This window comes from Phyllostomus hastatus, unplaced genomic scaffold (genome assembly GCF_019186645.2).
Source record: "Phyllostomus hastatus isolate PE091 unplaced genomic scaffold, TTU_PhHast_1.1 phas_scaffold_39, whole genome shotgun sequence".
Taxonomy (NCBI): domain Eukaryota; kingdom Metazoa; phylum Chordata; class Mammalia; order Chiroptera; family Phyllostomidae; genus Phyllostomus; species Phyllostomus hastatus.
This window is the reverse complement of record NW_025334028.1, coordinates 29,343,963-29,395,828: the sequence shown is the minus strand read 5'-3', so window position 1 is coordinate 29,395,828 and position 51,866 is coordinate 29,343,963. Positions and strand designations below refer to the sequence as shown.

The following is a 51,866-nucleotide window of genomic DNA, read 5'->3' as shown; positions in this document are numbered from 1 at the left end:
TTGGAAGACACTTTCACATGCCAATGACTAAGAGGAGCTATGAGAAAGGAAAAAGGACTCATGGATAGAGACAACACTGTGGTGATTGCAGAGCGGAGGGGGGCATATGGGGACTAAATAGTAATGGAAAAAAATACAATAATAACATTTTTAAAAATAAAAATGATTTAAAAATGAACAGTTTATCTTGGCCTGGGGATGTAAAGTACAGCATGGGGAATGTAGTCAATGATACTGTAATAACTATGTGTGGTGCCAGATGGGCACTGGAAATATCGGGGGGACACTTTGTAAAGTATGTGACTGTCTAACCACTGTGCCAGACACTTGAAACTAATACAAAATATTATTAAATGTAAATGGTAATTAAAAATATATTTTTAAAAACTTTAAAAAATAAAAGCAGTTCACATTAACATTATTTCTGTGTGTTGGCAGAAAATCTGGAGTGACACCTACAGTTGGGGCATGCGAGCACCCCGGCCCCACCTCCGCACCACGGCCACGTGAAACTCCAGCCACGCACTGAAGAAGACCGGGCAGCGTCTCGCCTAAGTTACCGAGCTTTACTCTTATAACCATTTAAGCATATTATCATTTTTAATTATACATGTTTATTTCAATTCAAATTTTCACAGATTAAAAGAATGTGTTTATTGGAGTCAATTTATAGGCAGTTTGCAGTGATGATTTCTCATGAAAAAAAAAAAAAAGAGAGACAGACCATAATCATTCTGATTTCAGATGTGGATGAAACCTCTTCCAGCAATCCAAGCACTCGGAGACACTCCTGCTAATTCAGCAGCGCATCTTGATGATGAGCTGAGTAGAGACAGGATACGTGGGTCAAGCCCAGAATATATGGGAAGGCTCGAGGCTGCAGGCAGCAAACGTTCTCATAAAGGTGCAATGCAGCGCTGCTCCCTGCAACACTTCAGACACACCACAGACACGTCCACAGCTACGTCCCCGAGTGGTGGTGATGAGCCCAGCGCTCTCGGAGGAAGTGCTCTCCCCTCCACAGGTGAATGTGTCAGGCAATGAATTATGAAAATGGTGAGGTTCCAAAAAAGTGTTTGCTCCAAGGCACCAAGGGTGTAAAGCTTTTTAGAAAACACATAGAAATGAACAGACTAAAAAAAAGGCATTCATTTTCGGCGGAGGACTCTGCTGTATGTAAATAATTATGTCGGATAGATTATAATCAAATTGCATGTCTAACAGACCGTGCTGTGGAAGAGAACATCTGACCCAAGAGCATTCCTGTGGCCACTTGGGGCAACTGCTGGTACGAGCTGACAGAGTTCTTCCCGGAGCCAGAGACCTGCACTTGTCATTTGTATTTGTAAAATCCTTCTCCAGTCTTCTTGCCGAGCTTGTTCTCTGCTACCATCTTATTCAGGCTCGGGCTGGGCTGAAACAAGGGGTTCTGCGTGTCCAACTCATGCCACCCTATTGAGAGGAGGGGAGAGGGCTTAGGATGAAGTGCAGGGTTGATTTTTACATCTCAGCATTCCTGTGGCAAGTCTAGAGGCAGGGCTTGAGGGGAAGGATCCCTACTTTGACGGGGAAGAGCCCCTTGGGTGTGGTGCCCCACAGGCCAACATGGCAGAGGCAGAGGAAGGCTGAGCTGGTGCCGGCCCAGGAGCCCCAAAGGAGGCATGCCGCCCGCCCCCAACCTCCCCCACCGCTGAGGCCTGGCTCTGCCGTGACCCTCCTGAGATCCCTGGTTCATCTGTGGCTATGCACCTCATTGGCACAAACAACTTGCAGAACATGTCAAATTTCTGAATTTGCTGCCACTGGTATTTTACGTCCTCTCAAAATTCTCAGGGTCATGCTCCAAGTACAACCTTCCTCACTCCTCCCAAACACATGAGTATTCTTTCTGAAACTTGGTAGTATGAGCTACATTCAACTTCAGTAGTGCAATTTTAACAATTATTTTTACCCTGTCTTCAGATCCTCTAGAGTAAAATGGACACTTTGTAAAAAACTGGTTTGGAGAGAGGAAGGGAGAGGAAGACAGAGAGAAGCACTGATTTGCTGTTCCACTTATGTATGCATTACTGGTTGATTCTTGTAAGTGCCCTGACCAGGGACAGAACCCACAACGTCGGTGCATGGAGATGACGCTCCCACCGAGCCACCTGGCCAGGGCCTGAAATGGACACATTACATATAAATGGCTGTGCATCTTGACTGCTGGGGAGGTGATGCTGATCAGAATGAGTGAGAGAAGGACGCCATGCACCAGTGTCCACTTCCTGGTTTGCACACCGTGCTGTGGTCACATAAGTGATGGGGCCACGGGACAGTACTGGACCAGGACTAAACAGAACCTGTCCAATTTATACTTGAAACTTCCTATGAATCTATAATTATTTAAAAATGAAAAGTTAAAAATAAAAACGATACCCTGTGAGTAGACACTAGGCAGTCACATTTTTCCTTCTCCTACCATCTATCTATTAACTTGAATCTAAGCTGGTATGGTCAGGACTTGGAAAGTCTACTAAGACCCTTATAATTTGTTTTAAATAGTCAGAGCCGAGAGAAGGACAACAGAGAATCCCAAGTCCTACCGTCCATGATGAACTTCGTGGTATCCAACCCAACGTAGTCCAGAAGTTCAAAGGGGCCCATGGGGTACCCAGCTCCCAACTTCATAGCAGTGTCGATGTCTTCCTTGGATGCGTCACCTGGGGAGAAGAGGGCAGCCCTGAGTCACCACCGTCTTTCCCGCAATTCTCCTTGTCAAGCTGTCAGTTCCAGAATTACCAGTTTCACATATTTGCACATTCAAAAAATATCCAGAGTCAGGATTTCTAGCCTGGTTAAGATTTTGCCAAATACGTCACAAGATTTCAAAGCTATTCCACCAGGCTATTTTGTGAGGTGAATTCTGTCGTTGGAAAGATAAAGCCCCCGTGGCCTGGAAACATGAGTTACTTTCTAATGGCTTGGAATTTTCCAACTCTGGGAATAATTTACTAAAATATCACTTAAAGCTAGAGCAGGTTTTTGATAAATGGACTTTTTTTTAAAGAACTAAGTTTTATGTTTTTGTATTTATTATATACATATTTTCCCATTCTAGCTTTCTTGGTTTTACAAGTGATGAGTATTACTGCAGAATCACATGGACATAAACTCCTCAGCCAAGATAATATTCAAAGAAAAGTCCAACCCTGATTTAGAATGGCCATGCGAGTTGGAAAATGTGTTGAGAAAGTCGACTAAGACAAGGGCCAATATGCTTTTTCCTTGGAACTTTATCCTAAACATACTGTCCTTGGACCACACGAAGTCTTTACAGAGAACAACCTGTTCTCTTTCTCTGAGATCAGGAATGGGAAGAGTCTCTAGTAACTGGCTATCTAGTATTTTGTTGCAAAGCATAAAGGGGTAATTATACTAAAATATTCAAATACTCAGAGGTGTCCTACCTCAATATTTCAGATTTGGGGGCATGAGAAACAAGAACTACTTAAACATCTATAAAGGCATTTTAAAAAACATATTGAGTACTAAAGTAATGCTAAAGGATTTCAAGGCAGTCTAAGGTGATTAAAATACCAGCCAATTATTAGATAAGGGTGACATTATCAGTACTCCACTAATTAGTCAGATGACCCTGAGAATTGCAACTTCCATTTCAGGTCATAGCAAGGCAAAGAAAACAAAAATGATCATATGCATGAGCCTTATTGGATATCCTCACTCATTCATTCCACTTGCACTCATCTGTCATGTACCAGGCACCCGGACTTAGAATGAGACAGAGAGAGCCAAGATGACCACTTGAGTGTGACTGCTCATGACACAATGGAAGGACTCAGAGGTGTAAATCAGACATTTTTCCATAACAAGTGCTGAAGATCCACACAGCTCTGTGGGCAAAGATGGAGAGGTTTACTCACATTACCATTACTTTACCAAAACCACCACCAGGACTGAAGAGAATCCCAAGGGAAGAGCAGGCAGGGAAGGGCATTCCAGGCAGCAGGAACAGCAGGAGCCAAGGTAGGAATGAGAAAGAACATGGTAACAGAAAAGTGGATTCTGCTCACAGAATTTCATTAAACCCCAAGGCGTCTACAATGTCAGAGCCGGAATGCTGGAATGACAGCCCAGCACATTCTTGTGGCTCAGCACCTGCTGCCCCCTGTGCCTGGTGCCCAGTGTCCTCAGATATCTGACATCTGCTCAGAGTACCATCTCTCTCCATGCATATAAACCAGCAACTGTCCGCACTCTAAGCTAGGACTCCTGCCAGAGACTGCTGGTCACAACCTAACTTGTTATCCATTGGTTATTTACTAGGGACTGTCTCCTGTCCTTGGAATACAGACTCCCTGGGGACAGAAATCTGATAGCATAATGCTCCCAACTTACCTAAATTCGTTTAATCAAACTTATATTCAAGGACAGGCAATGAATCCTAGAGGCAAGACTATAATTCTATATTCAGAGACTCACTTAACTATTTCAAAACAAAAACCAAAAATACACACACACACACACACACAAAGACAGCATATCTAAAAAAATAAAAACATAAATGGTTTTACAAAGTCAGCAAACTCTAAAATTTACTCTTAGTAATACAGAGGCAAAAAGAAGAGAGAAATAAATAAAACACACAAAGATTGGTGTGCCATGTGGGAGTTAAATGTGGTATTGAGTTTTAGAACAATACTTCCTAATCTTCCTTATAGTGAACCATGTCACTGAGAATCTGACACCCTCTCCAAAAAATATGTACATACACATAAAATTCTACATCAACCATAAGAGGTTCAAGGGATCCCCCTACCCAGTTAAGAACCCTTAACTCAAGACAACAAAGAAAAGCTTCCTCAGTGAACTCCCAGATCTTCGGCGTTGTAGGAACCTGGGATCCCAGGACCTGCCCCAGCTTGGCTCTTGCTGGCTCATCGGCGCCACCTACCAGCCATTCTCGGCATTAACAACAACCAGGGTCACAGCAACAAGGATCAGAATCTCTACACAGCCAGCATTCATTCCTTTATTCAGCAACAGTGACACCAGTGCAGGTCCTACACCAGCACTTTACGGGATATTAAGATGAAGACCCGGATATGGCCACAGAAAGAAGTACAGAAGGCAATGGAGAAGGGTGGCGACAACATAGATTAGGTCCAGCCTGCAGCCTGAGGACACCCTGGCAGGGCGTATCAACAACAGTGGGGGTGAGGTGTGTGGTGATGAAGGCAGGGGCAGAGGGTGAGGAAAGAAGGTAGGGGCGCTGTACCTGGCAGTTGATGACAGAACCACTGGAGGTCCCGAGGAGGGGAACGACAGTGCCCCTCGAGGAGCAAGTATCCGGTGACTGGGGGCACTCCCAGGGTGTCACCCGAGAAGAGCTAGCCATGTGGCCCCACCACCCTGCCCCAGCTGACTGATCTGTCAGAGTGGCATCCGATGGGGCCAGCCATCTGCTACTGGGCACCAGCCTGTTCAAAGGTCTGGAGAGTGAGCTCTGACCCACAGGGATGAGGTTGACTGACCCCACCAATCAGGCCACAACTGTAGTAGGAATGAATGAGAACAGGAAAAGCGAAGGCAGACAGAGCTGAAGGGCACTGAGAACGGAGGCCCAGCACTGATGACCCAAGGTGCAGAACATCAGAGCAGAGGTGAGGGGGCAGCCAAGTGCTTGAGATACCACAGGGGCAAAAGATGGGCGGTGACAGCCTGTGACTTTGTGCCAGCTGTCCAGCTGCCCAGGATGCTTAAGTAGATGACAACTGAGATGGCCCCTGCTGTGATGCCCACCCCTCGTCCTGACTGGCCTCCACCACCCCAGGGGGCCCTGTACCAGCCTGTCTGCATGGAGGACTCGCACCACAGGCCTATCAACTATGCTGGTTACGGAGTGAATGTCTGTGTCCCCCAAGCTCAGATGTTGAAACCCTACCCACAATGCAATGATACAAAAGGCGGGGCCTTTGGGAGGTGATTAGTTAGATGAGGTCATGAGGGTGGAGCCCCCATGAATGGGATTAGAGCCCTTTTTAGAGCTTGCTCCCTAGCTCTGCAATCTCAACAGGAGGACACAGCACAGTAAGGAGTCAGCAGTCTGCAACTGGAAGGGGCCCCTCACCAGAATCCAACTGTACTGTCACGCTAATCTCAGACTTCCAGCCTCCAGAACTGTGAGAAATGAAGAACTTGTTACTTATAAGCCACCCAGCCCGTGGTATTCTTGCTATAGCAGCCCAAGCTGACCAAGACAGTGTTGTATGGAGTCCGCCTCAAATGAGTTCAGAAAGGGCCGAGCTACAGAGTCACCGACTTCACTGTGCGACTCTGTGCTGGGCCCTGGGGTCCCCCAGCTGGGGGGGTGCGCAGACACAGCAGGCACTGCCTCCTCACCCTCTGGGACAGCAGGTACTTTCCATAAGCATGGCAGCAGAAGCCAGTTAGAAAAAGACCAGAGGGAGTGTGAACGCCCCTGCTGCCTTTAGGAGCCTCACTGAGACAGCTGACTAGCACTGGGGGGAACTGGGTGGCAGGGAGGAATCAAAAGTGACAAATGATCAGATGTGATGGGCCACAGAGGGATGATCCAAAATGGCTTCAGGTTTCAAAGCCAAATGGATCAGCTAGCCGCTGGATGCAGACAAGTGGAAACGGTGGCCGGTGAGCATCTACCACACCTCTGTGCTGGTTGAAGGAGGGAGAGCCTGAGGCAGTGGCGGGGACGTAGTAAGAAGCCTGACGTGTGGCATAAGGAGTTCAGACCGTAATGTGGCTTGCTGAGAGAAAGCTCCCACGCCAGACCTGACACCCCGCTGCTCTAGACACACATGCTGTGGCTCCGAGGGTCCAAGGCGGCCGTGGGGAAGAGACAGAGGGACAGCAATGACAGGGCGCTGGGGGGCAGCATCAAATCAAACTCAGAGCAGTTCCCCCACGGGTCCAGATTCCCCTTCCAGCTTCCCTCGCAGTCCACTAGGTGACAGTGAGGGTCAGACGGAGTCCACCTATTGAGAAAGGGACCACTGCCCAGGAGGGGACAGAGACAAGAGGAGGACTTTCGACTTACAATCAGCTGCAAGGTATATCTGAAACTCTATCAGAGTGACAGTATGTTTTAGTGAGAAAAACACCTTTAGGAGGCGGATCACCCACATGTTATATTCTAACCCATTACATTAAAAAACAACCCTGCCTTTCAAGGTAGGGCAAAACACTTTCCACTTTCTCTGAGGTGTAATTAGGCATATTTGCTGATAGATAAACACAGAAGTGTTGGTTTGATCTCGAGCAAAACTGAGGCAAATGTTTCCATGAAACAGAAAAGTTTGAATATTTAAAGCAGATTTTGAGAAAGCAAATGTGCTTTCATCTCTCCAGAAGAGCTGGTATAAACGTTTCGTTTCAAAAATGACATTCTTAGGAGCAAGCATTTGTGAAGTAATTGAAATCAATTACATTTGTTTTTTATCCAGTCCTATTAAAGTCTGTTTGCCTTTGAAGCAGACGTGCTAGTTACCTTCCCAGAGATGCGGTGGGGAAGGCAGACAGGAGGATACATGATGTTTTGTAACCTGGACCAGGTCCCAAGTCTTATATTTCTATTGACAAATATTAAGAAAACATTTTGACCTCTCTTAAGGTTAAAAGAACACCACCAGCATCACCAGCAAGGCCAACAGAGCTGTTAGACATGGTCTTCAGCACATCCAGCCCTGTTACTTACTTCCTATCATGCAACCTCAATTTTATTTTTTCCAAATATATTTTACTGATGATGCTATTACAGTTGTCCCATTTTTTTTCCTCCCCTTTATCCTCCTCTGACTTACACCCCACCTCCCACCATCATTCCCCCAACTTAGTTCATGTCCATGGGTTGTACATATAAGTTCTTTGGCTTCTCCATTTCCCATACTATTCTTAACCTCCTTGTCTATTATTTTTTTAAAGATTTTATTTATTTACTTTAAGAGAAAGAGGGGATGGGAAGGAGAAAGAGAGGGAAACATCAATGTGTGGTTGCCTCTCCGCACCCCCTACTGGGGACCTGGCCTGCAAACCAGGCATGTGCCCTGACTGGGAATCGAACCAGTGACGCTTTGGTTCGCAGGCGGGCACTCATTCCCTGAGACACACCAGCCAGGGCCCCTTGTCTATTTTGTACCTCCCATTTATGTTTTTTAAAAATTACATTTTATTGATTATGTTATTACAATGTTCCCAATTTTCCCCCTTTATCCCCTCTCCCCCCTGCGTCCTCCAACCTTTCAGGATCCCCTCCACTTAGTTCATGTCCATGTGTTATACATATAAGTTCTTGGAGTTCTCTGTTTCCTATACCATTTTTGACCTGTCCCTGTCTATTTAATGCCTACCAATTATGCTTCTTCCTCCCTGTCCTCCTCCCTATTCCTCCCCTCCCCCTCCCCACTGAAAACCCTCCATATGATGTCCATTTCTCTGATTCCGTTCCTATTCTAGTTGTTTCTTTAGTTTTTGTTTTCACTGTTTTTCTTTATTTTTTAGGTTCATTTGTTGGTAGTTGTGAGTTTGTTATTTTACTGTTCATATTTTTTACCTTTCTTTTCTTAGATAAGTCCCTTTAACATTTCACATAATAACAGCTTGGTGATGAACTCCTTTAGCTTGACCATATCTGGGAAGTACTTTATCTGCCCCTTCATTCTAAATGATAGCATTGTTGGGTAGAGTAATCTTGGATATAGGTCCTTGCCTTTCATGCCTTCAAATACTTCCTTCCAGCCCTTTCTTGCCTGTAAGGTTTCTTTGGAGAAATCAGCTGACAGTCTTATGGAAACTCCTTTGTAGGTAACTGCCTCCTTATCTTTTGCTGCTTTTAAGGTTCTCTCATCTTTAATCTTGGGTAATATAATTATGACACACCTTGCTGTGTTCCTCCTTGGGTCCAACTTCTTTGGGACTCTCTGAGCTTCCTGAACTTCCTAGAAGTTTATTTCCTTTGCCAGATTGGGGGAGTTCCCCTTTATTTTTTCAAGTAAGTTTTCAAAGTCTTCCTCCTGGCATCCCTATGATTTGGATGCTGGAATGTTTAAAGCTGTCCCAGAGGTTCCTAAGGCTCTCCTCATATTTTTGAATTCTTGTTTTCTCATTCTGTTTTGGTTGAATGTTTATTTCTTCCTTCTGTTCCAAATTGTTGATTTGAGTCCCAGTTTCCTTCCCTTCACTGTTGGTTCCCTGTATATTTTCCTTTATTTCATTTTCATATACTTCACTTTTTCCTCTATCTTGCTACCATACTCAACCAATTCTGTAAGCATCCTGATTACCAGTGTTTTGAACTCTGCATCTGATAGGTTGGCTCTTTGTCACTTAGTTGTATTTTTTCTGGAGCTTTGATCTGTTCTTTCATTTGGGCCATATTTTTTTTTTTTGTCTCAGAGCAGCCGTTAGGTTGTAAAGGGCGAAGCCTTAGGTATTCGCCATGGCAGGGTAACCCATGCTGCTGTGCTGTGTGTTGCTGTCTGTGAGGAAAGGCATCCAAGAGGGAACAGTGCTGCTTGCTCAGCTCTCTACTGGCTTTCAGTCATTTTCCTGCTACCCACAAACATATTGGCCCTTCTGGTGCTGATTCCCAGGTGGGTGGATCTCTCCAATGAACTCTCCTGTGAGGCTAGGAGTTTCTCCCACTGCTGCAACCACCTCCGGTTTTAACCACCAGAGGTTTTGAGGCTTTATTTCCCTGAGCTGGAACCCTGGGTTGCGAGATCTGTCTCACTCCCCAGTTATTCCTTCCGGTTTATCTGCACACAAATGTGGGAATGCCTGGTCCTCCAGTTGCCACCTTGCTGCAAGTCCTCTCCACCCTGGCTGCCTGTCTCCACCCCTACTACCAGACTGGATGAATGTTTCTTCTTTAACTCCTTGGTCATCAGACTTCCATACAGTTCAATTTTCTGGCATTTCTGGTTATTTTTTGTTTTTAAATTTGTTGTTGTCCTTCTTTTGGTTGTGCAAGGAGACAAAGTGTATCTACCTATGCCTCCATTTTGGTTGGAAGTCCTAGGTTGCTCATAGCTTCAATTTTAGAACCTTAAGGAAAATCGAAGGTCACCTGATCCAATGATTTTTACACAATGATTATTATTATTTTAAGTGATAAACCTTTTAACCAAAAACTGAGACCCAGGCTATAAACCCGGGCTGGCTGTGCAATTGCTCTAGCTGCGACTACAGTGGAGGGTCCTAGACCCACACACCTCAAAGGCCTCAAAGAAAACCCACAGATCCCTGGGAACACAGTGGCAAAGGTAGCAGGGCCCAGGGCGAGGCCGAGTCCCACAGCCAGAAGACGGAAGCACCTCCCCTGCCCTGTAGGGCCCGCCCTTCCCGCAGACCCCACATGAGGACTCCAGAGTGCAGGGCCTCCCAGACCTGCTGCTCCTGCCCAGCTCAGGACAGCTACCTCGTTCAAACAGCCGGACTGCTTCCATGAGGTACGGCACCAGCAGGCGGTTCACAATAAACCCAGGGGTGTCCTGTATTAGGAGACAGAAAAATAAAAGATCAGTGAATTTTCATTGAACTTTACCTTTTGTGAAGTCACCTGGTTGTCCCTTCCCACCCTAGGTTATGTTACCCACATTTATAGAAAGATATATTTTCAAAACTGGTTTAAAGTGACAGCATGGGTCCTGCACGGATCCTGAAATAAAGGCCGATCAAGGCAGGGGGTCATTAGAAGAGCACAGCTTTGGGGCAGGCAGATTGGGGCTCAAATTCTAATACTCTGACCTTGCACCACCCTGAAATTTAGTTTCGTCATCTGTGGGATGGGAGGAATCGTTTCTATGTGCCAAATTGTGAAGACACATTGGAAACCATCTTTGCTGGGCATACTGCCCTACGCTCTAATGGTAGCCCCTTTCCTCCTCTCCTTGCCCACATTCCTTTCAGGAATCTAAAATAAGTATTGCTCCATCCCAAACAGCCCTCACAGGAGCAGCACTTCTTCCTCGGAGCCATTCCTGGACCATTCAGGACCTTCTCCTGCTTCCACGCACAGTGCAAGATGGTCGAGCTGGGAACAGGTTCCTGGACAACTGAGCAGATGCCCTGAGAGCTGGACCGCAGGCCTTCACACACCCTACCTGGGACCCACCACCCTGGATGACACCTTCCAAGCCTTCCCTCCACATGGAAACGCTTCCTCATCTCTGCCTGAGGCCAAGTGTGAGGTGTGGGTCCAACTACTGATCTCTCTTGGGGGCCTATGGGGCAGGCTGCAGTTATGTATGTTTTTTTGGGTATTTAATATACCTGATTCCATCAAGTAAATGCCGCCTCTTCTTCTCATAAAGGGCTGTGATCTCCCTGCAGGCAGAATCCTCACCCTGTCCCTGGGTTCCCTTCCGAACATACACGAGGCAATCCACAAAGTCGAGCCGAAGGTGACCGCCCCGCACTGCTCCCGCAGCTGACCCGCCTGCACGCGGTGCACAGCGGGCAGCACAGCCACAGGACTTGTGCCTGCTGAGACCATCCCCAACCCTGTCTCCCAGGAATACAGAGATCCACACAAAGCCTTTGACAGTTTAACCAAGATTATATTAATGAAACAAGATGATTTTATAACCAGGGCAAAAATGCTTTACATCTTCAAAAAGTTTATTGTAGAAACTCAAGACAGGGTACCGGAGTACATGAAGCACGTCATATACAAGATCGGAAGTCAGAAAGCTGCCTGGGAAAAATGTCTGCTACACTTGTAATATATAGTTTTTACAGAGATACAGTTAATATTGTCTACATAAAGATCTTGGAAAGAGTGCTAAAATTCACAATATATTTAAACACACTGCTAATCAAACGAAACAGTCACTGAAACAAAATAGCATTTTGCCAGTAAGATTATTGAGAAAGAGTTTTTTCCCCACGAAAATATTCAGTGCTGCTATGGATGCTGAGACAGACAGTTTCAAAATATTAGTGGAATGTAAAGAGACATCACTACATTGTTCATGCTTATTTATTTATTTAATATATTTTGCTGTGCTTACTACGTGCCTGGTACTGTTCTACGTATTTTACAAATATTAATTCATTTACTCCTATTAACTCTGTGAGAAAAGTACCATTATCACCTCCTTGTGAGGCAGAGGGCACTGAGGCACAGAGAGATTAAATAACCTGCCCAAGATTACACAGCTAATAAGTGCCAGAGGTAAGATTTAAACCCAGTCAGGCTAGCTCTCGAGTCCGTGGCCTTACCTGTTTCACACCTGTGAAATCTCACTATGAAAACAGACACACTGCAGGCACATCAAATGCCATTCTTCTTTGTCAGGTGTTGGTAATTCCCACTACAATCCTATAGTCCAAATCCAGTCCCCAACCTGTTTTTTAAATAAAGTTTTACTGACATGCAGCCACACTCAGCATGTGTTTGTCATCTGTGCTGCTTTTCTACTACAACAGCAGGGTTGAGAAGCTGCAGCAGAAACCATGTGGCCTACTATATTCACTGCTGGCCCTTTACACAACAGTGTGCAGACCCCTGTCCTATGTGGTTGCCGTCTATTGTCTAGACACCTCACCCAGAGCCTGAATAACTGACCCACAGACTCCCAGAAAGCGCTAAGGTCTAGCCCAGAGAAAGTGTTCTGGATGATATAACAAAAGTAATTTTATGAGACCAAAGAGTTCCCATCCCTGCATCTGCTATGGCTACCCCGGCAGGAGACAGATCCTTACTCTCCATGAGTTAATGACTGCGCTGCTGAAGACGCGCACTGGCTCGACCCCCACTTCCCCTTTCACAGCTTGCTTTTGATTCTCCACACACTGATGTTCTTTCTAACACATTATTACTATCTGCCACTAACACAGCATAGACTGGTAAGAAAGTGCAATTGTAACATCTGGTTAGTAATATGACTTCTTAAAGATTCAGGTGAGTTAAAACCACAAGACTAAACAAACAACAAATGAGTATTAAAATGATGAGACTCCCTAACAACACCACCCTGACTGGGGCAACGGCCCCTATCAGTCTGCCCTTTCCGGCTCCCAGGTCCACGCCGACAGACGGCTGACTCACATGAATCATGAACGACACGAGTCTTCATGGTTAATACAACGCTGAGTTCAAAGTTGAGAACCTTTTAGAAAGCAAGTATGCTATGAAAAGAACCGTGACAATACAAAAGCTTATGGTCAGAAAAGCAGGTGAGACATTTATAAAAATTTGTAATGGCATCGTGTGACACAACTGCTTCAGCAGAAACACTGCCAAGTCATGCAGATGTGTGGCCCCTAGACCTAGGGGACCCAGAGAGGAGCGAAAGCAGCAGAGACTGAGGCAGTCAGAGTGAAGCAGGGGACAGCAAGGGGGTCACCGACATCTAATCATTGGGCACCTTAAGAAAGGGGGAAAGGCCAAGGCTTGCTCTCTATCTGACTGCGCTTCTTACTGACAACACAACACAAACCACAACGCAACATTCCACCAAGAAACAGCGTTTTTAACGCAACCTAGGGCGGGGCGGCTGCTCCTCGCTCATCACCTCCCAGGCACACGTGCGGCGGTGCTGCCGACAGGGAAGTCTCGTGCTCGTTCAGCAGGCATGTGTACACCAGGCTGTGCCTGGCACCCTGGGTGGTTCTGGCTCCCTGTGGCCCAGCAGAAGCTGAAGCTGACAGGGTAACAAAATCCATTTATGGAAACACAGCCGCTCATCAGAAGTCAGCTGGGCCCCATTAGGATCCCAGCCTCTCCACGACAGCCTCCGGCTTCCTGGCTGGCAAGCCAGAAAGGAGGCGCGGCTCGCTGTCACCACTCGTGGACAGGCCTGCAGTACAAGCGCCCCATCTCTTGCCTCATTCTGCAATGTAAGAATTCTACCTGGAACAAGTCAGGGTCCCAGGAAAATCACCCCCTTTCAAGCTACTCATACTCTACCTTGCAAGAAACAGGATGCTTTCCCAGGGCTTTGCTGAAGTCCACCAGAGATTCAAACGTCTTCTGGCTGGTCATTGGTATTTTAATGACCTAGAAATGCAAAACAGAAAAGAATTATGACCAAGAGTCAACAAACAATTTTAACAGAACAATTCAAGAAACGCTGACCAAAGCATCCACAGAGGCAGCAAAAATAGAAAGAAGAATCTCAAGCCAGAAACAAAATGCTTACCAAAATGACCACTGTAACACAGTAAAGTACTACAGAATACACGAAATCAAGGCTTTAAATATAAATGTGTGTGCACATGTAGGGGTTTTACAGGCTTTGTTGCCGAGACAGACCTGGGCTCAAACCCCAAAGGCACCACTTACTGGCCGTGTGACTCTGGGCATGCTCTGTGAAACTGACACTGAAATCATTCTATCTCAAGGACCTGAGGTGAGGATGTAATTAGTTGAGGAGGTAGAGCATTACGCGCAGCCCCTAACAGGTATCAAGTGCTCAGTAAATGCTGGCTTTTGCTGGTGTTTTACTTGCTACCGTTCACTGCTTCACAGAGATAACTAGAAGTCTACTAAAGTATGATGACTGCCCCAAAGACTCGGCATGGAGTCCTCCCTTCTCTCAGTAGAGAGGAGCCCCAGAATATTGAGTGATCTCGCCAAGTCACAGGTCTCCTGGCCTCTGAGTTGAGTGTCTCCCCATTATTCCACCCTATTGTATGTAGATGCCCCAGAGACTAAAGGCTCCCTTCACTTCGGAACAGGCTTTCATTTCCAGCAAACAGGGGCTCATGGCTGGGGCTTGCTGCCCGCCAGGAACCTCAGGAGGGCACCCTCAGTCCTGTGAGCCCCCCGGAGGTACAGCGCAAGGGTCCAGCAGCCGGCCAGGATCTACAGGAGATGGCACCAAGCAGCACGCCTGGAGTCAGCCCTCGGGAAACAGGAAGAGAACTTAGCTGTCAGGAATTAGGTTTTGGCAAATGGAGAGAGAGCCAGGCGAATGTACACTCTGTATATAATTTAAACACCAGTTAAGAAACTTCAACGAGAGTCGAAACAAACAGGCTTGGCTTCAGCACCAGACCCTTTCTGTGAGCTCAGGCAGGGCAAACCAACCCTCGGGCCTCACCTCTCTCCTCTGAAATGGGAGGATGACACTTGACACGTCCTCATAAATGCCCTGTATGGCCCAGAGAGCTGGTGTCCGTGCGAGATGACAGGCGCTATACACTCGAAGAGAATGATCCTTCACGTTTTAATGTGACATGGTGTGGGGTGTGGCGGTGCATTCTGACACTAAGGGAAGTGAGTGGGTGGGAACAGAGCGCAGCACCAGGAGACGGAGAGGAGCACGGGGGAGGCCCGGCCAGACCCTGCTCTGCAGGCGTCAGGAATCCACCGCAGTCCACAAGCTGCTCCCAAGGAAGCCTCCATCGGGACTATGCAGATGGCGCTCGGGCCAAGGCTGCTAATTATGGAGTTTTAAAAATAATTTGTTGGCTTAAAGAGGTCAATGGTAAAGGTTTTTAACAGAAGGGCTAAATATTTATTCATTCAACGAAGAGCAACATGCTATAGATAATCTGCTCATAACTCTAACAGGTTCTGAAAATATATGTACAGTTCCAAGTCAAAAGGAAGAGCCACTCAGACACACATGCAAGCGCTGAAGTTAAAGAATGCACACTGAACAGAAGAGAGCACTTTTAGAAAACATTTTCTAGAAAATGCTAACATTTGCTAGTAAGTACTGGCTGTTAACAACCAATGCACAACATTTCCAAAGACACAGACAGAGATTATCGGATAAATGCAGTTGAAAACAACATTATTAGAGTGTGAAGTAAATCTACAAAACGTCTTTATCTCCAAAACACATATGTGTGTAATATAGTAACTAAAGAAAGTAATTAGTCCCTAAGTCCTAAAATGTTAAAAATTCCATTCCACTTCTTTTGCTCTTTTCTGCATAAAAGGATAAATGTGGTTTCCTCCACTCACCGCACCACCCCCCAACTTCATTCTTCAACTTCTTCAAAAACAGCCTTAAGGGAGGGGGCAAACTGGAAGAAGCTGGGGAGCAATGTCAGCAGAACAGATAGAGTCCTATCCCAGAGTGGTCAGAGTTGTCACCTGACAGAAAACTACCGGGAAACCCAGTCATCATTAACCTAGAAGGTACAGCTTATGGGGACGAAGGAAGGAAGGGGGCCTGGAGGAGAAGGCAGCAGTGGAGAAAACAGATCCCCAAACACCCTGGCAGGGAGGCCCTCGGGCTCCAAGGCCTGCTCCTCGGCTCCAGTCCCCCACAGCTGGCGGGCCAATAAACCCTCAACCTCACAACAAATGCTACTTTAATAGCTGCTGCTCCTCAGACCCTGTAATTAGTCGCCTGTAAAAGGCAAGTTGCCACATTTCAGGTGCAAATTGTCTATTGTGACTCCATCTCCCTCATAGCCAAGTCTCCAACCAAGTAAAAGAGGCCCAACCAGGAAGCTTCTACTTGGGCTGGGTAGCCCTCCCTGACCGCTCTCCTCCACCTTCAGGTTTGCGGTCAGGAGGTTTAGGGTTATCAGGAGCTCTTTAAATAGCTCTGATCACAACACCTAAGAGATGTGCCTCATCTGGGGACAATACTGAGGCCCTATTAAATGGGGCCAAATTCACCACAGGAATGGCAGACAAGGTGGTTCAGTGGCTCTTGTTCAACACCAGGCTGTCTAATAAGAACTCCACTTACAGCCTGGAGCAAACTGCCCTCAACGAGACCATGTGAACATGTGAAGCTTTCCCCTGAGTCTCACCAAGCCAGGGGTCTTCAGTGCTGCCTTCCCAGTCTGACACTTTTCTCTGCACTGCCCATCAGCTACGGCACAAATGAGTACATGACATCCACAAAGTTAACAGCCCTCCTGGACACCATGGGTCAGAACACAGGGCTGTGAAGGAACAAAGCACAGGGGCCCTCCACTGGTTCTACAAGGACAGGCTACAGCCAGAGAATCACAGCACAAGGACAACAACCTTCCTTCCATTAAAACCCATCCAGTGCAATCCCCAGTGGCAGGGCAGGTATGAATCAGAGAAGCAGGACTGAGAGCTGGCAAAGCAAGCAAACACACATGAGCAGGTACCCACTGACCTCCACGAGCTTCATCATGGGCACTGGGTTGAAGAAATGGAGCCCGGCGAACCGGTCCTGTCTGGTGGTAGCGTTGGCTATGCTCGTGATCTGCAAAGAGGAAGTGTTGCTGGCAAAGATTGTGTGTCTGTGGAGAGAAAGATGGTCAGTACTGGAATGAGTCCCATCTTTGGAACGGCCAGGACAACTCTTGGGGGCGCTGCACAAGGCAACTGCTTATTGCCCAGATCTGCGGTCCTGACCCCTCCAGAGAAAGTCAGAGAAAAGATACTTCTTCCTAAAGAAGCTGAAATCAAGTGACCTGGTTTGTTTAATTTTAGAGTTTTATATTAAGTCATTTAACAGTTACCTATTCCAAAGGTGTATTTAATCTTTGCCAATCTTTCCTTAATTTTACGGAGCAAAATTTCTCCTCTCTACTTGTATTAGTTAATATTCATGTTATGTGAGAAAAAAAGGAGGCAGCTACTTAACCAACTTCAGTCACAAGATTAAACTCTAAGTGATCAAAGACTAATGAAAGAAAGAAGGATGCATCAGACATACAAAAAATCATAAACACCTGGATTCTGGTAAATAGATGCACTTTGCATCCTCGCACAACCAAAAGTAGGAAAACAACAAATTTAAAAAACAAAAAATAACCAGAACTGCCAGAAAATCAAATCATATGGAAGTCCAAAAACAAAGGAATTAAAGAAGAAACATTCATACAGACTGACAAGAGGGGTGGAGATGGGCAGCTGGGGTGCAAGGCGGCAGCTGGCAGACCCAACAAGGAGGTAGCTAATGGAGCGGGTGGTACCACATTAGCATGTGGATAAACCAGGAGGAACAACTGGGGAGCGAGACAGATCCCCCAAACCAGGGTTCTAGTCTGAGGAAATAAGCCTCAAAACCTCCGACTGAAAAAAACCTGTGAGGGTTGTGGCAGTGGAAGAAACTCTCAGCCTCATAGGAGAGTTTGCTGGAGAGACCCACAGGGTCCTAGAACGTACACAAAACCACCCACCCAGGAATCAGCATCAGATGGACCCAGTTTAATTGTAGGTAGCGGGGGAAGTGACTAAAATCCGGCAGAGAGCAGAGCAAGCTGCACAGTTGCCTCTCTCCCATATACAGTGCCACAATGCAGCAATATGGGTTGCCCTGCCCTGGTGAACACCTAAGGCTCTGCTCCTTACCACGTAACAGGCGCACTGAGACCAAAAAAAAAAAAAAAAGGCCCAAATGAAAAAACAGATCAAAGCTCCAGAAAAAATACAACTAAGCAACAAAGAGAGAGCCAACCTATCATATGCAGAGTTCAAAACACTGGTAATCAGGAAGCTCACAGAATTGGTTGAGTATGGTCACAAAACAGAGGAAAAAATGAAGCGTATGAAAAGTGAAATAAAGGAAAATGTACAGGGAACCAACAGTGATGGGAAGGAAACTGGGATTCATATCAATGGTTTGGGGCAGAAGGAAGAAATAAACATTCAACCAGAACAGAATGAGAAAACAAGAATTCAAAAATATGAAAAGAGGCTGAGAAACCTCCGGGACAACTTTAAATGTTCCAACATCCAAATCGTAGAGGTGCCAGAAGAGGAAGAGCAAGAAATTGAAAACTTAATTGAAAACATAATGAAGGAAAACTTCCCCAGTCTGGCAAAGGAAATAGACTTCCAGGAAGTCCAGGAAGCTCAGAGAGTCCCAAAGAAGTTGGACCCAAGGAAGCACACACCAAAGCACATCATACTTACATTAGCCAAGATTAAAGATAAGGAGAGAATCTTAAAAGCAGCAAGAGAAAAGGAGACAGTTATCTACAAAGGAGTTCCCATAAGACTATAAACTGATATCTCAGAAAACTCTGTATGGCAAGAAGGGGCTGTAAAGAAATATTTAAAGGCATGAAAGGCAAGGACCTATATCCAAGATTATTCTACCCAGCAAAGCTATCATTTAGAATGGAAAGGCAGATAAGTGCTTCCCAGATAAGGTCAAGTTAAGGAATTCATCATCACCAAGCCCCTATTCTATGAAATGTTAAAAGGACTTAGCTAAGAAAAAGATGACCAAAACTATGAACAGTAAAATGACAACAAACTCACAACTATCAATAACCGAACCTAAAAAAACAAAAACAAAAACAAAAGTGAACTAAGGAAACAACTAGAACAGGAGCAGATTCAAAGAAATGGAGACCACATGAAGAGTTATGAGCAGGGAGGAGGGTGGGGGGAGAACAGTACAGGGAATAAGCAGCATAAATGGTAGGTGCAAAATAGACAGGGGGAGGGTAAGAATAGTATGGGAAATGTAGAAGCCAAAGAACTTATATGTACGACCTATGGACATGAACTCCATGTGGGGGAATGATGGTCAGAGGACGGGTACAGGGCAGAGGGGAATAAAGGAGAGGAAAAAATGGAACAACTGTAATAGCAGAATCAATAAAATATAAAATAAAATAAAGAAACACCTGAATTCTCATCTAGAAACATCAGGTAAGAAACATGAATGAAGATCTTTCCCCCTCAAGTGAAAAGCTTTACTTCTCCACTGAATGGGGACTCAAATGAAAAGAAAGAAAACCTCCTGGTCCAAAAGCAGCTTTAAATTAAGGGTTACACTACTAGAACTGAGGAAAAAAAGATACATGAAAATACATGGTAAATGTAGTTCAAGGTATTCTACTTCTAAAAAAGCAGCACCATTTTCTCTTGTATGTATAAAATATTTTAAAAAATGCACACTGACTTAAACTGAATTTAATTTTTAAGACCACAATAAAGCGCAGTGCCAAAAGCACACCAGGGAAATTTTTAAACAGGCAAGACTTCTAGGCTTTCCTATGGCGCCACCTGGTGGATGAGTATACACAACACAGTCTGATGCTAATTAGGACCACCAAGGCACCATCACAGTACAGGACGGAGAGCCACAGTCGGGGTTCCTGCTTACCTAAGAGCAATATTGCAATTGGCCTGAAAACCGGGGCAAGTGGGAAGAGGGGCAGAGGGACAGGAGAAGAAACAAGTAATCTGGAAAGAGGAGAGTGAGGAGAGAGGAGAAGCCAGTGTGGCTGGGTGGCTGGCCAAGAGCCTGAGGGAGGAACCAGTTCCCTTTAAAGTCACTGTAACACCCACCTTTTCCAAACAACTTCAAGTTGGCCAATTTAAAAGCTAGGTAGAGGGGCTTTCCTTAAAAAAATGACATTTTTAAAGTTTTAAAATTCTAGTTTTCAAAGTCAGTCAGTGGAGGAAATGCTATGAACCACTGCCTGCTATGGAAGGTCCTGAGAAAAGATCCCCTACAGTGACAGTGAGTGTGGCCCATACAAACCAGCACCCTGAGCCACAGCAGCAGGCCTCGTGGGGCTGGTGCTCAGGTGTCACAGCACCTGTGACCGGCAACCTGCCGCACAAGGGGAAATAAAGATGCACTGACTGGTGGGCACATCTTGTGAAAGGATGAAGTTACAACACAGCCCGGTCCCAAGTGTCCACAACCTGGGGCACTCCCAGCACACGTGTTACCCAAAGGGGAACAAGTCTCCTCCAAGGGACCGCTACACCACCCCCTATGAATCAGTGGAGCTGGCTCTGCTCCTAACAGTACCTCACATGCCTTCCTTCAACTCCATGTGTAGACACAGTACATATACACCCTCGCTGTTTCCCTGAAACACTTGACTTCCTTGGACCACCTTTTTTTTTCCCTTTCTGACACGCAGGCACAAAAACAAAACAACCAACCAACCAAAAAAAAGACCCTATTTTTCTCTTAAATATACTGATATAAAACCAACAGCACAAGCCTAATGATCATGAGCAGTGCCCGTAGGCCTGAGTGTGGAGAAGACAAAAGGGGGTGGTGAGGACTGGGGTGGATCGGGAGGTCCATGAGTGCCGGAAGGGGAGAGAGAGCTGGGACTCAGCTCAGCTGCTGGGCGCCTCAGCCGAGCTTTGCACCTGCAGTTCTTACACTGCAGCCAGGGAGTCCTCCTCCAGGGTCCAGCCGTTTCAAAAGACCTTCCATCTGGAATGTTATCTCTGGAACATACTTCAATCTCCTGTTGTAGGACCTAACGATAAACATGGCAGTAAAGTATATCTCAATCAAGCTACCTAGAATGAAAACAAGAGTGTAGATAAAGGTGGCTGATGACCTGAAACAAAGTCACATGTGCGGCATGCAGTAGGTGCTGCCACTCCTATTTGACGGGTTACTAGGGAACCTAGTCTTAGAGAGTTAGAACTGGGATGGTCTTGGGAACTCTTTACCCCTAACCCCTCAACTTAAATTACAGATGATAAAACTGAGAGCCAGAAGGCTTCCCAACAGTCCATGGTCAGAGGGAAGTGGTGGCAGGTGGCCCCAGGCCCCCCACTTTCCCTATAGTCCTTCCATTACTTGATGATGACAAAGAGGGCAATCAGACCAGCCACCGTCACTAGGGAAGGACCAACATTTCAATAGAAGCCAAACTGGGTTACACTGGGTTACACTCCCTTTCCTGGGGCAGATGACTGGTAACCTTAGAGACCTCCCTGCTGACTTGGGAGCCAACACCCCTACCAATAGAGTCTGTACTTTCTGCGGCCCCTAAATGCCAGTGCACAGAGCATGAGCAGGCAGATCAGCACAGTGCTGGATGGGTGACAGAAAGGTTAAGTCTCTTCTCTTTGTTAGGGGCAGGGCCTCTCCAGACACCAGGGTCATGTAGCTCTGAGGGTTGACACTCCAGTAGGCTGGCATGTAAGTCTCTCTTTAGCCACTGCTCACTGGTGGCTGCTTCTGAATTACTTTTGTCATATAATCTTAATCTGATTTTCAGTTCCATCGAAAAAAGAAGAAGTATGGCCAGACAAAACAGCAGAACACGAATGACTCAGTCAGGTGTCACATTCACCAAAAGCCAAGAGGCAAACACAGCATAAGGCTCCAGACTCTGAACACTTGAGCTGCACGTGTGAGCAAGCTTGCTGACAGTGCGTGGGGTCCTAAGCCTTGGGCACCTGCATGCCTGACCTTCACGGGTTGGCTGTCCTCTCCCGGCCTTTGCCAGAAGCCTGGTAAGAACTTCATGTTCCTTTAATGCTCACAAGACTATTTCAATGTAACACAGATAAAGCTCAAAACAGCAGAGTTCTAGGGAACTCTGTGGGGACACAGGAATCACTTACAATCATTCCACCCAACTAAATGGGACACATGAAACTACTTTGAGGTTCCTGAGCAGACAATGAAGGACCAGCCCAAGCTTCCTCCATCCTCTGGCTGGAGGATGACCCAAGACCCAGATGCTGCAAGAGACAGGCCTGTCCCATGGATGGACCCTCCATCGACTATAGGAAATCCCACCCTGGCTGGTGGACCACAATCAGATCAGACAGCTCAAGCCTCAGGAAGCAAAATGGGAGTCAGGAATGGAGAACAGGGCTGTGGGCCAGAGAAGGGGAAGTGGGCTTCATGTCAGAAGATGCCTTCCGGGGAGCAAGGCCGGAACCCAGGAAGGAGCCCTGACCCAACGAGAACGCCAGGGGCCACGTACTCAGCAGCAAACTTGTCCAGCCTCTTGAAGAGCTCGGTCTTCACCTCCAGTTTCTCCACAATGGCCTCCACCACCAGGTCCATGCTGTGGACGACAGACGCTGCGTCCGTGTTGGTCGAGATGCTGCTCAGGGCCTTCCCCAGAAATTCATCGCCTGCCTATTGCAGAAGGAGAACATTTGCTGAGCTCACTGGAAAATGGTGTGTGATTTGCTGCTTAAGCAGAAGGAAAGAGGAGGGTGAGAACAGGCCTCCACACCCCAGACACAACTTGAATGCAAACTGTAATTCTGAGAAATTAAACTCCCTGTGTTTCTAGTTAGGGAAACAGCATCTCCATGTACTTCAGACACCAAGGCAAGAACTCGGCCTGTGAGCAATCCCAACTGTTGGTCACCCAGCACTGTCAGGTACGGGGCGCAATCTTCCAAGCTCCTGGCCAGGTCTGCTCCTGTTACTCAACTGTCTACTCACGGCACCTGTGTTGGCGTGCTGTACCTGTTCCCAGAGCGACAGGCTGCTGTGTTCTGTTCCGTGTAATCTGTCCTCCCAGGAAAGGGTGAAAGCTTAGCTCAAGACCATCCATTAGTCAGGAGGTGGTGCTGGCTATTCCCCTCTCACAGGAGGTAGGGAAGAGCTGAGTAAGGGCAACAGAGAGGGTAAGAAAGCCAAACTCAGCAGTCATTCGTCAAATAATCATCGCCCATCACATGCCAGCAACTGGTGTTTCAAAAACACACCAGACCTTGGGACTCCAGTCTCCACAAACACCCTCAGGGTAGAAACGGACAATTCCTCTAGCAACTGTCATTTGGGTTGAAGATGTAATTTGCCCACAGGGCACCAAAATGGTCATAATCAGCACAGGTTCCCAAATCACCACGAAACAGCCAACTACCCAGAGCTGTTATAAAGAAACACAATGTGAGATGATGATAGGTAATTTTAAAATATCTATTTGGCCACATTTTAAAAAGGGAAAACAGGTAAAAGGTTTATTGAACCGAATATATTATCATTTTAAACTATAATCAATATTTTAAAAATTTAGATGTTTCATATTTTTTTCTATTGAGTCCTTGAAATCTGGTGTCTATTTTACGCTTTCAGCATAACTCAGATTGGACTAGCCACATGTTAAGTGCTCAACAGCCACTTGTAGCTTCACTGCTGTCCTGCTCAGTGCAGAGTTACGTGAATACAGTATGTCAACCAGACAGGCTGAAGGTGACACGTCCCTCCTTAAAGCATGTCCCTGGCAGGGGAGAGAAACACCAGGAGACTGCACTCCTCAGCAGGGACTCCCCACGGGCTCACGCACTCGGGCACAGGGACACCTATTCACACTCAGGACGGGGCCCAGTTTCTGCTCAAGGGGGACAGTCCGCAGGCCTCTGCAGAGTAAACAAGTGAAAATGCAGGTTACATATCTGGGTTCAGACTCACTGTGAAGACTATATCCATCCCTGTCCCTCTGACTGTTAAAGAGTGACAAGATATTAATAAAATGTAAACCCAAAACATTGAACATCACTTTCACACGTCCTGTGACAGCTTTTATGAAAAAAGATCGAAAATAGTAAGCGTTGGCCAGGATGCAGAGTATCTGGAACCTCTGTCCACTGTTGGTGGGAATGTAAAATAGTGCAGCCACTGTGGAAAAGAGTTCGGTGCTTCCTCAAAATAAACAAACACAGGACTTCCACAGAACCCAGCAATTCCACCTCCAGGCACATAACTGAAAGGACTGAAGGAGGGACTTGAACAGAGAGTCCACGGCTGTTCACTGAAGCATTATTCCTAGCAGCCAAAAGGTGAAAACAACCAAGTACCCACTGAGAGATGAATGGATGAGCAAAATGTGGCATACATACACAATGGAGTATTATTCAGTGATACACAAGAATGAAGTTCACGGATGAGTCTTGAATTATACCAAATGAAAGAAATCTGTCAGAAAGGGACAAATATTGTATAATTTCACTTATATGAAGTCCCTAGAATAGGCAAATTCGGAGAGACAGAAAGATTAGAGGTTAACAAGGACTCAGGGAGGAGGGAGTGGGGAGCTATTGTTTGATGGGTACAGTTTTTGTTTGGAAAGATGAACAGGTTCTGGAAGCAGCAGTGATAGTTGTACAACAGTGTGAATGTAATTAAAGTCACTAGTTAAAATGATTAAAATGGCAACTTTTATCATATACATATTTTACAATGAAGAGTTTATTACGGTAACTAGACACATCCCTGGGATACCTCCGATGAAAACCCTGCCTGCACTCCTCTCCGCCCGTGGAGGACTTCCATCCCAGCCACAAGGCAATCGGTCTGAAGCAACTTTCGCAGGCTGACAGACAGACAAAAATTCACTGGGGTGACTTTTGCAGTATTTCAAACTATTTGTGAAGGTCCAACGAAAAAGAGTCAAGAAACCAGAGTTCCCGCACTTCTGGGAGCTCCTTGGGCTCCTGCAGCTCTGCTGCTGCAGACGGTGACAAGGACCCACTCTGTGCTGTCCTTTCTGATCGGCACACACACCGCAGGCGTAGGACCTGGCCTCGGCAATCAAGACCTCCACCTAAGTACACTTTTTATTGTGTCACTCCCTTTTTAACTTGCAAGTACAAAAATCATCTTCCTGCTTCTCCCTCACCCATCCTTATAACAAAGTAGGTGTCATTCAATCCCAAACTCTCAGCAGACAGAATGAGTTCACTACCCACAGAAACTTTCTCCTCAGCCTCAAACCCTACCCAACAATGTGACTATTTACTTCTCCTGTTTTCTGGCCACTGCCCCCTGTATGTTTAGTGACTATGTTATACTGGTGTAAAGTTATGGAGAGATGAGTTTTACATAAAGAAATTGAAAAAGCAAGCAAAGGCCAGCATCTCTCCTCCCAAGAACGTGAAGTGGTCAGAAGACTGGTCTTGGGGACACTGATAACAAGAAATTACCTTGGGGTTTTCTGCGAACTTCTTCTTGACTATTCTCCTAAGGCTCTCCTCAATTCCCTTTTTGGATTTTGCCAGGATGTCCTCTGTCTGGTCTACCAACACAACTGTGTGGCCAGTTGCTGCAGCAACCTAAAGCAAAAAAAGAATAATTTTGTTTAGAAAAGAAAGAAAATATAAAAGTTGAAAAAAAGAGGTTCATATTCCACATGAACTTTATTTACCACCATTCTAGTCAACATATCCAGTAAATACAATAAGCCAAAATTAACTAGACACACAGTTTCTGCTAAGAACACAGCCCTCACCAGGCACTGCTCTAAACCCTTTACACAAATGACAACAAATTCCCAAACCCTGTGTTCTAAATCAAAGTTCTGAAGGCCACACTGTAAGTACTTCCTGAACTACCCGGTACAGCATGAAAGCCACTGGCAACATGTGGCCACACAAATTAACTGAAATTAAGTAAAATTAAAAGTTTAGTTCCTTCCCTGGCTGGTATGGCTTAGTGGACTGAGCACCGGCCTGAGAACCAAAGGGTCGCTGGTTTGACTCCCAGTCAGGGCACATGCCTGGGTTGCAGGCCAGGTTTCCCAGTGGGGGCCACACAAGAGGCAACCACACATTGATGTTTCTCTCCCTTTCTTTCTACCCCCCTTACCCTCTCTCTAGAAATAAATAAAATCTTTAAAAAAATTTTAGTTCCTCTGTAAAGTCTATGATTATCTAATCACTATGTTGAACATCTGAAGCTAATACAAAATAACATTGAAAGTAAAGTGTAGTTGAAAACTTTTTTAAATTTAGCTCCGCAGCAGCACCATCCATGTTCCCAGTGCTCAGTAGCTGGTTCGCAGGGTGCGCCCGCTTGCCACCCCGTCGTCAGAGCCGGAGCCTCCTGCACAGCTCTGCGCTTCGGCTCTTCTCTTCTGCAGCCCTTCAATCACTAAGAGGTAAATGGCACCAAACAAAAAAAAGACCCTCTTGTCTCCAAGGATTATTAATGACAAGACTCCCATGAAAGTAGGCCTTTGGCAATCAGCCAATTTAGGAGGGCGATTCCCCTCCCTTCCTCATACTCACCCTAGCTGAATCCTGACGGCACATTTAGGGAAGCTGCCACGAGTTTAATTGTAACCAGCTTAGTTTCGCCACCACCAGTGACCATTCAATCCCTGTGTCATCACAGTTTGCCCATAGTTTTGGCCGGGACTGTAGAATAGCTGGTGTGGCTAAAAATGGATCTGGTCACATTACAGGCAGGTGTAAAAGTGAATCAGTTCAAGCCTTAAGTAGAGGCACATGTGGCCTGACACAAACATAAATGACACAGGAGGCCAGACACTGAGGTGCCCTCTGGGTCTGAGAAGCCCCTGCAGAACCCGGGTGCACAGGAAACGCGCATGCTAGCTAGAACGAATCTGCCCGGAGATGACACTGCAAAGTACAGTGGACCTTTGAACAACACAAGTTTGAACTGCACAGGTCCACTTACATGGGAATATTTTTTCAACACATATTGCAAATGTATTTTTTCTCTTCCTTATGATTTCCTTAATACTTTATCTTATTTATTTGTTACAAATAGAGAATATAATACATCTGACATATAAAATAGGTGTTCATTGATTGTTTATGTTATTGGTAAGGCTGACAAGTCAACAGCGTGCTGTTAGTACCTAAGTTTTGGGGGACTCAAAAGTCATATGTGGATCTTTATGCCAGAGGGTTGGCGCCCCTAACCCCTACATTGTTCAAGGGTCAACTGTACGTGACTTCGGGCCAAGATGGAGACGTAGGCAGATTCACTGTGCCTCCTCACACAACCAAAAGAAGGACAACAAATAATTTAAATATAAAAAATACCCGGCAGGGCCCACCTGAGCCCAGTCCGGAAGCACCAGGGACAGTGCGCACTGGTCAGTCATCTGGTAGCTGCCTGTCCACACTCACACCGGAGATACCAGGGACGGAGCACCATCCACCTGGCCCCGGCACCCAGAGCCCTGCAGGGCCAACTGGCCCTCTAGGAAGAAGGCGGAAAAGCCCCACAGAGGGGGGCTGTAGTCCCTGGAAAGACTTGACTCAGTGAGGGGCTGAACAACCCTGAAGAGGCACTGAGAGTCCCTAACATCTAGGACAGCAAAGAGCAAGAAGATGGTGTGTGAGTTGCCCCTAATTGGTGCACCTCAAGGACAGCGCAACTGGTGGCTAAAGGCCTAGGCTGGGTGCAGAATGGCACTGAGGAACTGGGCTGGAGGCTGGACAACAGTGAAGAGTGTGGCTCAGGAAGGGAGAAAAGTGAAACCTATCCCTCCTCAGCCTGATGCAGCCAGGAAGACCAGCAGAACTGGCCTGAATGGTTCAAAGCCAGCAGAAGGCTTTTTTTTTTTTTTAATTCCTTCTTCCTTTTTTTACTTCTTCCTTCCTTTTTTATTTTTTTCATTTTAATTTTTTAATTCCTTCATCCTTTCTTTCCTTCTATCTTTTTTATTTGTTTTCCTTTCTTCTTTTCCTTTTTTATTCCTTCTTCCTTCCTTCTTCGTTTTTAAAATTCCTTCTTTTTTCTTTTTTTCTTTTTCTCCTCCTTCCTTCCTTCCTTTCTTTTTTTATTCCTTTTCCCTTCCTTCCCTTCTTTTTTTCCCCTTCTTTTCCCACAGGTGAGACAATAATACCTCGAGTGGAGAAAAGACCAGAGTTAGACCCAAACAGGGGTCATCCCAACAACAGAGACAGTGAGACAAATTTTACATTGCTACTCCAGAGAACTTTCCAGATGGGAGCAGTGAACACCAGTCCACCTGCTGGAAGAGGAAACCTACCAACAAAGGAACCACTGACAGATAACAACAAAAAAAGGTGAAGGAGGGAGTGGAAGCCACTCTAGCCTCAATCCAGGACCGATCTAGAAATACAACTAAAAGATGGAGAAATTACCCACAACAAACAACTGCACAAGAGCGAGAGAGAAGCCTCAAAACCTTGTACACACAGAAGAGTCAGCTTCAACACAACCTGTCCATACCTGCACAACAGAATACAACACATGGTGGATGGAGTGATCCTCAGTTAACCAACTGGAGGGAAGGATGCAACAAAGAAAGACCCAACAGCAATCAAAACCAAAAGACATACAGAGAGCCAATATAAACAACAGCCCAAGACCAGTGAGCTCAGGAGATTAAGGAGACTGCACCACTGAATCTCACAGATCTTCTACCATGGAAGTTCACACCATAAACCTAGGGAGTCAGAACAGATCAATTTAAGAAGCAGAGGCTAATAAGAAGAGTCTCACAAACAATGGGAAGACAAAGAAACAATCCCCAAATGAAAGGAAAGGAGAAAGCCTCAGAAAGAATGCTAAATGAAATAGAGGCAACTCAACCATCAGATATTGAGTTCAAAGCAATGGTTATCAGGAAGCTCAATGAGCTCACAGTGAATTACCAGAAACTACAAGAAAACTACAATGAACTCACTGTAAACTATATCAACATGAAAAAGGAAATAGAAACCATCAACAAGGGCCAAGAGGAAATGAAGAATACAATTTCTGAACTGAAGGACATAGTAGAAGGAATCAAAAGCAAGGCCAATGAAGCAGAGGATCAGATAAGTGAGCTGGAGGACAAGGTAGAAAAAACACCCAGAAAGAGCAAGAAAAGGAAAAGAGGCTCAGAAAGAATGAAGAGGTATTAAGGGAAATGCAGGACAACATGAAACATAATAATATCCATATAATAGGGATACCTAAGGAGAAGAAAAAGAACAAAGGATAGAAAACCTGTTTGAAAAAGTAATGATGGAAAACTTCCCTAATCCGATGAAAGAAAAAGTCACACAAATCCAGGAAACACAGAGAGTCCCAATCAAGAGGAACCCAAAGAGGCCCACTTCAAGACACATCATAATTAAAATGGCAAAATTCCAAGACAAAGAGAGAATCTTAAAGGCAGCAAGGGAGAAACAGGGAGTGACAAACAAGGGAGCCCCAATAAGACTAGCAGCTGACTTCTCAATGAAACACTCCTAGCCAGAAGAGAATGGCAAGAAATATTCCAAGTAATGAGAACCAGAGGCCTGTAACCATGGCTACTCTACCCAGCAAGGCTCTCAATCAAGATAGAAGGCCAAATAAGGAGCTTCCCAGACAAAAGAAGTCTAAAAGAATACACCTCCACCAAACCAGCTCTGCAAGAGATGCTAAAGGAACTGCTTGAAGGAAAAGAAGGAAAAGAGAGAGAGAGAAACACAGGTACTAAAAAATGGCAATGAATAAGTACCTATCAATAATAACCTTAAATGTAAATGGATTAAATGCTTCAATCAAAAGACACAGAATAGCTGAATGGATAAGTAAGCATGACCCACATATAGGCTGCCTACAAGAGACCCAATTCAGGAAAAAAGACCTACACAGACTGAAAGTGAAGGGCTGGAAACAAATTTTCCAAGCAAATGGACAGGGAAAAAAAGCCAGGGTAGCAATACTCATATCAGACAAAATAGAATTCAAAAAAAGGGCAATAAAAAGAGACCCAGAAGGTCGCTTCATAATACTCAAGGGAAGAATCCACCAAGGCATAAACATTGTAAATATATGTGCACCCAACATAGGAGCACCCAAATACATAAAGAAACCCTTAGAGAACTTCAAGAAACATATTGACAGCAACCCAATTATAGTAGGGAATTTTAACACTCCATTGTCAAAAATGGACAGATCTTCCAAACAAAATATCAACAAGAATAGTGTGGCAATGTCCTAGATGAATGGACTTAACTGATATATACAGAGCCCTCCATCCAAAAGAAGCTAAATACACATTCTCTTCAAATGTACACGGAACATTTTCAAAGATAGACCACATGATAGGATACAAAACAAGCCTCAACAAATTCAAGAAAATTGAAATCATACCAAGCATTTTCTCGGATCACAAGGGACTGAAACTAGAAACCAACTCCAAGGAAAAAACCCAAAACACTCAAAATCACGGAGACTGAATAGCATGCTATTAAACAATGAATGGGTCAAGAATGACATTAGGGAAGAGATCAAAAAGTTTCTGGAAACAAATGAAAATGAACTCACAACAACCCAAAACCAAAGGGAAGGCAGTCCTGAGAGGGATGTTCATAGCGACACAAGCCTACCTAAAAAACACAGACACATTTCAAACAACCTAACCCTACGCCTACAAGAACTCAAGGAACAACAACAAAGACAGCCCAGAACAAGCAGAAGGAAGGAAATAACCAAGATCAGAGCAGAATTAAATGACATAGAGACTAAAAGCACAATTCTAAGGATCAATGAATCCAGGAGCTGGTTCTTTGAAAAGATAAAATTGACAAGCCTTTAAGCAGGCTCATCAAAAAAAAAAGAGGACTCAAATAAACACAATCAGAAATGAAAGAGGAGAGATTACAACTGATACCACAGAAATACAAAGGATTGTAAGAAACTACTACAAAGAACTGTATGCCAAGAAATTTGAAAACCTAGGTGAAATGGACAAATTTCTAAAAAAAAATAACCTTCCAAAACTCAATGAAGAAGAAGCAGAAAGCCTGAACAGACCAATAACAGCAGACAAAATTAAAGCAGTAATCAAAAATCTCCCAACACACAAAAGCCCTGGACTGGATGGTTTCACAGGGGAATTCTACAAAGCATTTAAGGAAGAGCTAATCACTATCCTTAACAGACTATGCCAAAAAATCCAAGAAAATAGAAGACTCCCAAGCTCTTTGTATGAAGCCAGCATCATCCTAATTCCAAAACCATATAAAGACACAAGAAAGAAAGAAAACTTCATGCCAATATCACTCATGAACATAGACGCTAAAATCCTTAACAAAATATTGGCAAACCATGTCCACCAATACATTAAAAAAGATCATACACCATGATCAAGTGGGATTCATCCCAGGGATGCAAGGATGGTACAATGTTCACAAATCAGTAAATGTAATAAATCACATAAACAACAGCAAAGACAAAAATCACATGATCATATCAATAGATGCAGAAAAAGCATTTGATAAGATACAGCACCCATTTATGATGAAAACACTCAGCAAAGTGGTAATAGAGGAAGCATTCCTCAACATAATAAAGGCCATATATGAGACACTTACAGCCAACATCATTCTCAATGGGCAAAAACTAAAATCTTTCCCACTAAGATCAGGAACAAGACAAGGTTGTCCACTTTAACCACTTCTATTCAACATACTATTGGAAGTCCTAGTCACAGCAATCAGACAAGAAAAGAAAATGAAAGGCATCCAAATTGGAAAGGAGGAAACAAAACTGTCATTGTTTGCAGATGACCTGATAGTGTACATAGAAAATCTATAGACTCTGCCAAAAAACTGCTTGACCTCATAAATTAATTTGGCAAAACAGTGGGATACAAAGTCAATATCCAGAAATCAAAGGCATTTTTGTATACAAACAATGAAATAGCAGAAGCAGAAATCAAGGAAAAAATCCCATTTGATACAGCAACAAGAAAAATAAAATACCTAGGAATACACCTAACCGAGGAGGTAAAAGACCTATATGCAGAAAACTACACAACACTGAAGAAAGAAATCAAGGAAGACACAAACAAATGGAAACATACACCGTGTTCATGGATTGGAAGAATTAACATCATCAAAATGTCCATACTACTCAAAGCAATTTACACATTCAATGCAATACCTATGGCATAGATACTAATGGCATATTTCACAGATATAGAACAAACAGTTCAAAAATTTATATGGAATCATAAATGACTCCAAATAGCTGCTGCAATTTTGAGAAAGAAGAGCAAAATAAGAGGGATCACAATACCTGATATCAAACTGTATTACAAGGCCACTATAATCAAATGAGCCTGTTACTGGCATAAGAACAGACACATAGACCAATGGAACAGAGCAGAGAGCCCAGAAATAAACCCAAGTCTCTACAGTCAATTAATTTTCCACAAAGGGGGCAGCAGCACAAAATGGAGTAAAAATAGCCTCTTCAGCAAATGGTGTTGGGAGAACTGGACAGCTACATGCAAACTAATGAAACTCAAGCACCAGCTTATACCATACACAAAAATAAACTCGAGGTGGATGAAAGACTTAAATATAAGTTGTGACACCATTAAAGTCCTAGAGGAGAACATAGGCAGGCAAATCTCAGATATTTCACACAGCAATATTTTTACTGATATGTCCCCTAGAGCAAAGGACAGAATAAATAAATGAGATCTCAGCAAAATAAAAAGCCTCTGCATGGCTAAAGAAAACAGTATTAAAATGAAAAGAGAACCAACTGTATGGGAAAACGTATTTGCCAATGATACCTCGGGCAAGGGTTTAATCTCCAAAATATAAAAGAACTTACACGACTCCACTCTATGAAGACAAGCAACCCAATTAAAAAATGGGCAAAGGACTTGAACAGATACTTCTCCAAGGAGGACATACATAGGGTCCAGGGACACATGAAAAGATGCTCAGTATCGCTAGGTATCAGAGAGATGCAAATTAAAACCACAATGAGATACCACCTCACACAGGTCATAATGGCCATGATAAGCAAAGCAACAAGCAACAAGTGTTGGAGAGGTTGTAGAGAAAAGGTGTCCCTAGTGCACTGCTGGTGGGATTGCAGACTGGTACAACCACTATGGAAAACAGTATGGAACTTCCTCAGAAAACTAAAAATGGTTCTGCCTTTTGACCCAGCAATTCCACTGCTAGGATTATATCCTAAGAACCCTGAAACACCAATTCAAAAGACCCTACGCACCCCAATGTTCATAGAGGCATAACTTACAAAACTCAAGTGCTGGAAGCAACCTAGGTGCCCATCAGTAAATGAATGGATCAAAGAACTATGGTACATTTACACAATGGAGTTCTATGCAGCAGAAAGAAAGAAGGATCTCCTACCCTTTGCAACAGCATGGATGGAGCTGGAAAGCATTATGCTAAGCGAAATAAGCCAGGCAGTGAAAGACAAATACCACATGATCTCACCTTTAACAGGAACCTAATCAACAAAACAAACAAATAAGCAAAATATAACTAAAGACACTGAAATTGAGAACAGGCTGACAGTGACCAGAGAGGAGGGAATTTAGGGGAAAAGGAGAAGGGTTTGTAGGAACAAGTATAAATGACACATGGATAATAACAAGGGGGAGTGGAAATGAGAGGGAGGTGGGGAGGGCTGGGGGAGTGGACTGGGATGGGGGAAAAGGCAGAAAACTGTACTTGAACAATTAAAATAAATAAATAGATAGATAATAAATAAAAATAAAAAACAACCAGAACTGACAGAAAATTGAACTGTATGAAAGTTAGACAACCAAGCAGTTAAAGAAGAAACATTCATCCATACTGGTAGGAGGGGCAGAAACAGGCAGCCAAGACATAGACGGTGAGTAGCAATGTGGCAGCTGGCAGACCTGGTAAGGCGGTGGCTGGCGGAACAGGTGGCCCCACATTTGAATACAGAGACAGACACCCCAACCCAGGGTTCCAGTGCAGGGAAATAAAGCTTCAAAACCTCTGACTGAAAAAACCTGTGGGGGTTGTGGCAGTGGGAGAAACTCCCAGCCTCACAGGAGAGTTCTTTGGAGAGACCCACAGAATGCTAGAACATACACAAAACCACCCACCTGGGAATCAGCACCAGATGGGCCCAATTTGATTGTGGGTAGCGGGGGAAGTGACTGAAAGCAGAGAGCAAGTGGCACTGTTCCCTCTCAGACCCTCCCCCATATACAGCACCACAGCACAGCAACATGGGTTGCCCCACCTTGGTGTACGCCTAAGGCTCCGCCCTGTTGGGAACCGCCCTGACTGGTATCAGAGGCTGAAACCCCCGCCCTAGCTAAGGCTAAGGGAACGCCCTTGGAACTGTAAGCCAGCAAGGAGACAAAAGCTTATCTTCCTGGCAGGAATGCTGCTTCTGCTGCTTTATTTATAACTGAACCCCAAAAGCTTGGTCGGTTAGCCAAGACGGGTAAGATTCCCCACGGGGGGAACAACCTAAGCCAGGCACAATCACTTTGGGAGGCCCCCAAAAGAAGGACTTGGGGGGCTGCAGCAAAAGGGGGTGATGGACCCTCGCTCCTCGGCTTTGACATAGCCTGAGTTCTCAGCGTCTGGGAAAAAAATCTCCTTATCTCTTGGTTACCTAGTTCCCTTGCTCCACCTAAGCCTGAAACAATGACAGGGTAGTACAGCTCGGTACTGGGAAGTGCGGATTTCCCGGGGTGATCAGGCCTAAGAAAGAATATGTAAATTACTGTGAAACCTTCTTTGTTTAGAATGCTCTCAGTTGAATGAGAAGGGTCTTAGGAGGAAGTTAGTTTGTTCCTCAGTCTTACAGCTCTTTGACCCCCAACTCAATAGACCGGCAGAGTTCTTTGTTTTCTATAGTTCCTTACTTCCCCTAATGAGTACTGTACTTTACCTGAATTATTATGCAAAATGAGCCCAATAAAAGCAGGTATGGACGGTAAATCAGCGCGCTCCCCCACTAGGGGGGTGGCCATTTCGTCCCTACTTCCCCACAGAAACTAGTTTGTCTCTGTGCATGTGTTGTTTTTTCTCGCGTGTGTTTCGTCGAGCCATCCACAGCGTTCCGTGGTCACTGCTGGCCGGAGACCCACGCGCAACACTGCCCCTTACTAAGTAACAGGCATGCTGAGACTAAAAGCCAAAATGAAAGAACAGATCAAAGCTCCAGAAAAAATACAACTAAGCAACAAAAAGAGAGCCAACCTATCAAATGCAGAGTTCAAAACATTGGTAATCAGGAAGCTCACAGAACTGGTTGAGTGTGGTCACAAAATACAGGAAAAAATGAAGCGTATGAAAAGTGAAATAAAGGAAAATGTACAGGGAACAAACAGTGATGGGAAGGAAACTGGGACTCAAATGAATGGTTTGGAGGAGAAGGAAGAAATAAACATTCAACCAGAACAGAATGAAGGAACAAGAATTCAAAAAGATGAAAAGAGGCTGAGAAACCTCTGGGACAACTTTAAATGTTCCAACATCCAAATCGTAGAGGTGCCAGAAGAGGAAGAGCAAGAAATTGAAAACTTAATTGAAAACATAATGAAGGAAAACTTCCCCAGTCTGGCAAAGGAAATAGACTTCCAGGAAGTCCAAGAAGCTCAGAGTCCCAAGCAACTTGGACTCAAGGAAGCACACACCAAGACACATCATAATGACATTACAGAAGATTAAAGATAAGGAGAGAATCTTAAAAGCAGCAAGAGAAAAGGAGACAGTTACCTACAAAGGAATTCCCATAAAGGTATCGGCTGATTTCTCAAATGAGACCCTACAGGCAAGAAGGGTTTGGAAAGAAGTATTTGATGTCATGAAAGGCAAGGACCTATATCCAAGATTTTTCTATCTAGAAAAGCTATCATTTAGAATGGAAGGGCAGATAAAGTGCTTCCCAGATAAGGTCAAGTTAAAGGAGTTCATCATCACCAAGCTGTTATTATGTGAAATGTTAAAGAGACTTATCTCTTTAAAAGAAAAAGAAAAAAGAAAAAATATGAACAGTAAAATGACCACAAACTCACAACTATCAACAACCAAACCTAAAAAAAAAAAAAACAAACAAACTAAGCAAACAACTAAAACTGGAACAGATTCACAAAAACAGAGATTGCATGGAGGGTTATCAGCGGGGAGGGGAATCAGGGACAGGGGAGAATGGGGGAAAAGGTACAGGGAATAAGAAGCATAAATGGTAGGTACAAGATAGACAAGAGGGAGGTTAAAAATAGTATAGGAAATGGAGAAGCCAAAGAACTTACATGTACAACCCATGGACATGAACTAAAGCGAGGAAATGATGGTGGAAGGGGGGTGCCAGGTGGAAGGGAACAAAGGGGAGAAAAAAATGGGACAACTGAAATAGCATAATCAATAAAATATATAAAAATTTAAAAAAAAATGTTAAAAGTAAGGAGTGTCGGGGACACAAATATTCTTAGGCACCTGATGCTGGCCATCACTTTCCCACCAAAATCCTTCAATTCCCGGGTGGCCCAGTAGCATGCAGAGCACAAGTTCCAGAACTGGACTTCCTAGGTTTAAACCCGGGCTTAGCCAGTTACTACACGACTCTGGGCAAGTGATGCACCCTCTCTACCTATGGTTTCCTGACCTGTAATAAGGGTTAATAACAGCACCTATCTTACAGGTTTGTAGTGAGGATTAACAGATTAAAGTGCTCAGCCCAAGGCCAGACACACGGAAAGTGCACAATGCCTGGTAGCTGATGCTCTCATTACTATATTAGGGACTCCCACTTTCTCCTGAGTCTTGCAATTCATATACCCTAGTGACATGGCTCCTCCACCACCACATTTGTTGCTGGAGGAAACAAATCACAGGTAACGTACCAACAGTCTTCTGATTGATAACATCAAGGCCTGTTACTTGGCTCCATCTTGTGCAGCCTACACACTGTCAACCAGGGCTTCATTTCTAGTTCTTATCTGTCTATTCATTTGAGCCATATTAACTGACTTCTCTTAATCTTTTCACGCTCTAAACAAAGGTATCCCTCAGAGTTCTGCTTTCGGTATTCTTCTGTCTCTACATGCTTTCCTTCTGGAATCTCAATCATCCTCAAATTCCAACTGTGCCTGAAACCAACATATTCTGTCCTAAGCTATAGTCACCATCTTTACCCTGGAATCAGTTCTTCTTGACCTTCATTAATGGTGCCATTTACCTGAGGGTCACAATCTGGCTGAACGACACTTTCCTTTTAACCTCACCCTTACTGTCAAAGAAAGTCTACCCATTATCCAAGGCCCATTTCAAATGTCGCACTCCCCAGCGAAGCTTTTTTTCCTCCCCAAATTAATGTACTCTTTCCTCTTTTTGAAACCTCAAAGCTAGCTTTTTATTGCTCTTATTATGCTACTTTATACCAAAGTAAACTGTGCCATTTAGATCTTTTACTAACGATCTCTGCTCTTAGATTTAAAATCCTGTAATGGCAGGAATTATTTGGTCTTTGTGTCCCCTAGTACTTACCACATGCCCTGCACATCATGGTTGTCCAATAAATAACTGCTAAATACCAAATGCTTCAGTGTGTAGTAACCTAAGCTTGTGCTCTTCTCCAGCCGCACCACACTTCTCTTCCATGCTGGTCCATAGCTCCACGCCCTGCCTAAGTGGTTTCCACCACCAGGAAGCTCCTGCCTTGGTGCTGCCTGGGGGACTCGAATTCATCTGTCATAATTCAACAAAGGCTATCTCTGCTTTAGTGCAACGGAGGTCACTTCCTCTTGTGCCTCTACTAATTTACAGATACAGCAAGTCTTTAACACCAGACTTGAAATACTGGAAGAAAATAAACAAGGCATGGAGCTGGTGTGAGCCATGAATAGCCACTCAGTTATGTAATTATGGTGGCCCAATCCCCAGCATGTGAGCACAACCACTATTTCACTGCTATTTCATGTTGTAAAAACCCACAAATCTCAGAGAAAAGGTCATTAACCAACCAGTATGTAGGAAAAATTCCAGGCAGTAAAGAGGAAAGATGGAATAGTTGACCAATATCAAATTTTGATGATGAATTCAAGGTAATACCTGGAAACTTTTCCAAAACAGCTGTTACATCACCCACATCTTCAGAGTGTGGAGTTGCTGTTACCACAAATCCCAATGTAGCGTGGCTCTGGCACACCCCTCTCTGCAGCCCACCAGAATTTCCACAAAGTATGACTGTCATATACATATATACAGTACAATATATACATGTCTTTTTTAATATATACTTCTTAACTGTCCCCTTTTCCTTACTGTAAGAAGACATACCCTATATGTCATACATCTTAAGTGCTTAGAGCCTTATCTTAAGGTATTTAAACCACCGAAACTTTCATCTGGCAGGTGGGCAGTCTGTGCCTTTATCGCGGAGAGCTCCTCAGGAGGAGCAATCACATCTGACCTGTCGCCCAGCCCAACGTCCAGCATGTGGGAGACACTTGATAATATTCATGAAGAGAATACATGGATAATAGACCTGTTTTTTAAAAGATTCAGTGTGTAAATCATTTTAGGAGTAAGTTCTCAACGAATCATGACAGGTTTTATTGTTAGAAATGGTAACAAATTTTATGCAACTTTCAAGTCATTTTAGATTTATGAAAAATCACATTAGCTTGAAAAGGATAGAAAGAAAAAAGTTAATAACCGAAGTCTTTAGTCAATTACCAAGTGGAAAAAAATGCTTACGAAAGTCTCTGTTGTTGCGCGGGGGTCTCCGGCCAGCAGTGACCACGGAACGCTGTGGATGGCTCGACGATAAACACGCGAGAAAAAACACCACATGCACAGAGACAAACTAGTTTCTGTGGGGAAGTAGGGGACGAAATGGCCACCCCCCAGTGGGGGAGCGCGCTGATTTACCGTCCATACCTGCTTTTATTAGGCTCATTTTGCATAATAATTCAGGTAAAGTACAGTACTCATTAGGGGAAGTAAGGAACTATAGAAAACAAAGAACTCTGCCGGTCTATTGAGTTGGGGTCAAAGAGCTGTAAGACTGAGGAACAAACTAACTTCCTCCTAAGACCCTTCTCATTCAACTGAGAGCATTCTAAACAAAGAAGGTTTCACAGTAATTTACATATTCTTTCTTAGGCCTGATCACCCCGGGAAATCCGCACTTCTCAGTACCGAGCTGCACCACCCTGTCACTGTTTTAGGCTTAGGTGGAGCAAGGGAACTAGGTAACCAAGAGATAAGGAGATTTTCTCCCAGACGCTGAGAACCCAGGCTATGTCAAAGCCAAGGAGCGAGGGTCCATCACCCCCTTTTGCTGCAGCCCCCCAAGTCCTTCTTTTGGGGGGGGGGCCTCCCAAAGTGATTGTGCCTGGCTTAGGTCGTTCCCCCGTGGGGAATCTTACCCGTCTTTGGCTAACCCGACCAAGCTTTTGGGGGTTCAGTTATGAATAAAGCAGCAGAAACAGCATTCCTGCCAGGAAGATAAGCTTTTATCTCCTTGCTGGCTTACAGTTCCAAGGGCGTTCCCTTAGCCTTAGCTAGGCGGGGGTTTCAGCTTCTGATACCAGTCAGGGCGGTTCCCAACACTCTGTTCTTCTGGTGATCAGTTGGCAGAATGCCAGGCAGAGGGGGAACTGGCGGACAAGTACTGTGCAGTGTGACCGCTCCTGGGGCTTCAAAGCAGATTCACACTTGGTTTCCTCCAGGGTGTGAATGTGTCATACACCTTTGTCTAAAGGGGCTGTGGGCAAGGGCAGAGGCATGCAGACCCTGTGTTTGTGTCCCTCTCTGAGGGGCACATGTGTCAACAGGTCAAGGATTAGCCACAGACCCATAAGTTCACTCCTTCCAACACAGGTTTCTTCTGTACCACACTAGGGAAACTGAGGCACCTTTGTTTCTCAACCACTGTAATGTCAGAGATGAGCAAAAGCATTTATTGTTCATGTTTATTAGTTATAGATAATCAAAACCATCAACTTTCAAACAGGAAGATACCCTAGAGATCGATCATTCAGTGCAGTGGCTTTCCAAACTTTCTTAGCCATAAAATTTTTCTTCATAGAAATTCAAAGAGAAGAGCAATATGTAAAACAGAGGCCAGGGAAGGGAAGTTTGGGAACCATCAAGGAGATTCATGGAACCCCTAAAGTCCATAGAGCACAGTGTAAAAACCTCTGATCTATTCATATCCGTTAGGATGGCTATTATTAAAAAAATAGGAAATACATGTTGGCAAGGATATGGAAAAACTGAAACCCTTGTGCACTGCTGATGGGAATGTGAAATGGTGCAGGCACTGTGGAACACTGTATGACAAACCACTTCTGAGTATACACCCAAAAGAATCGAAAACAAAGCCTCTACCAGATATCTGTACACCCATGTTCATAGCAGCATTATTCACAACAGCCAAAAGGCAGAAGCAACACAAGTGTCCATCAATGATGAATAGATAAACAAAATGTGTATGTACATGTAATGAAATATTGTTCCATTAAAAATATTCCAGTGGAATCTTATTTCCTAAAACAGGAAGAAAAAAAATCTGTAAACTTGCAGGATACCAAATCAATACACAAAAATGTTCCATTTCCACTACATCAATAACAAACTAGCAGAAAGACAAACTAAGAAAATGATTCTATAATAACTGCAACAAAAAGAGCAAAATGCCTAGGAATAAATTTAACCAAGGAGGTAAAAGACCTATATAAAGACATAAGAAAATGATAAGCATTGACTAGAGAAACTGAAGACACAAATAATTGGAAAGATATTCTCATGGACTAACAGAATTCATATTGTTAAAATGTCGATACTACCCAAAGTAATCAATAGGCTCAAGCAACCACTATCAAAATCCCAATGGCAATATTATAGGAATAGAACAAAGAATCCTGAAGTTTGTATGGAACCAGGAAAGACCTCAAAGAGCCAAAGCAATCTTGAGAAAGATGAACAAAGCTGGAGACATCATGTGCCCTGATTTCAAACTGTATTACAAAACTACAGTAATCAAAAACAGTACAGTGTTGGCAGAAAAACAGAGACACAGATCAATAGAATAGATAGAGAGCCCAAAATTAAACCCACACATATATGGTCAATTAATTTATGACAAAGCAGCCAAAAACATTCAGTGGGGAAAGGACACTTTCTTCAATAAATGGTGTTGGGGAAACTGGACAGCCACATGCAAAAGAATGAAACTGGGCCACTAACTTATACCACTCACAAAAGTTAACTCAAAATGGGTTAAAGATTTGAATGTAAAACCTGAGGTCATTAAACTAGAAAAAAATGTAGGAGGCAAGCTCCCTGACATTGGTCTTAGTGATGATTTTTTTAATTTGACACCAAAAGCAAAGGCAACAAAACTGAAATAACAAGTGGGACTCCATTAAACTAAAATGCTTCTGCACAGCCAAGGAAACCACCAACAAAATGAAAAGATAGCACACTGAATGAGAGACAGCATCTGCAAATTACATATCTGATAAGGGGTTCATAGCCAAGATACAAAAAGAACTCATACAACTCAACAGCAAAAAAAAAAAAAGAAAAGGAAAAAAATCTAATTTAAAAATGGGCAGAGGAATTGAATAGATTATTTTTCCAAGTAAGACACACAGATATTCAAGAATTAACTGAAAAGGTGCTCAGCATCACCAATCATCAGGGGAATGCAAATCAAAACCACAATGGGATGGCATCTCACACCTGTCCTGTTAGAATGGCTGTCAAAAAGTAAATGTCAGAGAGGATATGAAGAAAAGAGAACCCCTGTGCTTTTAATGGGAATGTAAATTGGTGCAGCTACCATAAAAAACAGTAGGGAGGTTCCTCAAAATATTAAAAATGGAATTACCATATAATCCAGCAATTCCACTTTTTATCAAAAAAAAAAAATGAAAGCACTAGCTAAAAAAGATGTATGTACATCCATGTTCACTGCAGCACTATTTACAATAGCCAATATATGGAAGCAACCTAAGTGTGCATCGATGAATGAATGGATAAAGAAAATGTGGTGTGTGTGTACGTACATGCACACAAAGCAATATTATTCAGACATAAAAACGAAGTAATCTTGCCATCTGTAACATGGCTAGACCTTGTGGGCATTATGGTTAAGTGAAATAAGTTAGACAAAGAAAGACATACCATATGATCTCATTTACATGTGGAATCTAAAAACAAACAAAAAACATGGATACAGAGACAGACTGGTAGATGCCAGAGGCAAGGGAGGCAGCAGTGAAGGGGGTTAAAAAGTACAAACTCCCAGCTATATAGTTAATAATACTATATTGTATATTTGACAGTTGGTAACAGAGTGGGTCTTAAAAAATTTCATCACAAGAATAAAAATGTTGTGAGAGATGTCAATTAAACTTACTATGGCAATCACTGATCAATATGCACAAATATTGAACAATGACCTTGTACATCTATCTGAAACTAATACAATGTTATCCTGGCAGTTATATCTAAAATTTCTAAAAAGGAAGGAATTATGACACACGCTACAACACATATGAACCTTGAAAATATTGTATCAGGTGAAATAAGCCAGTTAGCCCTGGCTGGCATAGCTCAGTGGATTGAGCGTGGGCTGCAAACCGAAGTGTTGCAGGTTCGATTCCCAGCCAGGGTACATCCCTGGGTTGCAGGCCATAACCCCCAGCAACCACACATTGATGTTTCTCTCTCTCTCTCTCTCTCTCTAAAAATAAGTAAATAAAATCTAAAAAAAAAAAAAAAAGAAATAAGCCAGTCAGATAAGGATGAATACTGCATGATTCCACTTATATGAGGTACCTGGAATAGCCAAATTCATAGTGACAGAAAGTGAAGCAGTGTTTGCTAGGGGTTGGGAGATGGGGAGTTAGTATTTTTAATGGGCATAGAGTTTCAGTTTTGCAAACTGAAGAGAGTTCTGGAGATGAATGATTATGATGGCTTCACAACAGTGTGCAGGTACTTAAATGCCACAGAACTGTACATTTTTAAATGGTTAAAACAATAAATTTTATTTTCTACATGTTTTGTTTACGATTTAAAGAAAAGACCTCTGTTGTGATTCAACATAACACCTTCATTTTACCAAGGCAAAAAACAAACTAACGCAGAAAAATTATTCACCTAAGATCATATGCAGGCACTAGTGTTCTACCTAAACGTAATTCTGTGAAAGGTAGTTTATTGCTTACTCCATTGAACTCTTCAGTGGCTCCCAGTGACCGCAGGACAAGACAGAAGTCCCTCCACACGGCATGCAAGGCCCTCCAGGACAGGCATTCACCTCCTCTCTGACACGCTACCACTGCTGCCCAGCACTCCAACACTGTGAGGCCTAGCGCTTCCCTCATCTGTGGCTGCCTTTCTCACCTCCAGGCCTCTGCACTGCCCACACCGTCTCCCCAACTTCACCTGATTAAATAAACCTGAATATCACCTCCAGATATTAAACATCCTCACCCTAAGATCCTCTCAGCCTCAGGTAGGTGTCCCTCATGCTCCTATAATACCCCACATACCATACTACTGCACCCGTCACAATGTGTCATGACCATGTTTAAGCGTCGTCTCCCCTACTCCCTTACTGCAGGCTCCTAAATGTCTTTCACCTTTGTCTGCCGAGTACCTTGACGCCAGCTGGCTGTGGCACAACCTCAGGAAATGGAGACTGAACAAATACATCTCGTGGAAAAGCCAAGGTCCAGGGTCTTTTCATCAGGGTAACTGAGGGCCTCCCCTCACGAAGTAAACATAATTATTGGTTGAGAGTTCTTACTTAGCAAAAAATTTCATGTGTCTTACATGCAAGGATACCAATCCCACTCGTTGCTGAAGTATGCACCCAAGCTATTCCAACTTTCTGTGGAGATGGCAATGGAACAGTGGACCACAAAAAATAAAATTTTTCCCTCCTCTCATAAACATGTTATTTTTTACAATAAATAAGGAAGATTCGTCTTGGCACTTTAACTTGTGCAGCCAATTTAAATCAATTCATAAAGAACTCGTTTTATATGACAGGGACCTACACCCTGTAAGACCTTGAGGATGTGCAATCTGCAATGGAAAAAAATTTATTTGAAGGCTATGTCCTCAGCTCCATAGCTTCTCTAGCCTTGGTAGAAAGCAGGCTTAGCAAGGGAGAAATATTTTTAGGTGGGATGCTTCAGAGCTGTAAAAATAGACCCAGCGAACAGCACACTTGTCAAAGCCCGTAAGTAGTCTAGGCACAGGGCCACGTGAACATGCCAATCGGAAGCATACTGAATTTAGATTTTCACAAACACATCACCAGACTGGAAGCAGCTTCTCTGAAGCATGACGTGAATGGTGAATGTGTAAGAACTACGTCACCTGGTCCAATGAGCCCCAACACTGCAGCAGGGCTGTGTTTCCTCAACATCATTACATTCTCGCAGAAAAATCACAGAGCTGCATGAACTACCTGCCACACTGGAATTCCAACCTCCTCCTGACCCCCAGAAGAAGTGTGTCTAATCAGTGCTCCCCACACTAACTGTGCCTCACCAGCTCCTGTGCCTTGCCAACGAGGCCCGGCTTGGGCTCTCGTGATTTGGTCAGGGAGAGAAAAGTCATGCATCAGTTACATCTCTCAGAGCTGGCAATCCTGGGAGTGTAATTATCCCTGGTTGTGCAATACTGTAAACACTGCCATCAGCACAAGTTGTCTTCAGTAACTTGTACAATCAGAAAAAGGCATTCTGTTGAGGCTTTCAGCCACAACTTACCACTATAACCAGCTGTCTTGTTCTTAAAACAGTTAAATTCACTGGCTGGCCTCTTTATATAAACTTAGATTTTTATATTTCAAAAAGTATTTCTAAAAAGCTGAGCAAATGTGTCTCTATTTTTAGGTAAGAAGTCTGTTAAATATACAATTTTTTAAAAAATTCAGTAAGCATCTAGGTTTGGTAATGTAGAGGAATTATCAATAACTTCCTTCCCAGGGCTCTCCCCCTAACCCCATCTCCCACAAATTCTACAAAGGAGAAGGGATAATGGGCCACACTGATAGCATCAATCAAGTCTTAGCTAAATTTAAGACTCTCTAAAAGGTGTTACCATGATAGACACTTTCTAGGTAGAGGAGAGAGCTACAAATCCACACGGCTCCCTAGGAAAGTTAATACGGCAATGTTGTTAGGATTGTGGAGTTTCAGTGAAAAGGACTAATTAAGAGGCTCCCACAACAATCCACATAACAATACCTGATCCAGAAATTGCAAAGGAAAGTGCAGAGAAGAGCCTTCCTCACAGAGGAAAGCCTCAGAGCCATCTGCAGTGTGAAGTAGACCTGACCACGCCCCTAACTTCAGAGTGCACGTGGCTAGAACAACAATGGCAATAACAAAAGGAGGAAACTCTGGAAAGGTTGAACTGAGTTTTGGCCATGGACTCCAAGTCTATTGACAGAAAGATGGTGGCAGCGCATCCAAGTGGAGATGATCAGCAGGTGACTCTAATTTTGAGCCTACAGCTGAGGAGGGGTCCAGCTGGTATCTGTGGATTCCAGAGAGCCAAGAAGGGTCTTCTAGTCCATGGAGGCCACACCCGCAGCTCCCCACAGACAGCAGAGCCAGAGGTGCAGGCAGAATGTGGTTATTTTGGCCTCTGGGATCTCGAGCCAGTGGAACAGGAGTTAAGAGACCAGAGTTACAGCCCCAGCTCTGCCTGACCCTTGACCTCAGTACCATCTCTGCAGGACAGATTATTATAATGGTCATGTGAAATGATGGAAACATCAAGTACTTTGAACAGAATAAAGTATCACATTTGTAGAGTTTTTTCGCTTTTTAAGTGTCAGGCTCTGTTGTAAATGCTTTATGAGTGTGAACTATTATAATACCCAAAAATGTCTAGCAGGAGTGCCCAACCTACAGCCCACGGGCCGCATGCGGCCCAGGGTGGCTACGAATACAGCCCAACACAAAATTGTTAATTTACTTAAAGCCTGTTTTTTGCTCATCAGGTTTCGTTAGTGTTTGCGTATTTAATGTGTGGCCCAGGACAACTCTTATTCTTCAGGTGTGGCCCAGAGATGCCACAAGGTTGGACACCCAGATGGAGCACTAAGATTTTCCCCAACAATCCACATAATTAGTCTTGACATCTTTAGAATTGTTTGAGCTCCCCTATATCCCCTATCAAATATCTTTCAAGACAGTTAGGATAATCTAAAATAAGAGTCAACACCAGATTAGATCTGATGGAGCTATATAAAAGTATTTATTGAATAGTCACCACTGAACACATTAGTATGACTCTAAGCACTTAGTTCATTTAACTCGCATAACACTCTGAAGCAAGCATCCTAATTCCCAGATAACAGACAGAGGCAGAGATGGGTTAAATGACTCCCCCAAGGCTCCCACAGCCAGGAAAGGAAGGGCTGGGATCCAACCTCTAGCACGCCTGCTCACTTTTGAGCATTAGACCACCGCTCACCAGACACAGAACAGAGAGCAGCGGCATTATCTTCCTGTGGTTCCAGGAAAGCTGGGCAGGGAGGGGTGTGCCTAAGGCAGAAAAGAAGAAAAGTGAGAAGAGGGAGGAAAGGAAATTAGAAACTCAACCAGGGGACAGATAGTACTGAGGCCGGATCTAGCACACTGCAGAAAAAACTCCAAACCCGAGGGGCCATCTCTACTCTACCATGCGCAAAGGTATTCCATGGCATTCTTTTTATGCTGGTCAGCCCCGCTCCAAGCCCAAACACTAACATGCTGACAGAAGCTGGCTGACTGCCCCAGTGTATCACACAGAGCAGAGAACAGCCCAATCAAGAAGTGAGCAACAATACAGGAAATGAGGGAAGCACCTGTGATAACCACATCCCATACCCTTGAGGAGGAAGTTAACACCTGGGAGTAAAAATATCCCTCCCCTAAGAAGAGTCAAAAGAGAAATTATGCCAGTCTTCTGTGATCCCAAAACTTCTCCCAGGCCACTGCACTGTTTTCCAGCAAATTCCAACGGAGAAGAACTCACGGTAACACGAGAGGAAAAAGTTAAACATACAGAACAACTCGGATCCCTCTTCTATTCGCCATCAGAAAGTTCAGAGCTGAGGGCAGAGAAAAATGAAGGATAAACAAATTCAGTGGCTGAGGAGCAGCTTTTGGGTCGCCTGAGCCCTCGTCAAACTCAAATGTCAGGGAAATGTTCATCTGTAGCTTAGAATGTTGCCCCTCCTATGTTTTAACAGCCTAAGGAGCTCTCCCCAGAAGAAATGAACCCTCTTTGCTTTTTAAGAAAAAAAGAAAGAAAGGGAGGAAGTGGGGGGCGGGAGGATAAAACACACTTTGGGAGAGAAGAACCCCTCCGAAATTCGGCCTCTGAAAGGCCATGCCCAGGGAACTCACTGACTCCTCACCAGTAACTTAACAAACACTACAAATTCTCTGGGCTCTTTTTGCCCCTCCTTTATAAAGCAAAAAAAACCTAATCCCCACTCAAGGGTCATTTGATTCTGTAGGCCTTTTTGCCAGCCTAAGTATCCAGCTGATGACAAATTGGCAATTAGAACCAAGTCAGAAGTGTATAATGGGCAAACACAAAAAACAAGTTAACCTTACTTAAATATTAACCTGCAGTCTAAGCAATTTTTCTAAATTTTAGACAAACAAAAAAACAATGGCAGGCAAGTAGATACTCTTGGAGAAGACATTATGTACAAATGACCTGTGCTCTGATCAACTGTAATTAAAGCACAGACCTCACTCATTTTAAATTGCTTAATTGCTCAAGAAATGCGTCAGACTCCCACAAAATCTGCTTAATTTTTTTCCATCCTACTCAGCACCAACTGGAACATATGGCAAAAATAATAAATTTTAAAAAATTAAGATTTTAAACAGAACTACACCTTAATTAAAATTAAAACGATTTCAGAAAGTTCAGGAGAGTGCAGCAAAAGCTGAATTAGCAGCCTACCTTAGATGCTAGTTTGTTCTCATTTTATGAGGATTAACAATAGAGAGAGAACAGGAAGTGCCTTCCCTCTTTTCAGAGATCCCTGGACAAACTGCAGTAGCAGCTGGCACTTGCCTTCAGCATTAAGCAAGATGGAACAGAATCACAACCAATACTCTCCATCCAAACACTATAGGCCTACCTCAGCAGCAACAATCAGAAATGGGAATGGTATGAGGGGAGAAGGACAAAAAGACAAGCATTACTGCAATGAAGATAATAAATATAGCCCTGGCCAAGTGGCTTGGTTGGTGGAGCATCATCCTAGGCACTGAAGGCTGCAGGTTCGATTCCCAGTTGTTGGAGGTTCGATCCCCGATTGGGGTGTGTGCAGGAGGCAACCAATCAGATGTTTCTCTCACATCAATATTTGTTTCTCTCTCTTCCTCTCTCTCTAAAATCAGTGACTATATATCCTCAGGTGAGGATTATAAAAAAAAGATAACCATAAAGGCAGCTAACCCTTCATGAGCTCTTACTAGGTACCAGACAGTGTGCTAAGTGCCTGACATGCTCTAATTCATTCAATCATCTAGATCCTCCTATAAGGCTAGTACTAGCATTAGTCCTACTTTAGAGATTAGTAGGCACAGTTGAGTAACTTGCCCATGTTTACACAGCCAAAGTGAGGCAGAACCAGCATACAGGCCATCCAATTCCCCATATTCAACTGGAGCCAATCGACAGTCAAAACACATCAACTATTGTCTGTGGCACTCAATAAGCGAAACAGATTTACCCTGTACCAAGAGGTGTAGGTCAAGGAGCATGAAGAATGAGGCAACACTGCTTACAACTGTATGCCCAGGGTGCAGTGCAGAAATGGGTCAGCTAAACTGCTGAACCCAACCAACCTACTGGCTGAGAGCGGCACAGAGTGGTTCTGCAGACAAGCATGGTTCCCCTCCACAGGATTAGAGCTGTCATCTAAAGTGGATGAGGCTCTTGTAAACCTTGTTCTGTAAGGATGAAATTACTGTTCCTTATGATTGTCCACTATTTAGACTTCTGGTCTTTATCAACTTTGGAATAGCAGTTCCATTATATTTCCAACCTGTGGGATAAATAGCTCTCTCTTATTCCCCCATAAGTTTTAAAAGGCACTCCCTGGTCCAACTACTCAAGGATTTCATCCACAAGTCTGTGTTCCTATCAATGTCTGTCTCCTCCCTCCTTTCTCGTATGAAAGTTCCAACACCATACCCATAATTTTATCAGGCGTCACCTCTGGGCCTTTTGGTGCAACATAATACCCTTTTCCAACCAATAATGGATACAGCACTCCAAGAACTGAGCAACCTTAAAGACTGCTTTCTACTTGGTTTTTAATCTCCTTCACTGATGTCTCCAAGGCAGCATCAACAATAGTTTCTGGATCCATCTCCTGTATTGGTACTGGAGGCTTAGGCCCTAATATCTTGCCCTTACAATGGTGTTAAACCCTGGCTGGATAGTTCAGTTGGTGTGGGTGCTGCCCCATATGCCAAGGTTGAGGGGTTCGATCCCTAGTCAGGGCACATACAAGAAGCAACCAATGAATGCATGAATGAATGAGTGAAACAACAAACGGATGTTTCTCTCTCTCCCTTCCTAATAATCAATATGTTAAAAAAAATCTGAATGTTGTTTGAATGTTTTTAAACAAATACAATATTTTATACTTTCCCAAAACAAATCTCACTCTCACACTGTGGAAGGTTTTTGGTGGTGCAGGGGAATACAAGTGCACTCAAGCTAAAATATCTCTATACTATAATGCAGTACAATGTTTGGACTTACATTAAAGGGATTTACTCCTCACATACCTTGCAGACATAGATTAGGGAGACACCATAACCTAGCAGCCAAAGAGCATCAACACAATAAAATAGGCAATGTATGTTCCAGAAACATGAAAAACTGTAAAAAGCTACAAGGATAAAATCTTAATGAAATACTGATTTTAGAATAAAATGCAATCAAATTAATATGTCGCAAAAAAACAACAGGGACAGGAAAGTTATGATATTTAATAATAGTAAAAGATTTTTAAAAGATCAAGCATGGAAATGTGGACCTGACTGGAAGGACATTGAAAAATAAACTTTCATGACTATATCCAATGCACCTGAGTCTCCACTAAAAAAAATCAGTCTTCCCTTCAACATTACAACTTGCAAAGGGCTGAAATGCTAAGAATATAATCAACTAGGATGTGAAAATCAAGGTTCTCCAATATGAGCTGGAATTTGCTAAAAATAAATGAGGCAAGTATCACAGTATCCGAGTAATAAACTGTACAATTGACCTTGAGCCACAGCTTGGCTAGTACAGGGCAGTCTTGAAGATATATATTGAGATTGGAGACCTCCCTGCCGCTTTATCTTCCCCTCCCACTTCTCCAAGCCCTTAAACTGTTCAGGTTTTCGGCACAGAGGGCACTGGGTGAAAGGTCAACTTTGCGTTAATAGCCTTCCGCAGATTCACAGGGCCTCTGAAGCAGATTAGGTAACTTTACAAAGTTCTACAAAAGTGGTAACTATTATTATTCTTTGTAACCCAGCAAAGGAAGCACACAGGGGCTTAAAGGGAAAACGTTTAGTAGAGCAGAAAACTACTCTTACAAAGATTATATGATTCTAAAAAATCCTGGTCTCTGGAAGCAATTTGGGTGTAAGCCCAGAAGAAAGCAAGCACGTTACGTCTAAACCTCGGACAAAACAATACTACCTTCTCTCTGCAGGTCTCAGTTCCAAAGCGCATTCACCAACACGCTCCACCCGGCCCTCCTCGGACCCTGGGGGCGGCTGGAACTTAGAGACCAGGAAACAGGCTTAGTCCCAAGACTCTGGATCTTTGGGGAATGAACAGTCACAGGCCCAGACCCGAGACGTTTCAACTACACGGGGGAGAAGCGGGGAGGAAATTCCCCGGCTCTACCGTGGACCCCGGCCTCTCTGCGAGACACGTCAGGTAGCTACCTCTAGCGCTCTCAACTCAGGTGGGCAGCAAAGCGAACGGGCAGCGGTGCCGCTGGGCTGCTCACCTGGGCAATACCGGCGCCCATCAGCCCGCCGCCAATGACCGCCACGTGCTTGATGACGATTTTCTTTGCCGAGGCTGAAGCTGTGGACGTAGAGGATACGGTGCGCACGAACTGCCTGGTTACGAAAGCCATGTTGCAGAAATGGAGACGGAGGCGGCCACTGCGACGACTGGGAGACCCTGCGAAGAAGGATCGGCAGCGCTGCAAGAGCAATCCGCCGACTTCCAGGCGGCCCCGCCTCCCTGCGCGCCCCTTGCGTAGCCGTGACGCTACCCAAGATGGGGCGGGACCCGCGGCCCGCTCAGCCCCTAGTCGCTGGCAGTGGGGGAGGTGTTTCTGTGTTGCAAAGCGTCTGGGCCCTAGAGGGCTGGCACCGCTCGCCGCCTTCAGCCGTCTAGGCAGGGGCTCACAGCAACCAGGCATTATGTAGGACCTGAGGTTCACAGCGGAGTAGGGCGGGGCGGTTTGCGCTCCAGGACGGACCAAGAGCGGGCCCTTCCCTTCCATCGGACCTTGGTAAAAGATGAAGACGTAGTGTTGACTTGTTAAATCGTGGCCTTTGATACTTGTGTATACCTCTGCGCTGAGTTAAAACATCTTTGATGGTGGTGATGAAGAGACCCAACATGAGCACACTTGTGTCATGTTGCCAGATAATCAACT

The 51,866-nt window shown here is 44.2% G+C and overlaps 1 protein-coding gene across 1 annotated transcript; it reads right to left on the bottom strand.

The window, feature by feature from the left end:
- Positions 1-594: 594 nt before the first annotated feature.
- Positions 595-51,459, bottom strand: HADH (hydroxyacyl-CoA dehydrogenase). The gene is made up of 8 exons (XM_045820436.1): positions 51,204-51,459; positions 25,598-25,726; positions 22,642-22,799; positions 17,097-17,223; positions 13,949-14,038; positions 10,454-10,526; positions 2,586-2,702; positions 595-1,452 (listed from the first exon to the last, which is right to left on the bottom strand). The coding sequence occupies exons 1-8, from the start codon at positions 51,333-51,335 to the stop codon at positions 1,334-1,336; spliced, it is 945 nt and encodes a 314-aa protein (XP_045676392.1). The 5' UTR covers positions 51,336-51,459; the 3' UTR covers positions 595-1,333.
- Between the last annotated feature and the right edge of the window lie 407 nt (positions 51,460-51,866).

Excerpts from the sequence above, each read along its gene's own strand:
- HADH (XM_045820436.1), bottom strand. The coding sequence starts at position 51,335 with ATGGCTTTCGTAACCAGGCAGTTCGTGCGCACCGTATCCTCTACGTCC. Across the intron at positions 22,800-25,597 it reads AGTTCGCAGAAAACCCCAAG|GCAGGCGATGAATTTCTGGG; the intron begins GTAATTTCTTGT and ends CTTCTGCAATAG. Across the intron at positions 17,224-22,641 it reads CTGGACAAGTTTGCTGCTGA|ACACACAATCTTTGCCAGCA; the intron begins GTACGTGGCCCC and ends TTCTCTCCACAG.